This window comes from Lissotriton vulgaris, chromosome 4_1, assembly GCF_964263255.1.
Source record: "Lissotriton vulgaris chromosome 4_1, aLisVul1.2, whole genome shotgun sequence".
NCBI classification, from domain to species: Eukaryota; Metazoa; Chordata; class Amphibia; order Caudata; family Salamandridae; genus Lissotriton; species Lissotriton vulgaris.
The window spans coordinates 1,312,431,499-1,312,503,587 of record NC_141691.1 but is presented as its reverse complement, the minus strand read 5'-3'; the positions used below and the strand labels follow the sequence as shown (position 1 = coordinate 1,312,503,587).

The window sequence follows — 72,089 nt, the reverse complement described above, 5'->3', positions numbered from 1 at the left end:
ACCTTGGAACTCCCAGGAGCTCCCACAGGGTGCACCATGTAAACAGGCTCAAACCCTATGTGGACAGGGCAGACATGGGCTCGCTCATGGCTACTGACGAGGGACAGGAGGAATAGAGTGACTCACTCCCTGCCCTCCTCTCACTGAAACCTGATGATGGCTCAGTAGATGGTGTAGTCTTGGCAGGCAGCCTCACTGAGCAACAGCAGATTGATTGCAGAAAGGTCCTCAATCAATACAGGCACATGTTTTCTTTGACTCCTAGTCAGACCACTTGGTGTACCCAAGAAGTGAACACAGGTTACAGTCTACCTGTTAAAAATAAGATTTACAGGCAGCCTGACCATGCCATGTCAGAGATTGCATCAGGACCGGGGGTCAAAAGATGCTGGAATAGGGAGTGATTGAACCCTCAGAAAACCCTTAGGCTAGTCCAGTGGTCCTGGTACCCAAACCTCATACCCTTGGTGGTAAGAGAAAAATGAAGTTTTGTGTGGACTACAGGGGGCTCAATGCAGTCACTAGGACTGATGCTCACCCTATTCCTAGGGCAGATGAACTCATTGACACTTTGGCCTCAGCCAAATTCTTGAGCACATTTGACCTCACTGCTGGATATGGGCAAATCAGACTAGCCGGGGTGCCAAACCAGAAACAGTATTCTCAACCCCTAGTGGACATTATCAATTTATTGTGATGCCCTTTGGTTTGAAGAATGCAGCTGCCAGATTCCAAAGGTTGGTGAACAAAGTCCTCACAGGCCTGGAAGCCTATAGTGCAACATACCTTGATGATATAGCTGTTTTTAGCTCCACCTGGGAGGATCACCTGATCCACCTAAAGAAAGTTTTAGAGGCTCAGAAGAAAACAGGTCTCACTATCAAGGCCACCAAGTGCCAGAAAGGGCAGAGCAACGCTGTATACCTGGGCCACCTGGTGGGTGGAGGCCAGGTTCAACCATTGCAGAGCAAAATCCAGACCATCATGATGGACTGGGCTACTCCCATTATCCAGACTAAGGTCAGAGGGCCTCATTGAAAGCATCGATGCGTCACTTCTCAGTGCGTACTCCTTGCGACATTCCTGATGCATCATATTTAATGTATGGCGCATCATGTCGCAAGGAGTTACAGACACGTCAGTATTTCTGATGTATCTCTAAGCGCAAATGTGACGCATTGCTGGAGTGTGTCACAAAAGTGACACAACTCCAGCAATGCGTCCTTTCACATGGGGCAAGCCCCATGTGAAAGGGCCTGCGTCAGTCTTACGCCTGCTGTGAGGCAGGCGCAAGATTTTGACGTAACGGCGTCCTAAAAGTGACGCAGTGAAATCTCATAGATTTCACTGCGTCATTTGTACGACCCTTCCTGTCGTCAATACGCCCCCTTACATACATTATACCTGGCGCAGATATAATGTGGTGCAGGGGTTTACAGAGTGACGCATCTACCTAGATGCGTCACTTTGTAAATATGGCACAACAAGGCGCATTTTTTACGCCACTGGTGCGTTACAAAAAGTGCCGCACCGGCGGCGTAAAGGTTTACGCACAGCCTCATAAATGAAGCCCACAGTTTCTAGGGCCTGACTGGGTACTACAGAAGATTTGTAAAAATATATGGGCCTATAGTGACTCCCTTGAATGATATTACATAAAAAAGAATGCCCAAGAACGTTCTGTGGACAGTCAGTGTCAGAAGGCATTTGATGACCCCAAGCAAGCCATGTGCACTGCTCCCATTCTGCAAAGTCCTGACTATTCCAAACAATTTATTGTCAAAGCAGATGCATCTGAGTCGGGGTAATGACTTTGATGTCACAATTTAATGTAGAGGGTCAGGATCAACCAGTAGCTTTTATTAGCAGAAGGTTGACCCCCAGAGAGGAATGATGGCCAGCTATTGAGAGGGAAGCCTTTGCTGTGGTTTGAGCTCTGAAGAAGCTGAAGCCATACTTGATTTGCACTCTCTTCATTGTTCAGACAGACCATAAGCTCCTCTTATGGCTAAAACAGATGAAGGGTGAAAACCCCAACATTTTAAGGTGTTCCATTTTCCTACACGGGATGGACTATACAGGGGACCGTAGACCTGGGAGTAACCATGCCAATGCAAATGGACTCTCCAGATATTTCAACTTAGAAAATGAAGACTCAACTGGGCACGGTTAGTCTCATCTCCTTTCATTTGGGAGGGGAGTTGTGTGGGAAAGTGGGATCTGCTTTTTATGGTTACCCTCACTTTTTGCTTGATGTTACACTGTTTTTGACTAGTCTGACTGGGATCTTGCAAATCAGGACCCCAGTATATGTGCTTACTCCCTTAAATGTATTTGGCATGTACTTAGGTACACCCAAGATTGGATACTGGTGTACCTTTAGCAGTCCCTAGTATATGGTACCCATGTACCCAGGGCATAGGTACCCCAGAGGCTTCCCATGGGCTGAAGCTTATATTATGCCACCCATGAGAGGCCATGCAAAATGGAACTACAGGTCTGCCAGTGCACCACTTACAATAGATATAGGTTTAATATATCTATAGGTCACTACACTTAAAACCTAAAATTCATCCCTATAGGTGCCCCTGGAAGAGCAGAGCCCCTCTGCAGCCTTCAGGGACCATTCTACCAGATTGTCTGTGACACAGCCAGACATTTAGGCAGAGGTGCCTTATAACCTCGCGGTAAATGCTATCTCGAAAAAGGCTGAAAGAAAACATGTTGTGTTTGTTATCAAACAACTTGGAATCATACCTCCACATCGGTAACCGACCAGGACAGCACAAAATTGTTGATGACGACCAGAGACACACTTCTGCCCTCCTGCTGCTTAGCCAAGCTCGAGCAGGGGAAGGCAGCACAATAGGCATCCTGTCACAGGGAGGCGTGACCACCTCCCAGACAGAATTTAGTGTATTGGAGCTGGGTGGGTGTACTTCCAAAGTGCCTGAAAGTCTGCATGAGGGACACATTTGGTGTCCCTGTGCATAGTCCAGCTCAGACCCAAAAAGTAATTTTTTGGGTATTCTCAATTTGAATGTCACTTGTATGTCATTGCACTCTGTCCATCCTGTTTGACATATTAAATATATTGGTTCTCGTTACAATGATGGTGGGACCGCCACTGTCAGCCGATTGATGGCAGTCCCACCACCATCAGACCCAGCATTAGAGCACACCTCATTATGACGGGAGGCGGATGCTTGGGCGTTGGAGAGACTGACTGCCAATGATCCGACTGGCTCAAGGAGCCCGTCGAACGATGTGCCATCCCTATAATGGTGGCGGTGCCTGCCATACAGCCCCGTATGGATTACGATGTCCTTTCCCTCCCGTCGTTTCATGGGGGTTTACCCACCATGAAAGGTTAGGCAGAAAGGGACATTGGTGGCCCGTAGTGAGCCCCCCTTCTTCCCTGCCCCCCGACATGGGCCATACATATCCCTGCACCATGTGGAAGGCCCAGCATGGTGCCTGCCACATAGTGCAGGGATATGTACAGAGTGTATTTTTTGTACTGTGGCATGTTATGCAGGCCGCAGCACACACTGCACTACAAAAGATACACATTGCGACCACCATGATAGCAGTCGGACAGTGATTCTGGTTGCCGAACCACTGACAGCTAGTTCGGTGGTCCTGTTTCCAAAGGGATGGCGGTCAAATGTAAGTCCGACCAACATCCCAATCTGGTCCTTTGTGTAGTTCCCAGAGGTTATTAACTCCTTCACGAAATATGATTGCTATAGTTGAGAATGTTCTTTTTGAGACTGGAATTTTTGCAGCTTTAAAGTTTGTAATTTCAGTTTGTAACTTAGTATCATTCACTCTGTATCATTGTGGTATGACTATGATATATTTTCTAAACCTCTGCAGAAACAACATTGACCTAAGTTCTGATCTGCAGTTTGGACAGGTCATATCTTGATGGGTGTTTGTAGTTAAATCTTTAAACAGCACAGCTTCACAATCTGGTAATGTCAAGTAGTGGAATCATTCTGAATTGATTTCAGTGCTGGACATGAATTCACAATCTTCACAGTTTTTTTTAATGGAGTTTTATATAGCATAAACTTGACCCAAAGGTATCGGGTATTAGAGCGCTTTACATAGCACCAGTTGCGTTACATGAGGACACTTTCATTTTTGTTTGGCACAGGGAGGTTAAGTGATTTTTCCAGAATCACAGAATGTTCACCGTCTTTGCTAAGACTCGAACCCCGTTCCCCAGAATCAAGGTTGACCACCCTAGCCATTAGGCCAACACCTCTCCCAGTTATGGGTCAATTTACAAGTTAAAGTACATTATTAATTGATTTTCACATCTTCTTCATCTAACAGTCCTAGCAATACCAATAGAAATTCTTGAGCATCCAACTAAAGATTTTGAGAGAACATAACCGATCCAGTACAGTCATAGGTGAGTTTTCCTATTCTAGTAGCAGAATGTATAATACTTCCATCACTTCTTAATTCTTCAAGTGAACTACCCAGTTGTGAAGCCATTGTTTTATCTATCAATCATAGTACTTGTAAAGCGCGCTACTTACCTATGAGGGTCTCAAGGCGCTGAGGGGAGGGGGGAGGGGGGAGGGTGCAGCTACTGCTCGAAGAATTTTTAAAATTAGGCAAATGATATAGTCCATTTAACACTACATTTGCAGAAAAGTTGTCTCCACATTTATTATGAAAGTGATAGCCTTGTATTTCCTCATTGTGCTCTCTTTTGAAGTGCATATTGACTCTTAACTGATTATACTCAGTTACACAGCTCACATCTGCACTTTCTTCTCATCAACATCAATCAGAAATAAACCAGACAATTTTCTGATTTGCGACAAAGCAACATATAACATTCCTTATTTAAATAGACTACTACCAATATTATCAAAACCTGTATCTAGACTTAAACCTTGCGAGTTATGAAGAGCTACTGCATACTTTAAAGACACTGGGAACTGCTTTCACTGGATTTACAAGTCTTTCACAAGTAGGAAAAGTACAACACATCTACCAATCTGCTTAACTTCAGCAATATCATAAAATGTTATGGCTAAGTATTCCTCATAATTTCTGTTTGGATAAATAACAAACTTCATAACTTTACCCATTGCACCATTCACCAGCCCTTTTTCAACATTTAAATTACAATGTAAGATTTCACAACAATTTTTACAGATACATAACTGTTTTTCTAATCCTGCCGCTTTCGACACTTACTTTTCCAAACTATCTAATTTCGATTGCAATTTTTCTGTTAGTAGCACTGTAGATCCTTGAGGTTCCATTCTTAAATGTACAAAAGCTAGCATTAGGTTAGACACCATGCTGACTTCATCAATAATTATTAGCTTTAATTTCTTTAATACTCTTGCCACTTCATGACAAGCATCACCAGATAATTTGTTATATTGTAATTTGTTGTCATGTTCAACAGGCAGCAATATTAATCTATGTAGGGTAATTCCTTTAACATTATGAAGAGCTAAGCCTGTTGGTGCAGTGACTACACATGACAAATTGGAGTCTGTTCTCTTCTGTAGCTAAATTGTCAGTACTTTAATCAAGAAGCTTTTTTTTAGTTCCAGCTTGACCACGTATGTACAATAGAACTGGTTTCTATGTAGAACAAGCACACCTTTTATTCTCATGGAGAAACCCATGTTCTACTTTACCTTTTTACCTCTTAAAAAAATTATTTTTGATCTGCATTCAATCCCTGTATTAGTAGTTCTAGTTCCACACTTTCATGTCTTACTTGCTGCATTGCCTTCTCCACCTCATTCATAGCTATTGCAGCTTAATTTTCAATGATTGGCTGTACAAGGTGCTAAACTTTGACTGCTCTGAGAACTCTTTCTTGCTATTTCAATAGCAATTGTTTCTTCTTGTTCAATCTCATCTCTCAACATTTGAAGATACACTGAAAACACAGAGCACTCAATGCTGTGTTTCAGAGCTTGAAAGAGTCTTCATAACAGTCACGTTCTCCAAGTAGCTCAGTTCGTCATGGCTTAACCAACTGAAACAAAGCTAAATAGAAAATCTCTCTTTTTCTGGAGTTTGATAACTTAGCTTTCTATTGATTACATTTCCTTTGTTATGTCTCACCAAACATCCTTCACATACAGTCACAGAAATATGTCCTTCATCTATGTTTTCACTGATATTACTTCTGAAAGTATAATGTTCAAGTATTTCATGAAGACAAATGATTTACAGATGATAATTTCTTCTTGGATAGTAAGTATCTATCATGTTACTCTTCAGAATATCTGTACTGTGTGACTCAAATTCTGCAAGATATTGAATTTCAAGAAAAGACTTCAGTACTCTGTTACGAGTCTTAGCAAGCCTAAACTCACCCATAGAACTTCTCTAGATTTAGAAAACAAACTAGTAGAGCTTAACTAGTCTACACATTCATAGTATACTATTTCTCTGTGAGAAAGCATTTCCAAAAGCTATACAAATCCTTTGTAAGACTCTTGTTTGCTGAAATCTCCTCCCACATCTCTTTTCCCTCAGTTTTCTTGACTTTGTTAAATAAGATGTAACATACAGAGCAATAGCAATTGAGTTGTCTGCAACAAACTGCACATCCATGTTTGCATTCCACATCTTTAGAATCACAGGGTTGTAGTCATTAATGTACTTGGAAGCCTCTGTTCTTCTTAGGTTGTATGTTTTCTCAGTGATTTCCCTGTTATTGTATGTCTGACTGCAGACAAAAAGCTGTTGACTCTTCCTTGTGAGATAACACATCATGGGAATCCAAAATGACATCTTGTATAAAATTTCCCTTTTACTCGGTGTCTTTGCTGACAGAATTATCTGCATCTATGATTTTGGAATCATAGAACCCGTCTTAAAATATTGTCACTACTCTCCTTTGGGATGGGGCAAATATATTCTGCTCAATAAAGAAAACACAGACTTATCACTGTCTGTTCCACGTGTTGGGGCATCTTTTACCCACAACAGCATGTAAATATGGGCAGCACCTCTGGCTTGGTACTCTTTTTGCCAAAAGAAATCAATCAATTCACCAAAAGGAGGTTTTGTTTTGTTCAAGATGAAAGCCATCATTGCTTGAAATCTATGATTAACATATCTGCAAACATTTGCAAGGTCCAGTGAGCACAATTCGCCTGGCTTCTTCAGATGAATGTCTGTTATATTTGAATTTGCCTCCTGCAAGAATTCTAACAGGTTATCCCAAGCATATTCGGCACAACTCAGCATCAGGAACCAAGGGGCATATTACCAACAACTAGCGATATTTATCGCTAAATGGGCTTAGCTAGTTTTATTTATCGCCAAGCATCGCTGGATATTATCGCAGAGATAACGTGCTATTAGCAACGTTTATCTCTAAAGCGATAAAATATCTGGCGATAGCGGTGAAATGCGTGAATATCGCTGAGAATACAGCGATATTCACGCATTAACGCCAATAGGGTCTTAGCCATAATATCCACCTCCCATTGGATATAATGGCTAAGAACTGGTCTGAGCAGGAGATATTCGTGCTTAGCGCGAATATTTCCATCGCTACGCCTGCGTTGATAACAGGCGATAGCGATGTTAGCAACTGTTTTTAGTCGCTATCAGGTTGGGTACGCCCACTTTGCATGTCATTAGTGATAAATATTGGTGACATGCAAAGAGGGCCCCAAACCGCTCGCTATTGCCTACAAGCTGTCGCTAACTGTTGTTAGCGACAGCTTGCTAATAGGGCGATAGAATTATCGCCGCTTAGTGGCTGAAAACGGCCGCTAAAGCGGTGATAATCTCTTATCGCCCTCCTTAATAATACCCCCCAAGTAACTACTCCAATGTTCCTCAACATGCACTTAAGTTCACCATGACACTGATATCAATATTCATTAGTCACACGCTGACATGTCATTAAGTTTATTAAATAGTATTCCAAGAGCTCATCTATTCCTTGAACTCCAAGAGTTCTCTTGCTGATATATTATGCAAATTAACTCCTGTTTTTAGAATATGATTCACAGCATATCAGAGGCCAGACAAGTCACTCTCAAATAATAGGTTAAAAGTATATGGAATACACTGAAGAAATCTAGGGTCTATGAAAAAATATCTACTCCATCTATACTCAGCTGCAGGTATTTGTACAGGCCGCTCGTCATACCTGCCATCTACTCCAGTAGGAAAAAGATGTGGGAAGCACTGAGCTTCTAAACTTTTTTCCCACCCACTTAATGGAGCTCCTTTTGCTTCCTTTATTTGAAACAGCTCAATGGCATCACCACTAATCTCTTTAGAATGCAAAGGGTGGATGCTATAATGGTCATTAATTTCTTCTGTCATGGACTGATCGACCTTCTCAATCTGACTAATTAATGGAAATGTCTGATCCTCCATATGTGTGATATCTTGAAGGCTATCCACATTTCAATAGTAAACATTGTTTTGTACCAGATATAAAGTTGCTGTTTTAACTATGTTAAAATCTACTAACTCCTGCCATATCTTCTTGCTCTTGGTAGGCACACCATTTACAAGAACTACTAGTCTCTATCTACCCCTAATTTTTTTCTTGACATCTAATGGCAAATACGCTACTCTACCTTTTATACATTTTTGCAGCTCTGTTGGGGGTAACTTGCCTGCCTTGGCTCCATACGTACTAAAGCCTGAAATGAATGTATAGTTTGGATAAGAATGTACTCATAAATAATTAAATCTTGAAGTGCTTCTGGATGTTGAGGTTTGTACAAAAAGTCCGGCTCAAACTCATGCCTTGAATTGATCTTGTGAGTTATTGTTGTTTGGCCACATCCTTTTTCATATTCAGGATTTTGAATTCCTTTTTTGTACATGTTATGCTATTTCTGAACTTGCTTTACCAAGGTAATGTGCACATGCAGGCAACCGTTTAATTAGTAACTCCAAAAAGAACAGTTTGCACGTGAAACACTCATCAGAGATAATAACACATTCCCAGCACGTTCTTTCGTTAAAGCGCTGACTCATTAGCGCATGTGTACAGAACCCCACCCTACTGATCACCTGTAAAAGGCCTGCTGCAACTAAGTGATGCGTTTGTTCTTTCAATCCCTTCCTTACCTGTGATTCCAGCGCAGGTGAAATCTCCGGCTCCAGGCGACGCGACTTCTCTGGGCATCGTTTCAGTCTTCGGATAACTTCCTCCTTTCTCCGGCGTTGTCCTGACAGCCTTCCAAAATGGCATCTCTTCCGCTACTGCTCCGGTCCCGCATCTAAAATCCTCTGATCAGCTGCAAAAGAAAAAGATACAAGTAAGATCTTTTCTTTTTTGAAAAATAAGCGCGCAACAGAAACTTAATTGTAGAAACCTTCAAAGAGATGGATAATACTTATCTTTGGTTTGTTGAACTTCCGAGACAATTTTGTTTTTGAAAAGAGACAAATCTGTAAAAGACAAAAAGAAACAAGAAAAACAAAAATCATAAAACAGAGAACTTCACTGAAGACATTTCAAAGAACATTATCTAGTTGTTCATAATATAAATATCTCATGCAAAGATTATTAGTAAGTCAAGTTTTACCACTAGTGTCTGGGTTAATAAAAATGTGATTTTATGATATTGCTACTCAATAATGATCCTCACATTTTTACAGCACAACTAGGAATAGTCTCAAGCACAATTACACGCCTGCCAATTACAATTAAAGAACACATGACACAATGGGTGACTGTGTGACAAAGAAGGTATTGATTATGAAGAAATATTCAATATAAATGGTAAACTGTAAAGGATAAGGCCAACAGAATTAATAATTGTTTTTCACATTTGGTATTGGATTGTTATAGCAGAAAAAACGTCAACATCCTCCGAAGTAACGAAGAGGAAGAGTTGTGTTTAGAAAATTGGCAGTGCTGGAGTGTCTTTTCTCATTTTTATTTTGTTATGGTTATTTTGTCCCATTTATCCCCATCCACTGGAGATCTAATTTTACCAAACTGTTTATCTAAAGACAGTTTAGGTTGACTTAGGTTTTTTGGGGCTTCTGGAAATATCCTTGAATCTCTCAAGTGGAGCGACCTGTAATTCAGGTGAGTGAAGGTTAACAGAAACGCAAGCCTTCACAAGGATCAAGATAGTGACCGCATTGATGGTCAAGCCATTAGGCCTCTTTTGAAGATACTGAAAGAGATAGTACTATAGTTACAATGTTGCAAAAGATACAAATAGAAGTAGAAAGGTTAAAACAAGAGAATGCTGACTTATGGCAAGAAATCATGTGTTACAAACCAAGAGAAACCAGTGGGATAGTTAATTTCCAAAGACCTTTAAGAATTCTTTAGAATCAGGAACAAGGTCAAAGACGTCAGGTACTTTCATGACATCAGATACAGCTTCTGTGCCTGTACAAGGTACTGTTGCGGTTCCTACTGCTGTACCTCTATCAGAACCAGAACGCCTTTTTAGGGAAGGTGCTAAGTTCAATATCTTTTTCAGTCAATGTCTATTACATTTTACTTGTAATCCACAAGCTTACCATACAGATGCAACAAAGGTGGCTTTGTGCATTCGTATTTGGGGGTACAACTGCTAATTGATCTATTCCTTACATTGATAGAGATGATCCCATTCTGCACATTTGGCCCTTATTTAAATTAACCATGACTAAATTGTTTGCAAAACACACTTATGTACAAGCTAGTGTTAACGAATTGTTAAATCTCAAGAAAGTAAGTAAAGATCTATTGATGTATGTAACAGCTTTCAATTGATTACTAACAGAAACTTAGTGGTCAGAGGAAACGCACACTTCCCTGCTTTATAGGGGATTGCGTGATGATTTAAAATATGTCTTAGCCTATAACGTAGATTTACCAGAGGACTATTCAGAGCTCATGGATCTAGTAGTAAAACTGGAACATCGTATAGGAGAACGTAAAGGAGATGAAACTAGATCATAAAATAGGTTTTCCGTGTTTAAACATGAAAAGAAAGACCTAGAAAGTAAAATCCCTGACCCAGAACAAATGTAAGTTGGAATTACCAAAGGATCTTTAACTATTGAAGAAAAGGATAGCAGATGTAAATTAAACCTATGTTTGTATTATGGCCGTTCAGGTCATTTCGCAAAGGACTGTCCCAATAAACCTAATGTTCTCAAGAAAACAAACACTATAGTTACTAGCTCCTTAGAACAGAACAACTGAAAAGCTTGTCAAGGGTGGAGATTACTTGTATGAGAAAAAAACCTTCCTAAGATCTCCCAATATTTAGCCAAAACAGTATAGCGAATACCTCAACATTTTCTTATTTAGGTCATTTTATTAATAAGCACACAACTTTACACACGATTTCAGTCCTGTTAGATTCAGGAGCAACCGGCAATTTCATGGTTATAAGTTTAGTCCAAAAATTACAGATATCAACTGTTTTAAAAACATAACCAGAACCTGTTTGCTCAGTTGATGGAACTGCTTCATCTTCAAGAATGATAACAAGACAAACTTCCCCTATTACCATGGTATGTCAGAACGGACACACAGAAATCATAAGTTTTGATCTGATTAATCCTCCCACTTATGGTGTAATCTTAGAAGTACCATGGTTAACCTCGCATAATCCTAAAATAAACTGGGGATTAAGAGCAGTTACCTTGAATTCTTCTTTTTGTAAATCAAATTGTTATCAAGCTCATGATGACTTAGAGACTGTCCTACGTTGTGCAAATATTATGTCCACTTCTGTCATGATTCCTCCAGAATACCAAAAATATAAAGATGTATTTGATGCTGTAAAAGCAACTATCCTACCTCCTCATAGGTCATACAATTGGTGTATAGATTTAATCCCAGGAGCCCAACTTCCTAGTAGCAGGGTATATGCTGTTTCCGAAGAAGAAACTAAATATTTGAGGACATACTTAGATTAGGTATTGGCATCTGGTTTCATCCGTCATTCAACATCTCCAGTCTCCTCGCCGTTATTTTTCATTCCTAAACGTGATGGTGGCTTGAGAGCTTGTATAGATTATCGCAGATTAAACAAAGCTACTATAAAAATAAATACCCACTACCATTGATCCCTGTTTTACATGATCAGTTACAACACTCTACAATACACACAAAATTGAACCTAAGAGGGTAATACCATCTTGTTCGGGTCAAGAAGCATGACGAGTGGAAAAGTAGTTTCAGAACCAAGTTTGGATTATTTGAGTACACTGCCATGCTCTTTGACCTGTGCAATGCTCCTGCTGCTTTCAATTCTTCATAAATTAAGTTTTAATGAATTTCTTGATGTGTGTGTAATTTTATACATTGACAATATACTTATTTATTCTAAAGATGAAAAATAACACGTTCATCAAGTCAGAGCTGTATTAGTTAAATTACAAGAAAACAACCTTTTTGTGAAATTGGAAAAATTTATCTTTAATTCCAAGACAGTAGAGTTTCTCGGATATTGCCTCTCATCTGCAGGAATAATGATGGATTAAAAAAAAGTGAATGCAATAATGGATTGGCCAGAACCAACTTCCGTGAAAGAAATGCAAAAGGTATTAGGATATGCTAATTTTTATAGGCGTTTTATACCTCATTTTGCTGAAACAGTTGTTCCAATTACAAAATTACTACAAAAAGAACAAACTTTTGTTTGGACAGAAGACCCAGCTCAGGCTTTTATTCAACTAAAAGACAAATTTACTTCTGCACCTTTATTAAAGCACCCAGATCCAGAATTGTCTTTTTTTGTAGAAGCAGATGCTTTACAGGTTGCAGTGGGAGGAGTTCTCTCTCAAAGAGATTAACAGGATGGGCATTTACACCCTGTGGCCTTTTATTCTAAAAAAAACTGCTTCCTGCTGAGCAAAAATATACTGTGGCTGAGAGAGAACTCTTGGCAATCAAGTTAGTGATAACTGAATATCGACACCATTTAATGGGAACAAAATATCTGGTCACTATATTTAGTGACCACAAGAATTTACAGTTTTTTAGTTCCGTCAAGGCATTAACATCATGTCAAATGCGATGGTTACATTTCTTTAGCATTCTTGATTTTGTTATAACATACAGACCAGGCGCTAAACAAATTCAATCTGACTTTTTGTCGAGGTATGGACATACTACTGAATCTAAAAAAGAGGTTGAAAATTCTGCCATTATTCCCCCACAGAAAAATAGCAGCATCCTTGAGTCAACCCGATTTTATGACACAAAATAAACAGATTCATTTAAAGATGAATGTGCAATAATGGGTAAAAGATTCAAAAACTACAATTCAGAATGGTTTGTTTTACCTTAATAATATTTTATTTATACCAGAAGCAGTTACAAAAACAATATTGAAATGGAATCATGATTCAGCCTTAGTAGTTCATCCAGGATATCAGAAAACTTTAGATAATTGTAAGAAACATTTTTGGTGGCCAAATCTATCAAAATATGTTCAAAACTACGTAGCATATTTTCCTACTTGTGCAGGAAATAAATCATTACATAAAGCACCAACATAATTGTTACAACCATTATCTAATCCCCATGTCCCTGGCATACCATAAGTGCAGACTTTATCACCAATCTCCCTGCAGCTAATGGTTATACAACAACATTGGTGATAGTTGATTATTTGTCAAAAATGGCACATTTTGTTCCATTAAAGAAACTCCCAACTTCAAAAGAGTTCAACTAAATATTTATGACAAACATAGTACATTTGCATGGATTACCATCTAAGATTGTGTCAGACCGAGGTAGTCAATTTGTTTCTAAGTTTTGGAAACATTTTTGTAAAAGTTTAAAAATGGATGTAGCATTATTCACTGCTTTTCACCCAGAGACCGATGGCCAGACAGAAAGAGCCAATCAAACTCCATTACAAACATTACGATGCTTGATGGCAGAGTTTACTAGTGAATGGGATAAGGCTTTGTCTCTGTCAGAATTTATTTATAATAATAGTTTACATTCTGCTACTAAATGCACTCCATTTGACTTTTTAAGTGGATATTACCCAAAGGCCTTACCAACTTCAGTAGACACCTCTCTTTTACCTGCTGTTACAGAGTGTTTACATACTTTGTTAGAAATTCAAGAAAAAGCTAAAAAAAACTGAATAAGTATAAAAAAGGAATGAATAAGCAAGCGTACAAGTATAGAACTCCAGCTCCAAGTTATAAAGTAGGCGATAAAGTCTGGTTTTCTACTAAGAACTTAAATATTGTGGGTCCAAGGACACTACAACCAAGATATATAGGCCCATTTTCTATCAATAAAATAAAAACTCCTGTTACTGTACAATTGCATTTGCCCCCCGAATAAGCCATACATCCTGCTTTCCATTTTTCTTTGATAAAAATGTATAATCCAAATACTAGACAAGAACCCCCACCTCCACCTATTCCTATCAATGGTCACTTAGAATATGAGGTAAGGCCCATTCTGGATTCAAAAAGAATACAAGGCAGATTACATTACTTGATAGCCTGAAAAGGTTATTCTTCAGATGAAAACTCTTAAGAACCAGCTTCGTTTGTTCATGCTCCCAAACTTGTGAAAAAATTCCATTTACGGTGCCCTCTGAAACCCCACCCTGTAGGGCGGCCTTTGAGGGGAGCGACTGCTGGGGTTTCTACAAAAAGTCTGGCTCAAACTCATGCCTTGAATTGATCTTGTGAATTATTGTTGTGTGGCCACATACTATTTCATGTTCAGGATTTGGAGCTCCTTTTTTGTACATGTTATGTTATTACTGAACTTGCTTTACCAAGTTAATGTGCACATGCAGGCAACGGTTAGATTAGTAACTCTAAAAAGAACAGTTTGCATGTGAAACACTCATTAGAGATCCCAACATGTTTCCAGCACGTTCTTTCGTTAAAGCGCTGACTCATTAGCGTACGTGTACAGAACCCCATCCCACCGATCGCCTATAAAAGACCTGTTGCTTGCGTTCGTTCTTTCAATCCCTTATTTACCTGTGATTCCAGCGCGGGTGAAATCTCCGGCTCCGGGTGAATCGACTTCTCTAGATGTTGTTTCAGTCTTCGGATAACTTCCTGCTTTCTCCCTCGTTGTCCTGGCAACTTTCCGACATCGGATCTCTTCCACTCGTGCTCCTGTCCCGCATCTAAAATCCTCCTATCAGCTGCAAAAGAAAAGGGTACAAGACATTTCAAAGAACATTATCTAGTTGTTTATATTGTAAATATTTGATTACACATCGCGTGCAAAGATTATTAGTGAGTCTGGTTTTAGGACTAGTGACTGGGTTAATAAAACTGTGATTTAATGATATTTCTACTCAATAATGATCCTCATATTTTTACAGCACAACTAAGAATAGTTTCAAGCACCATTACTCTTCTGCCATTTACAATTAAAGAAAAGATCACACAATAAATGACTATGTGACAAAGAAGGTATTGATCATGAATAAATATTCAATATAAATGGTAAACTGTAAAGGATAAGGCCAATAGAATTAATATTTGTTTTCTCGTTTGTTATTGGATTGTTATAGAAGAAAAAACTGCAACATCCTCCGAAGTAACGAAGAGGAAGAGTTGTGTTTAAGAAAATTGGCAGTGCTGGAGTGTCTTTTCTCATTTTTATTTAGTTATTGTTATTTTGGCCCATTTATCCCCACCCACTGGAGATCTAATTTAAACAAACTGTTTATCTAAGTACATTTTAGGTTGACTTAGGTTTTTGGAGGCTTTGGTAAATATCCTTTAATCTCTCAGGTGGAACAACCTGGAATTCAGGTGAGTGAAGGTTAACACTGGAATGGGAACCAGTTCTAACTTGTTATGCACAGCTCTAGCAGGCATTTTATTATCCTCTAATTGATTGTAGTAGTACTTTTATATAACTTGTTATGTGGACAAGTGAAATCTTTCTACTATAAACAAATACAGTGCACACTTTTGCTAGTTATCATTATTCTCTATTTCACTTTTTAAATATAAGTCAATAGTCTACCTTTGTTGCTTGTAGTGAGTGTGTCAACAGCATATACAAACATACTCTGTTTTTTCAGCACATAAATTTTGCGATCCTTTTATCAAAACTATCACCTGTAGCACCTGTGTCCTGTTCCACAATTCCTCCTGTTATCAACTCTTCATTTTTCCTACAGTCCTGTTCTGGAACAAAGAAACAAAACTGCACATCATAACAAACCTTTTCTACCTCTCCGCAGTACCACGTACAATTGCCCTATTTCTCCTATACATAAAGCAGGAGTTTTCACATAATACAGCCTCCAAACTAAAGTTTGCTTTGTTGAGTGGTGTACAGCCAAAATCCGAACATGATGAAAGGTGCTTTGGCCCACTTTCTTTGATAAACAAGCTAGTGAGTGTCCCTGCAAATGTCTATGATTTCTCAGCTTGCAAGGATCCAAACCTTGTAAAGTTCTAATTTTGTGTTTTAAACTTCGCTTTTAAAATATACGTAGGAAGTTCCTTAATATAGCAATGGATTGCTGTTCAATACTAAAATACTACTACTATTCCATTTGTATACAGGGACCTGACTACGCCTCCCTTCTACCTCTTCTACAATAACTTTTTCTACATTTCTAGGTACCATCATCTCTTTTGCTACAGAATTGCCATTCTTTATTTCATAACATCGTCCGCTTTCATCAATCACATGAACTAATCCGTTATCCTGGAGATAGCTTTCTTCATTAAAGAAAGGCTCTGTACTAGAAATATGCATCCATTCTCCACGAGAAACTATAACAAAGTTTCTTCTATTCACTTACCTGTTCTTTTGGTTTTGTCTCTTCATGCCCAAAACTATTTCGTTAACAGTTTTCATTCTATTTAGAATCAAAATGAAAAGCTTAATCTCCAAAGCAAAGGCCTTATCAACTACTTTCTCGTCTCGTTCTTTCTGTTTCAGTGCCTCTCTCCTTCTTCTGTACTTTTTCATAGTTCTTTGTAAATTTATAATCACTCCACTGCGAAATATTCTGGCTCTGATTTCCTTAAACTGCTTCTGTCTCCTGTTTAGCGTGTGTTCACGTATTTTACAATCTTTGCTGTTCCTGCAATGTACAGTTTGTCCACTGACATTGTTTCTCGTAGGCATAGTTTCATTTTCTTTATTTTCTAATCTTCGGAAGTGTGTACATATCCTTTTAAGAAATTTATTTTTCCTCTTAGTAGCTATTTTGTTCTTTCACCAGTTTCTGCATTTTGCCCCTTTTGTAAATCATTTCTGCAAATATACTGCAGTTGCTTCTGTTGCTTTTTCATCTGAGCTTTAGAAGGCATTGCAAATGTGTGTAGTTATGTAGACATTGTTCTATAAAAAAGTCATATTTAATGTTTTACCCTAGCTGATCTACCAACTATTTTACTAGTGCTTTACACATAATACTACAAACTAAGGGGCTGATTAGGATGGCGGACGGACTAGCGTCCGCCCGCCACCCCTGAGTAAGAGGGACCGTCCGCATGGGCAGCGGCGGTCCCTCCATGGCAATTAGGATGTGACCGCCACCCTGGCGGTCACATCCTGAATTTTTTACATTGCGGCGGGTGCTGCCTGAAGCAGCACCCGCCGCAATGTAAAAGATGAAAGCAGTGCATTTGCATGCACAAAGCGGCAGGCACTGCGCGGTGCCTGCCGCTTCGTGCAGGCAAAGGCAGGGGGGTACCATAGGTACCCCCCATGTGCAACCCCCACGCCACCTTCACCCAGGGGGCCCGCAACGGGCCCCCAAAGTGAATGTCTGTATGCTTTTCCACGGCCGAAAAGCCGCCGCGGAAAAGCATTACATTCCCTCCATCCTAATATCGCTGGCGGTGTCTGATAGACACCGCCAGCCATGTTAGTGCTTTTCCGCCGCGGTCGGAAGGCGACCGTGGCGGAAAAGCTGCGGACGGCATTCAAGACCCAACAGCCATCCTAATTTGGCGGTGGGTCTTTGGAGGCTCCGCAGCAGTTTTCCCCCATCTTCTGGGCCGGCGGTGGCTTCCGCCGGCCCGGAGGATGCGGGAAAACCGCGATCATAATCGGCCCCATAGTTTTCATGTGGTGTTGCAGTTTTAAATCTACAGATAAACTTAGAAATATTACTTCATGCACTTACTTCAATATAACAAACCCAGAGCAAAACACAAAAATGTATTTATTAGTTAGCTTTTAATATTTTATCACCCTCTTGTACAACACAGCTATAGCATATCTCACTTCTCACTTGTACATGGTGAAAGAACAGTTTATCCCTCCTGCAGTAAATTTTAAAACGAATATCAAAGCAAGGATTTATATTTTTAAGCCCTTTGCATTTTCCGGAGTGTCTTTCTTGACACCCCAGTGCCATAACGTGCTGCTTCATATTTACAAAGCCATGCAAAGCCACTCTGGTACCTTTTCATGGCCTTATAAATACAGCCGCTATTCAGGCAGCACTTTTCATGAAAGAAACATACCATTGGTGTTGCTGTGGGTGTTCCTATGCAACACCCATGGTTTCTGCCACATAACCAAATTTTCAACAAATTGTAAACCTGTCAATGTGTCAGAATCCTACACCTCCCCAGGGAAGTTATAGGGAGATGCAACAAGGAGAAATACTTTTCTTTCTCCTCATGTGTTCTTATTTGTATGTGTGCTGTATTCTACCGCACAGAAACAATAATCTCCACTACACAGGCACCCTTGTACCATGGTGCAAGGATGCCTTCGTTGGTGCATGGCAGCCAGTTCTGGACCAGCACAGGGGAGAGCATAGGGGTCAATAATATTGTTGTAAATATGACACATCCCTGTGCTTTGAAAGTAATGAAGCATGGCACAGCCCAATGGCTTGAACCTCCGCACTGTATGACATTCTTTTAAATTTAGCCCCTAGAGCACAAGTGTATACATTGTCTCAACATTATAAATGCAAAAACCCAACATAAAAGCTATTGGATGCCTCTCTACCACTGCATTAGTGGTCTCCTTACTATCTCAGTACTATTTTACTTAAATGTATCAGAGACATAGGGCCAGATGTAGGTAATTCCTATTTACCGACTCTTAAATACCGAATTTTACTGATTCGGTATTTAAGAGTTGGTAAATAGGAAGGGGGCAGATGTAGGTAATTCTAATTTTAGAATTACTGAATCTGTATGATTCGGTATTTACCGATTCGGTAAATACTGAATCGGTATTGCCCATTGATTCCTATGGGCCATGAAGCCCATAGGAATCAATGGTATTTACCGAATCGGTAAATACCGAATCCTGCAAGGGTGCAGGGGGTGTCACTTTGACACCCTCTAGCACCCCAAGTACAGGCGTGTGTGACGTGTGGCACACAGACATGCCCTAAGGGCATGTCTGTGTGTCACATGGCACAGGTGTACATGCACAAATGTGCATGTACACCTGAATTAGGTATTTTACCACCCAATTGGACTGAGTGGTAAAATACCGAATTCTGAAGACCTGTAGCACTGTAAACAGTGCTACCTACATCTGTGTTTTACCGAATCGGTAAAATTACAGATTCAGTATTTTACAGAATCGGTAAATGTACCGAATCTGTAAATTTACCAATTCTGTAAAATAAGGGCCCCTACATCTCAAAAACCAATTACCTGTCGGTAACGGCCGAAATCGGCTGTTACCGACCGGTAATTGGGGACCTACATCTGGCCCATAGTTTTGTAAATGGTGCATATAACAATCTGCATATTAATGGCTATCAAAGCATATACCTCACTAATTCATCCAACTACATCCAAAGAGTATGTCACACCTTGCATATATAATACACCGCATGGTTTTAAAAGACTGCATATTCTTCAGTAAAACTTGTAAAAACATGTGTTTGTGGTTGAATACATGAATACTCCCTGGATAAATGAATCTGTGCCTACATAGTACCTATGTGATTCTATGAGGATACAGGTACTTGCTAGATTATTGCCTGTGTACATCGGAACTCCATGGGTCATTCCATCTCTGCATAGTTACTGCCTGAATGTTTACATGAGTACATCACTACTATCTGGGTGTTTGCATGAGTGCATGAGTAGTGTTTGAATTATGTGATAAGTGCATGACTAATGGCTCAATAAATCAATGCATGCATAGTTACTGATGGGGGGAATAAATGAGTGCAACTTTAGTGTCTGGATGGTTGCAGGAGTGAATAGATAGTGTATAGATGGTTTTTAGAGTGCATGGAAAGTGCATACATGATTGTTTAAGTACATGCATAGCAGTAGCAGATTGGATGATGGTGTTTCAGTGATTTTTATTCAATAAACAGGTGTTTAGATAACTACATAGGTAGTGTCTGTATGATTCAACAAGTGCATCAGTAATGACTGGCTGATTATATGGGTGCATGACTAGTGCACTCCTGCAGTAATTAAATGAGTACATAGCTACTGAATTAAATACAGATTTACTACAACAGTACTTTGTACATAATTTGATGACTGCATGAGTAGTACCTGAGTGTTTGCATGAGTTCATGCATGTGTCTCAGTATTTCATTGAATACGTGTTGTAATTGTATGCTTAGATGACTGCATAGCTTCTGCGCTAGTGTTACAATGACTGCATAGTTACAGCCTTGTTAATTGCATAAGTAAATGGTTAGAAGAGGAAGAGGTGTGGCGCAGCGGCCAGGGCGACTGACACTGGAATCTGGGGCTCAGGGCTCGATCCCCGGCACCGACGGCAGGTCAGCCCAGCACCATGTGACTCTGGGCAATAGCTTGCTTAATCTTCTTGAGGGCCCCCAGCGCCGGGACACCACTTTGGAGGTAGCTGTGCGCTTTACAAATACTTGTATTTCATTTCATTTTATTTAGAGTCTATGTGATTATTTATTTATTTATTTATTTTTTGAGTTTTATATAGCGCAAACTTGAACCGATTAGGTTATCAGAGCGCTTTACATAGCATCAGTTCCGTTACATGTTATCAAAGCACTTTCCATAGAATCAGTTACGTTACATAAGGAACACATTTCTTTTTGTTCTAGTGAATAGGGTTATCTCTTCACACGGGGGAAGGGATACACCTGGCTATACTCGAACAGTCACATAGGCGACTAGTCGTTAAAGCTATATCTCTAAACACAGGGAGGGGATACACATGGATACAATCTAAAAATCACATAGGATACTAGTCATTAGAGTTATCTTCTATCTACACAGGAGGGGCATGAATGGAAATACTCTAAGAGTCACATAGGGGTGGTAGAGAGTACAAAGGTCCACTGCAAACACTAGTGATAAGAGACAACTACATACACATAATAAGGGATATGACTGGTTAAACTCTAAGACATATAGGGGTGGTATTTTAGACGCCACAACTAAAAAGATACACTGGAGGATTCCGAAGATGAAAAATTAAAGATGTAAATCAGAGCATTTGCCTCTTTCACAAATGCGCATTGGTAAATCCAACACATCTGGCACTAAACGTTTGCCAGTAAGTGTTAGGCTAGCCTCAAAACCGATACTTTAGTGGCCGAAGCCAGTCAGGGAATAAAATAGCAAGTCCCTTGAACAGTTCTCACAATGTAAATCCGTTTCTGGCATTGTTGGGCTTCGTTGGTTTTTCGATTACCATCGTGTGTTTATGTCCTTGCTGCAGAGAGAGAAAATCCCGTTTGTTTTGTCCCTGGAAGCGTGTGGTCCGCTGCTCACCTCTGTCCCGATGGTGCTGTACACCCCCAGTAGTCTCCAGATATTTAGGATCGGCTCCGTCGGCCGTTTTCAACATTGGACGCCATTTTGGAGTCAGGCGACTGTTGCTGATCGGGGGCTATTTCGTGCTTCAGTGAGGTGTTGGGGGCAGCAATCGACTCTCCAGCTCCCAGATCGCCGCCGATGGATGGGTGGCGTCACGACCATGCTCGGTGTGATCGCGGGGCTGTGGATCGACGAGGCAGAGACCAAGACAGCCAAAATGGCGGGCCGTCACCGATCGCCGCCACCAGCCTCTGCGTATGCCCTCCAGAACTCATCAGGGAATGGCACTACCGGAGTGCCGCCACTCCTCGGCTGCGGCCGCAAACAAGTGCCCCCATGCTGCTCCTGGTGCATAGCTCGAGGCACCGGTCCGGACTCCCAGAGCCCCGGAGGGCGCCATCTTGCCACCGGGAGCATGCAGTCCAACTCTCCCCGTTCTGTTGTTGGGAGCGCACCCAGGCATGACTTTGCGGCATCTCCCAGCGCTGCATGCGCTCCGACACCCGGCCGATGTCAGTACAGGTCGGGGCGATGCTAGGAAGCGGGTAGCATGAGAGCCCGATCGCGGAGCCTCAGCAGGACACGTCTGCCTGCTGAGACTCCTCATTAGATGAATGTAGTGCCTCCATAGTTGAATGACTACATAATTTCTGCCTGCCTGATTGCAAGAGCACATGTGTAGTGTCTAGGTAATAGAATATCTCCATGGATACTGAATTACTAATTTGATGACTGCCTCACTAGTGGTTGGGTGATTGCCTGAGTACCTGAGTATTACCTGACTCACTATGAAAGTGCCTTCATTACTGTTAGATACTTAAAAGTTGTGACTATATATCTGACTCAATGGCTATCTCCTTTTTTCACTATCAAATTATCTGTTTCACTATATATATGTTTTTCTATGGAGCTATGTGTGACTAGAGTCTAGATATCACACTTGGCACATAATTGAATACATAGCTCTCTAACACCATATATTGCTTTGTTACTGAGCATCCACATGCATCAGTAAGTTTCTAAAATGGAAAACAACATTTAATTAATTTTCAAACCACAGCCAGGGATGGTTCCAAGCCATGGAGCAGAGGATAGGTGCCTTTTACAGCTTCCAAGGTGTCCTTATTGGGACTGAGATACCTACAGATTCCCTCTAGCGTGCCCACCATTGTCTCCATCCCTTCCTTCACCTCATCTACCAGCTCCGGCTGGACTCTTACCACACAATGTTGGTAGTCTATTTGAGGGACTATTTGACATGGTGTTTGAATGGGGTCCAGGATCTGCTGCAGGGTGTCTTAGTCAACAATTGCCTTAAGTTAAATTCATCAAAAACCGAAGTCATCCTTTATGGCAACAACACCTCTTTCTGGTCCCCTTCCTGGTGGCCAGATGAACTAGGGTCTCATCCGATTCAGGTAACAAAAGTGAGAAATTGTGGTGTTTTAATTGAGGACAAACTCACATACAGGGAACAAGTCAATAAAGTGATCTCTATCTCCTTTTACACCTAGGGTAGTATTAGGAAAATCAAGCAGGTCCAACCTTTTGATCTACAGAAAGCATCTTTAGTGTCCTTGTGCTCTTTAGAGTTGATTATTGCAATGGATTATATAAAAATCTTCCCAAAACATTGCTGAATAAATTATGGATCCTTCAAATCTCGGCTGCTCAGATATTGATGAAGGCCCCCAATGTCACTCTGCCTCACAGGCTATCAACAGTTTACACTGGTTGCCTGTGAGGAATTGCATCGTCTTCAAGGCCCTGGGCATTGCATACATAGTTCTTCACAGCTCAGATCCAGCATTCCTGAGGAAAAACTTCAGATGGTATGTGCCAAGTACAACCTTTCTATCAAGCTCAGCCTGTAATGTGGTTGTTCTCTCCCACAAGCTTTCCACCTGGGTAGGCAGGAGTTTTGTTATTTGCAAATGGAACTCACTCCTTTTAGGACTGAAAGCACCTCCATCCCTGCTCTTGTTCCATAAAACCCTTAAAACCTGGGTCTTGAGCCAATAGGATTCCAGCCTGTTCCGAAAGGATCATCACTTAGCAGCAAATAGTATGTGTAACCATCTTTCTAACCCCTAGCCCCAAGATGCCTCCAGGTATTTGCCTATGCTCTACAAATGTATATATCAAATCAAAATCAAATCAAATCAAATCTTCCCCTGGGAGTCTGTCTGAACATCCTGGTTGATGCTGGGGTTGTGGTCCTGGCTGTTGCTCTTTCCCCCCTGCTCCATGGCTTTCTTCTGTAAAGTGTTACACTTTTTTTAAATTTTGCATACATTTTTACACTTTTTTCATTTTCACGCACTAAAAAGTGATGCTATGGTGGTTTGGGTCGCGTTACATGCCGCAAATCAGCCTTACAACACTTTTCCAGGCAAAGCTTCACCTTGCGCTGCGCTACACCATCACGCCCGCGTCGGCGTAATTCTTTTTCTCGTAGTCTGGCCCTTACGCCATGATGCACCATACCATACAAATGTCGTAGCAATTTGTAACTCATTTTGCAGAGCAGAACGGCGACTTGTCACTTCTTGTAAACGAGTCCCTGTATGTGCGCTTATGTGAATTTTTTGTCACATTGTGGTGTTACAGATAATATGGGCAGGAAGTCTTGCAAAGACAGATAAGAAAAGGTGACACAAATATTTCATTTTTATTTGCATTTCTATCAGATTTCACAGTAAGATGGAACATTTTCCGACCAGCGGGCATGTTATTCTTTTTGTACTACTGAAAGATCGTGCTAAGTGCTTCGCCATTTTCAGCTTCCTTTTGCACATTGGCAACTCAAGAAGATTACTGTCGTGATGAAAGCAGCCCACTGGCGATGAGTTTACACTAATCATCGGTCCAGAGCTAGTAAATAGCCGTCCTTAAGCCTACACACACGCATTTAAGAAATGTAATTGGTCTACAGAGATTTTGGCCTACGTGCTGTTTTCAAGCTATTCGTGATTAACCACTCACGTTAAGAAAGCCACGCTGCAATACTGGGAAGACCCACGTAACAATTGTTAGCAGAATGTGTCTACAATTGAGGTACGTTCTCCTGCACTGTCTTCTTGACACAGCATTACAGAGATGATGGCTAAGGCGTACTGTAACAAGTCAAGTGCCAGCCAGCCATCCCAGACCTTATTACGGACCCTAGAGCCTCATTACAGTTGTATTATACATAAGTGAAACCCTATTTGCAGTTCCACGTGCATTTTCCATTTATTGTGTGTTTTTAATCAGGATATCGTTTTCCCGCGCTGACCCCCACACGTTGAAGCGATGGAACTTTCCCCCCAGCCAGCACTTGATTGACAGTTGATGTTAGCAGCCGAGGTTTCGGCATGCACAGACAGGTGTCTGCCCTGGCAGCTGCTATGATAATGAATCCCCAAGGGATGGTGACAGGCTGCCTCGCGCGCACCATGAACAATTTCAAACTCTTGATCTTCAGGTGACATAGAGGACACATTAGCTTCGTGTCTTTTGCTCACTGTCACTTCCCATCCAGAGCTCGAAACCTGAAAATGAAGCAAGCTTCATTTTTTGAGCCAGTGCTCAGAATACATTTCGCTTGTTTATATTCTCATTTACTATGAATATGGCCTGGGATCGCTAGATCTCCAGGACTCTGGTGCTCACTACTATTGTTAATTTAGACAAATGTCTAAATTAACAATAGTAGTGCGCACCAGAGTCCTGGAGATCTAGCGATCCCAGGCCATATTCATAGTTCATTAAGAGTTCGGCAGGCCCTAATCTGGTGCTGCACACATATCGAATAAATGTAAAAGAGACCTACAAAAGCAGAGTGCATTACCCTCACCTTTATACATATATTCTCATTTACCCGTCCTCAAAATTGTGCTTAAAAGGTAAATTGAAGGGGTTCTATCAGTTTTCTTTACATTTTTGTACACTGTTTTGAGAAAGCTAAATTCTGAATGACAGGTTACATTTTTTTAACAAAGGTGGTAGATTTCTAAAACAACATTTGTCGCTCTTGTTTCTACTACCTTTGTTTCTCGGGCATTTGTTTGTTTACCTCGGTCTAAAGGGCAGGCCGCGTCTATAAATAATAGGGCTGGAAGTGAACCAACCGCAAAGATCCCTACAACCACGTACCTCCATGAGAAAAAATATTCCCTTTTGCATTTCCTTTCCGTTTCATAGCCTACAATTCTTCGCTTGCCCACTGCCACGCAGAATACACTTTGAAATTCCAAAATGTTTGATAAAGGTTTTCACACAGAGGGATATAAACTAAAATGTAATGGCAGTGAGTCCATTATATTGAGGAGCAGATGGAAAACCAGGTTGCATATATTGAAGTCAAACTATATCATAACACATATATATAGTCAAAAGCTTCAATGCTCCAAGTCATAATTTATGGCATAGATTCGACAAAGCTTTCCATGTTTATTCTGATTTTGACATAAAAAAAACAGCAATTGCTCTAATCCGCTAGGTATTTTTGTTTTTGGACAGATGGTCTTCTACTGGCAATTGCAAAACAATTGCTTTAGAGGAAGTAAAAGTCGTAACAAGGTTCCCTTAGGTGAACCTTTGGAAGGATCATCAATGCCGGAGCGGCCCGAGTGACCGACAGTGCCAGCCCGAAACCCTCGGCTTCCTCCTAATCACACCATAGGCACAGGGCCCAGCCCTGCTCTTGTGTGCCCCGTCCGGCGGAGCGGTCCGGGTCTGCATGGGGTGCTTGGGTGAGGACCGGCCTTCGGCCAGCCTTTTTCACCGGGGAGGACCCGACCAATGAGCAAGGGAAGGGGGTGGGCCCGTACCCTGTACCTTTTAGGGAGGGGCACAGCCGTAGGCCTTCCCAAGACGGAACCCATGCTCACCCAGCACGACCCCCGTGATGGGGGAAACTGAATGGCAGTGCCTCGCCGGGCAGGTACCACCCCCCTTGAAAGGCCCTGCCACCCCGGTCCCTCCCGTGCCTGAGTCCCAGCTCCACAAACCTTCAGGCGACTGAGGAGTGGCCCTCTTGCACGACAGTGCAGCCTGAAAGAGAAGGAGCGGAGGGCCTGCGAGGGAACCCCGGCTCCTCTTGGTGGGAGGCGTATGGGATGGGGAGCCACCTGGCTCCTCCCTTATGGTGCCTCCAACCTGGGCAAGGGTGGGTTGGGCTACTTACCAGCCCACCGGCATGGCTCAGGCCACCTGGCAACGGACGGCTTACATGCATGTGGGGCGACCCCCCCTTGTTGCCAGGTACCCACTTCAACCCGGTTCCAAGCAGCCAGGCCAAGGCGTTTGAAGACTCGTATGGTCACTCCTGGTTACTCCCTGGGAGACCGGTGGCAGTGGGGCGGCCTGCTCCAGTCGCTCTGGGAGCCCCCTCACCCGTGGGTGGGGACTCTGGGGCCAAGCACCTGGTAACGCTTTTTGTCCACCAACGGGGCAGTTTGACTCCCAGAGGGGGAGCCTTGAACGGGGTGCTGGGCCATCTCGCCATGTGGGCTGTAGACGGACAAATGGCGTCGCCTTCCTCCTGCCTCTCCTGCACCCACAGGTGGGTGAACGCTTTTCAAAAGTTGCCTGTGACTCTTGGCTGTGGAGCAATCGGCTCGCATGTCAATGAAAAACGCAGCTAGCTGCAAGAATTAGTGTGAATTGCAGGACACATTGATTATCAACACTTGAAACGCATCTTGCGACCCCATGTTCCTCCCGGTGCTACATCTGTCTGAGGGTCGCTCGATTGTCAATCACGCCGGGGCTTCCCGGGACGCAACTGGGCCTGTTGCAGGGTTTAGCTCCGCTTCCCTTTGTCCCCCCAAAAGGTCAGACCCCCCCTGATCGCCCATGGCAGGGTCCCTCACCCGGTCCTGTCTTGGAGGTACGCCAACGGCACGCCTAGCCTCTCCTCCCTGCCTAGGCCGGGAGGGGGCTGGTGACTGGTCTACCCTGGGCCCGACTGGGGCACCTGGCTGCGTGCCACGCATGACTGTCTGTGGTGTCCCACTGGCTGCCCATGTGCACATGCTTCAGGCACCCACCACCGCGGCTGGCTTCCTGGGGAGGGTAGAACCCCGCCCTGCTGATCCAGGGAAAAGAGGGTGCAATGCTGGCCCTCCTGCGAGAGCAGGGTCGCTGGTGTCCCCCAGCCCCCTCTACGCGTCAGCGTTTTCTGACTCTGACCTCAGATCAGACGTGGCGACCCACTGAATTTAAGCATATTACTAAGCAGAGGAAAATAATCTAACCAGGATTCCCCTAGTAACGGTTAGTGAAGAGGGAAGAGCCCAGCGCCAAATTCGTGGGAAATGTGGCGTACCGAAGACTGACTCCCCGGCGTCGCTCAGGGGGCCGAAGTCCTTCTGATTGAGGCTCACCCCACGGCAGGTGTTAGGCCGGTAGCGGCCCCCGACGGAGTCACTTGGAAATGCAGCCCAAAGCAGATAGTAAACTCCATCTAAGGGTAAATGCAGGTCCAAGACCGATAGCCAACAAGTACCACAAGGGAAAGCTGAAAAGAGCTTTGAAAAGAGAGTTCAAGAGGGTGTGAAACTGTTGAGAGGAAAACGGGTGGGGTCTGTGCAGTCCGGCCGGAGTATTCAACATGGTGGGAAGGTCGGTGGCCTGGGTCTTCCGGATCACCTCCGTGGGACTGGCGCCCAGGCCCTACCCAGCCCCCACAGGGCCCTTTTCCTCTGTGGGGGTGCACTGCAACCGGCTTCGGGTCAGTATGGAAAGGCTTCGGGTGGCAGGTGGCCCTCCACTCTGGTATGCCGGGCTGGGAGGCCCACGCTGGGCACAAGGTATCTTTGGTAATATCAGCTGCCCACCCGACCTGTCTTGAAACATGGGCCAAGGAGTCTAACACATGCGCAAAACCTTGTGGCGCAATTTAGGTGAGAGCCGGCGTGCGCCGGCTGACGTGGGATCATGCCGCATATCCAGCGGCGGTGCACCACCAGCCTGTCTCGCCCGCTCCGCTGGGGAAGATGAGCATGAGCGTGCATAATAGGACCTGAAAGATGGTGACCTATAACTGGGCAGGGCGAAGCCAGAGGAAACTATGGTGGAGGTCCGTTGCAGTAGTGACGTGCAAATCAGTTGTCTGACCTGGGTATAGGGGCAAAAGACTAATCAAACCATCTAGTAGCTGGTTCCCTCCGAAGTTTCCCTCAGGATAGCTGGCACTCGGAGCCCCCAGTTTTATCTGGTAAACAAATGATTAGAGGTCTTGGGGCCAAAACTATCTCAACCTATTCTCAATATTTAAATGGAGAGGAAGTCCAGCTCACTAGCATGGAGCCGATCATGGAATGCGAGTGCCTAGTGGGCCACTTTTGGTAAGCAGAACTGGTGCTGCGGGATGAACCGAATGCCGGGTTAAGGCGCCCGATGCTGACGCTCATCAGACCCCAGAAAAGGTGTTGGTTGATATAGACAGCAGAACGGTGGCCTTGGAAGTCGGAATCCGATAAGGAGTGTGTAACAACTCAGCTGCCGAATCAAGTAGCCCTGAAAATGGATGGCACTGGAGCGTCAGACGAATACCCGGCCATCGCCAGTGCTGAGAGCCACGGGGGCTAAGCCATGACAAGTAGGAGGGCTGCTGTGGTGCGAATGGAAGCCTGGGTCGAGGGCCCGAGTGGAGCTGCCACAGGGGCCAACCTTAGTGGTAGTAGCAAATATTCAAACAAGAACTTTGAAGGCCGAAGTGGAGAAGAGTTCCATGTGTACAGCAGTTGAACATGGGTCGGTCGGTCCTAAGGGATGGGCGAGCACCACTCGGAAAGGACATGTCATGGCCTATGTTGCTCTCGGCCAATCGAAAGGGAGTCGGGTTCAGATCTCTGAACCCGGAGTGCTGGAGATGGGCACCCTCACGGCGTCAAGTGAGGTAACGCAAACGATCCTGGAGAAGGCGGTGGGAGCCCCGCAGAGAGTTCTCTTTTCTTTGTGAAGGGTAGGGCACCTTAAAATTGGCTCGCCCCGAGAGAGGGGCCCGAGCCTTGGAAAGCATCAGAGTTCTGGTGGCGTCCGGTGAGCTCTCGCTTTTCCTTGAAAATCCAGAAGAGATGGTGTAAATCTTGCGCCGGGTCGTACCCATATCCACAGCAGGTCTCCAAGGTGAACAGCCTCTAGCATGTTGGAACAATGTAGGTAAGGGAAGTTGGCAAATCAGATCTGTAACTTCTGGATAAAGAATGGCTCTAAAGGATGGGTTGATCAGGCTGGTGGGCGAAGCGGGGCTGGGTGTGCACCATGGCTGGACGATACACTGCCCTAATGGGCAGCGCAACTCTGGACACAAACCGAGCCCTTCATGTGGATCGCCCCAGCTGTGGTGGTCACCTCGATGCTTGCTACTCCTCCTCGGGAGCACGGGGTGACGTTCTGCCTCGCCGGCACATAGCAGCTGATTTACAAATGGTACAGACCAGGGGAATCCGACTGTTTAATTAAAACAAAGCATCGGGAAGGCCCAAGGTGAGTGTTGACGTGATGTGATTTTTGCCCAGTGCTCTGAATGTCAAAGTGCAGAAATTCAATGAAGCACAGGTAAACAGCGGGAGTAACTGTAATTCTCTGAAGTTTTATAGATGTGCAATTTCTAGTTATATTGAATGAGCCATCACGTGATGGAACAGAAATATCCAAATGCCTCGTTATCTAATTAGTGACCCGCATGAATGGATGAACGAGATTCCCACTGTCCCTACCTACTATATAGCGAAACCACAGGCAATGGAACAGGCTTGACAGAATCAGCAGGGAAAGAAATCAATATTGAGCTTGACTCTAGTCTGTCACTGTGAAGAGAAATGAGAGGTATAGGATAAGTGGGAGGCCCTCTGGCCACCGGTGAAATACCACTACTCTTATAATTTTTTCACCTACCCAGTGAGTTGGGTGGCGAGCCCCGTGGGGCTCTCGTATCTGGCTCCAAGTGCCCGGCACCCGCTGGGTGCGACTCGCTCTGGGAACAGTGGCAGGTGGGGAGTTTGACTAGGGCTGTACACCTGTCAAACAATAACACACGTCTCCTAAGGTGAGCTCACGGAGGACAGAAACCTCCCACGGAGCAGAAGGGCAACAGCTTGCTTGATCTTGGTTTTCAGTCTGAACACAGACCTCTAAAACAGGATCTCATAATCCTTCTGACTTTTTGGGTTTCAAGCAGGAGTTGTCAGAAAAGTTACCACAGGGATAACTGGGTTGTGGCGGACAAGCGTTTCTCAGCGACGTCACTTTTTGATCCTTCGATGTCAGCTCTTCCTGTCATTGTGAAGCAGAATTCACCAAGCATTGGATTGTTCACCCACTAATAGGGAATGGGAGCTGGGTTTAGACCGTTGTGAGAAAGGTTAGTTTTACCCTACTGATGATGTGTTGTTGCAATAATAATCCTGCTCAGTACGAAAGGAACCACAGGTTCAGACATTTGGTGTCTGTGCTTGGCTGAGGAGCCATTGGGGCTAAGCTACCATCTGCAGGATTATGACTGAACACCTCTGAGTCAGAATCCCCCCTAAACCATAACAGTGCTGTGGAGCCTTGGTTGGCCTGGGATAGCAGACTCTTTTGGAGGCCGGTGAGTAAAGCTGCTTGCTTCGATGACTGGAGCATGGACAGAAGGGGGCCACCTCCATCACCCTTAGAGCACCGCATGTTCGTGGGGCACCGGGTGATAAATCATTTGTAGACAACCTGATTCTGGGTCAGGGTTTCGCAAATAGCAGAGCATCTACCTCGCTGTGATCTATTGAAAGTCATTCTGTGAGCCAAACTCTTGTCTCTCTGTCTGTGGGCACCAGCGGACACCCTCCTCCACCACACCCGGAGGTGGGTCCCTCTGCCGCAAGGCCGGTGGGAGGGACTCAGAGGGGGCAACACAGACCCATGGGAGGCTGCCTCCACCACGTGCCCTCTGGTGTGAGGGCCTTTCTCTCCCGTCCATGTCTCACTGGGGTGCAGGGACAGGGCCCACCATCCCTTGTGGGTCAGCGGGGTGACCAGATGGCCTGGGCCAGCTAGGCCCCCTCCCCACTGCTCCTGGTGCAAGTTGAGCAGGGAGGCGAGCAGCTCCAGTGAAGGAGCCTCCTGAGCAGAAGCCTCGGAGTGCCTGGCCACCCTCTCCTTCATTGGACTGCTGTGCGACTGGGTCCAGCCATCCCTGGCCATCTGGCCACTGGGTCGTTCTGGGCCATCTGGTTGCCTGGCCACGTGACGAGATGGCCCTGTGGGCTGGGTGACCAGCTGGCCCTGCGGGCCAGGCAATCAGATCGCCTGGGATGGCCTAATAGACGTGGAATATGGGCTCCCTGGGAAGGCCAGTGGGGAGAGGACATAGCCTGGGCTTAACACTCCTTGGTTCTTGCCCCTGGACTCTGGGAAGGTGGAAGGCACACCCACCGGAGTCAGCTCTGTGAGCCCAAGGTTCTGGGGATGGGCGTGACAGTCAGTAGCCAGGGCAGGGTGGCTGAAGAGCAGGGAGGACTGTCTACTCCCCACTGGCTCCAGGGAAAGGAGCTGCAGGAGGCCAGCCTTGCATGAAAGGGGCGCCAAGCTGGAGCAGGAGCCAGGATGAGCTTGGAGCAGCCCAGAGCAGACAATGCCTGGCAGCGACTTGTGGATGTCCGTGCCACCCAGGAGGTGTGGTCATCAGGCAGAGCTCCTATAGGTGAGCAGGGCCTAGCAGAGAGGAAGTGTCAGTCCCAGGAATCAGCCCTCTTCTCCGGTTGGGAGGGAGGCCCCTGAGTCAGAACCAGTCTCCGTGCAGGCAGGGGGAATTGGGCAGGGCGGCCCGGGGCATGGTCCAGATGGACTCTGGTTGATCATGCCAATGTGGCGAGTTTGTCCATGCTTGGTTGGAAACACACCAAGCATGGACCCCAGTGTGGGTTTCTGAACCTTGCAGAAGAGCGAGAGGATGGGGCTGGGCAGGGTCAGTCAGGCAGCAGGCCTGGGTTTGCCAGGCCACTGGTGGTAGGAGATGTGGTTGGATCCCGGGCCTGGGCTCCGGCTGGCCCTGGGGTGTGTCCATCTAGCCCGGGCAGGTTTTCCCTGCTTGGCTGGGGCCAGAAGCAGGAACTGAGTCCTAGGTACCGGTGGGCCCTGGGATGCGGGAGCCCCCGCTCAGCGGCCTGTCATGGGTCTGGGGGTCCATCGGGGCCCATGGAGGCTCTCCCTGGCCAGGCAGGCTTCAGAAGCCCCAGCCCAAGCCCTGTCCTCAGTCCCTCGGGTGTGGGAGCCCCCATCCTGTGGGCCAGTTGAGGGTCCAGGGGCTGGGCATGGGAGTCCATCCGGTCCGGGGAGGATCCCTGTCTGACAGGCCCTGGGGTAAGGGAGCCTCCCCGGGCCGGCTGAGCATCTGGGTGCTGGAGACAGGGTCCAAAAGGGCCCAGGGAGGCCCTCCCCAGCTTGCCCAGTTCAGAAGCAGGGACTGGGCTTAGTCTGGCGGACCCTGGGGTGAGGGAGCCCCCGTACTGTGGGCCAGCTGAGGATGCGGGTGCTGGGGACGGGGGTCCATAGGCACCTGGGGAAGCCCTCCCTGGCATGGCTGGGTTTGGAAATGGGACCGGGCTCAGGGCTTGAGCTCCGTCCGGTGGGCCCTATGGTGTGGAAGCCTCCTATCCTGTGGTCAGCCAAGGGTCCAGGTGCTGGGGACCGGGGTCCAACGGGGCCCAGGGAGGCGCTCCCTGGCCTGCCTTGTTTCAAAAGTGTGGACCGGTTCTGGGGCTTGACCCCTGTCTGGCGGGCCCTGGGGTGCGGGCACCCCCCCGTCCTGTGGGCAGCCGAGGGTATGGGTGCTGCGGACAGGGGTCCATAGGGGCCTGGGGAGGCCCTTCCCAGCATGGCTGGGTTCAGAAGTTGGGACGACACCTGGGGCTTGAGCTCTGTCTGGTGAGCCCTGCAGCTGGCTTAAGGTCCTGGTGCTATGGACGGGGTACATCGGGGCGCCTGGGAGGCTCTTTACGGCCTGGTTGGGTTCAGAAACGCAGGCCGTGCCCTGGGCCTGGGCCTTAGCAGGCCCTGGGTAAGGGGGTTGCACAGGTGTGAGCCTTCCCGTTAAGACACAGGCCAGGCAAATTGGCATCCTTCGGGCCCCGCCATCTGGTCATGCCTTTCCCCTGGGCCATCTGGTTGCACGCAATGCTTTCCAATGGGGTGATCAGATGGCCGGGCCACCCTGGAAGTCCCGATGAGGACTCATTTGCCTCCCCTATCCCAGCCAGGGCTCAGGAGATCGGGCACGTCACGCCTCAGGTCCCCATGTTACTCAGCGTGCACGGATTACATGAAAGGAGGGTATTTTTTCTCCAGATTACCAAAAAGAAGGTACCTCGGACCTCTGTGAGGTCAGGCAATTCCAAACCAGGGGAGACAGGGCCCAGGCCTGCCCGCCTTGGCCCCCTGGGGCCCCGGTCCATGTCTTGCCGCTCAGTCCTCTCCTAATGGGGCTTTCCTCTGGGCCTGCTTGCTCCAGGAGTGGGCAGGGATGCAAAGTTTGTTTCCCGCATGCAGGTCGGCATACCAGGTTCAATTTGGCATGCTCAGTAAATTTAGGGATGGACTGCTTGGCCAGCCTCGGCTGTTGTTTCAAGCAAAGAGCTTTCACCCTGCATTGACCGTCCGATTTGAGGGCCTGCTGCCTGGCGGGAGGCCCTTCCCCCTACCCAGCAGAGCAAAGGACGAGCAGCCCTGGCAGCTCGTGCCCCCACAGTGGTTTGACCTGAGCGGGAGGGGTCTGGTGGCACCAGGCCCTGGATGCTGCTGCCTGGTAGGTTAGTCGCCCCGCGCGCAACACCAGAACCCCTCTTAGGCCAGCCCATTTCCGCAGCAGCTCAGAATGACCATTCCAAGAGGTGCTGTGGCCACCGGCTCTGGCACAACAGCATCTTGCTCAGGCTGGACCTCGGCCCTCCTCTCTCCTTCCGGGGAGATGGCCGGACCCGCCGGTGCCCGTACGACCACACCTATCCACCCCTCCCGCAAACAATACAGGACTCTTTCCTGGCCCTGTAATTGGAATGAGTATACTTTAAATCCTTTAATGAGGATCCATTAGAGGGCAAGTCTGGTGCCAGAAGCCATGGTAATTCCAGCTCCAATAGCATATATTAAAGTTGCTGCAGTTAAAAAGCTCGTAGTTGGACCGTATGATCGAGCTGGTGGTCCGCCGCGTGAGAAGCTACCATCTTTCCAAATCCTCTGCCTCTCAGCGCCCCTTGATGTTCTTGACCAAGTGTCCTGGGGGTCCAAACCGTTTATTTAAAAAAAAAATGAGTGTTCAAAGCAGGCTGGTTACCTGAATACTTCAGCTAGGAATAATGGAATAGGACTCTGGTTCTATTTTGTTGGTTTTCGGAACTGGGGCCATGATTAAGAGGAACGGCTGGGGGCATTCATATTGTGTTACTAGAGGTGAAATTCTTGGACCGGCACAAGCCAAACCAAAGCGAAAGCATTTGCTGAGAATGTTTTCATTAATCAAGACTGAAAGTCGGAGGTTTGAAGACAATCAGATACCGTCGTAGTTACGACCATAAGCGATGCAGACTAGCGAACCAGCTGTCTTATTCCCAAGACCCGCCAAGCAGATTCCGGAAAACCAAAGTCTTTGGATTCCGGGGGGGGGGGTATGGTTGCAAAGATGAAACTTAAAGGAAAAGACAGAAGGGCACCACAAGGAGTGGAGTCTGTGACTTAAGTTGACTCAACAAGGGAAACCTCACCCCGCCCAGACATGGAAACAATTGACCGATTGATGGGTCTTTCTCATTTCTGTGGGTGGTGGTGTATGGTCGTTCTTAGTTGGTGGAGTGATTTGTCTGGTTAATTCTGATAACCAATGAGACTCCTCCATGCTAACTAGTTATGTGAACCTCAGCGGTTGGCGGCCAACTTCTTAGAGGGACATGTGGCATTTAGCCACACGAGTTGGAGCAATAACAGGTCTGTGATGCCCTTAGATGTCTGGGGCTCCACTTGCGCTACACTGAACGGATCTGCGTGTGAATGCGCTTCGCCGACAGGTGCGGGTAACCTGCTGTACCCCATTTGTGATAGGGATTGGGGATTGCAAATTATTTCCCACAAACAAGGAATTCCCAGTAAGTGCAGGTCATAAGCTTGCTTTGATTTAGTCCCTGTCTGTTGTACATCCCACCCATTGCTACTACCGATTCTATGGTTTAGTGAAGTCATAGGATCAGCCCCACCAGGGTCAGCAAAAGCCCTGGTTTGAGCGCCGAGAAGACAATCAAACTTGATTATCTAGCCCCTTCTATGCTCATGACGGTGCAGTTCCGTCATGAGCCACGGTGGGCATGTGCTCATGACGGAACGGCTCCGTCATGACACCCACCCATGGGGGAAACGCTGATGCTCCCCCATGGGCAGCCCATCTACACCCCCAAGCAGGGATGGCAGCGGAAGAGTTTCTGCTGCCGACCCCCCTTGGCGATCCTGTGACGTCAGTGCGCACAGCGCATGTGACGTCATTAGGAGCAGCTGGTTACGCTGGAAGCCATTTCATTCCAGCCGTCCAGCAGGGAACAGGTAAGTTTCCTTGCTCCGGTGGATGGGGCGGCTCTTGATGCATCGAGGCATCGGGTGAGAGGAAAGAGTTTTTTCTCTACCCTGATGTCTCTTTGCAGGGCATTCCTGCTGCACGATCTTTTTGCAGAAATAGAAGCAACCTCTTGGGCAAGGGTCACTTCCAATTGGGGCACAATATTTTTAAGACTTTTCTGCCCCCCCCTGGGGACAGATCAGCCCTGTTTTATGGACTTTCTGCCCCAAGGGGACCAGAAAACCCCTCTAGAGCCAGGGATTTATTTGTAATAGGCATGGGGGTGATCCCCTGGGCAAGGATTGCTCCCCAGCTGTTTTGGGCCACTAGTGGCTGTTTTCTGCTCCCCCAGGGGGCAGTTTGGCTGACTTTTAGGCAAATCTGCCCCCGGGGGCAGAATACAGCCACAATCACTGAAACCAGTGATTGTTTTTTTTTAATGGGAGCAACCCCTTGGGCAAGGGTCGCATCTATGGAGGGGTACAATTTGTCTATGTATTTTCTGCCCTCCTGGGGACAGATCAGCCCTTTATTTAGGCCTTTCTATCCCCGGGGGCTGAAAACCCCACCAGAGCCAGGGATTTGTTTTTATTGGGCATGGGGGTGATCCCTTAGGCAAGGATTGCCCCCCTTTTTGTGGGGGCACTTGTGCCTATTTTCTGCTCTCCCTGAGGGCAGTTTGGCCTGTGTTTTAAAACAGCCACAATCACTAGATCCAGTGATTTTTTTTTTAAATGGTAGCAACCCCTTGGGGAAGGGTTGCTTTCTTGGGGCATATTTTATGTGTATGTTTTTTTGCCCCCCCTGGGAATAGATCAGCCCATTTCTGGTCCTTTTTGTCCCGGGGGGCAGAAAACCCCACTAAAGATAGGGATTTGTTTTTATAGTGCATGGAGGCGATCCCTTAGGGATGGATTGCCCCCTAATTTGTTTTTTATATGTGTGGCCAGTTACTGCCCCCCCCCCGACTGTAGTGTAGTTCCTATATGCCTGATAGGCTCTGATCATTGGAATAATATACACTATAGATTTGACATAGGACTGAGGTCAGTATGACTCTATCGAGTACATTAAACTTAATTACTTGCATGTGCCAGCTAACTCAGAGGTCACTAGAAACTTCTTGAATGAACAAGAAGGGATTAGTTTCTGACAACCGCATAAACGTGACAACTTTGTTTCCCCTAAAGTCGGAACAGTATCTTCAGAGTTGTGGAAACAACAGATGACCGTTTCACTCAGTCAATCATGCATGCTTTGTTTCTACAGAGTGCATAGAAATAGAGAGATAGGCGTTTCAATAAAAAGGGATTTATTGTACAGTCTTATTTCTCATGCAAGAGATATGAACTGCTATAATCGTAAGGCAGAATGTAAAATATAATATGTATAGCGTTAGCATTAAGATAAAATAATACTGTAATAGCATGTCTTGTAGCTATGACATATATTCGTTAAAATACATACATAAATACCACAGGCTAAAATACTCATCTGGTGCTTCGAAAATAATCCTACCCCAGTGTACCTAATCTAAGTCTAGTACAAGGGAAGAAGTAGGTGCTGTCTTAGTCTGGTTTAGTTATGCCAAGAGTTGCCAAAAGTTTATCTAGGTTCTAATCAGCTCCATACCTTAGAATGAGAGAGGTTGGGATCTCTTTCCTGGGACTCGATCTCTAACTCCCCGCAAGAGGAGTCAGAAACACTGGAGCTGGATACTCAGCGAGGAGAATGACAACTCTGGTCAGTGTGTCAGTTGGGGACTTGACTTCCTTCGGGACTTGCTGTGGTGAGCCGCATCGTGCAAGTAGGTAGTTGAACCGCACCGAACCGTGCCTTGCCATAGCAAGTGAAGGCATATTTATACTTTGAAGTTGTTTAGGAATACCAGTATTGACGTAAAAGTTGGGCATAAGAACGTCATAAATGTACCCCTAAGGAATAGATGTTCATGCATAATAAATGAGTTCTTGGAGAAATCAATATCCAAGCAAGGGAAAGTACTAATGGCTTAAGAGTCTGGTTTTCCAAGAACTCGTTGTGACGAAGATGAACGGATATAAGTAGTCATGCCTGTATTTGGTTATCTTGAGCAATGCTTAAGTAAGGGCTGGATTTCTATGCCTATATAAGGGCAATGTGAATTGTACCAATATAAGGGCATGATTCGGGAAATTCAAACGGAATCTAAATCAAAACACAGCACTACCCTCACTAGGGGCAGGTCTGCCCTATTCGGAAACCCATCTGCTGGGGGGGTTGAAAACCCAGTAGCACCAGGGATGTGTACACATTTAGGTTTTGGTGTGGCCCCTTGGGTAAGAGTTGGCCCAAAGGGATGGGGCATTAGTTGTTATTTTATTTTGGGTGTTTTTCTGTCCCCCTTGGTGGCACATTGGCCATTTGAGTAGTGACATAGCATGTTATAATGTTAATTGATTTATTTCTTGTGAATTGCGATTGTAATGTTTTTCTTCTCCTTTTTATTCTAGTTCAAGGCTTTTGACTGATGTTCCATGTTGTGATTTCATCACTGGTGGTTCTGCAGTTTGTGTAGTTGCATGTGTTTGGTAACAACATGTTTTTTGTACTATTTACTTTAAATGAGTTTAATTTCCCTCCATGAATGTCTATTTGTGAATGGTGTGAAAATAGCCGAATGTTTAGCTTCTGTTTTATTGAGCCTTAAAAACTTTTAGCATTTGTGCTTGATGTATATTTTGTTGTATTGTGAGTAATTGATTTTCTCTTTTCTTTGTAGTGGGATATCGTTGTTTTTTGCTGTGTTTCTGCAGAGTAGGTGCTGGTGAGTGTAGCTGTCTCCTGCAAGTAAATCATATAGTTTTTGAGTATATAGATCTTTGGGAAAAGCCACACTTTGTTTACTTACTTATTTTGCACAGTGTTGGTTGTTGTTGACTTGCATGTGAAGCCTGTTTTTTTAGGAGGACATTGATGTGCCAATAGTGCAGCGAGAGGCATCTGTGCTGCAGCCTGGGGCTGCAAGGCTTCCCGTTGGATGTGATGACCTCTGGGTTGCCCAAGGCATAGTGCAGCTGGCATTGACAGACGTTACTGGTGTTCCAAGAAATGTGCCTGTTTCTTTTTCAGGTAGTGTGCTTGCTGCAGAGTCCCCTCTGTCCACTGGAGCATGGCTGTGAATATGCGCAGTCTGACTCTAGTAACTCTAGCATGACTGATGGTTCTTGGAGCAATATTTGTTTTATTTTAATTATGTTTCACCTCAACTCTGCAATTTCCCTCATAGAGGCACCATACTGCACTGTAATGTCACTTAACCGCTCTTCAAAGATGAGGTTCCTGCACTTCAAGAGGAAATTGGGCCTGTCACTACCAGGTACAAGTGTAGTTTGTAGCCGCACTTAGTATATGATATTGTTTGGAGCTCCCAATAAGTACACCCATGTATGCATTCCTTGAGTCTGCAAGTTGTTCTCGAGTCTAAAGGGGGAGCAAGGTGCAACTGTCTTAATTTCCCTGTCATAATTGTGTTGCCTGGTCAGATCAGGTGGCCGCAATGTTGTCCATGAGCATGTTTTCATTGTTTACCATTGCAAGTCATGTAGTAGCTGACAGTGGGTTGGTGGAGTTACAGGTGGGCATTTAGTCTCCCTAGGGCTCTTACTGGGGTCTTCAGCAGGGACCTAATCACTTCACACAAAAGCAGCAGATGTTCCTGTAAGGTGAAACAGAAACCCAAAGAGCTTTGAGTGTTATGTCTTCCATCACTTGGTCATTCATCTTGTTGTGCTATATTTTGCCCATTACAAACACTGCATGCTCGATAGTATAGAGAGTACAGGTACATTTCCTGCAATACAAAAAATTATTGTCCTCTGAAGTCGATGCTCCACGGATATATAATTGTACTCTTATGTATGCATGCTGTGTGGTACATGTTTTACATTTGAAATTTCTGTCAACAGCTAATATATTTGGAAAATACAAATCACGGTTAAATTCGTGCTTGATTATTTTGGGATTATGGGATTTGTAATCTCCTGTGTGTGATAGCAGAGTTTATGATTGTATTGATGCTCGTAATGGGCTCCTTAGCCATTTACTGTTACGATAATCTCAAAAACACAATTATTTTTCGCATCTTGATATGAGTGGCACACAAGTTCCTAGATGACATAGAACAACATCACATTTTAGGCTGATAAATTGCAGCCTTATGCACTGTTTTCCTTTTCTGTTTGTTGCTAGTATGTGTGATATTTTTCTTAAGCTCAACCAGTGGCGGCTCGCAAAGGGAGTGCTTGGGGCGATGGGCGGGGCGGGGAGGGGTACGGTGGGGGTAGTGGATTTGGACGTTTTTGCAGTACTCTCAAGTCTCACATTGCTATGTGCGACTAGCTCATCCAGGCTAGGTTTTCTACTTTGCATTCTGGTATTTGCAGTCTTGTTTAATGATTTATATTTTCAACTCTGCAAGCATGAATATACAAAGAAAAAGCCAGTACTGGATGAGAAACCCATATAACGTACTGGGAAACGTATGTGCTAGGTTGACATCCAAGAAGCAATAAATGAATCATTTGCAAAGTCTGATTGAAGCCAAGTCTGACTTACAATGGAATGGGTACGACTATCCTTCTACCGGTCATGGCTGTGGTATAAGTTCAACAGATGATCTGCACGGCGGTGTCAGTTTTAGAATGTTTGCTACTTTTCTGTATGCTAGGTACCATATTGTGTATAGTGCAGCTGCCAGTACTTTTACTTCTGCTTGTTATCTTAGCAATGCGCTAAAGTTTGGTTCCCAGAAAAAGCTTTATATTTTTTAATCAAAAGGGGAGAATTGGAAGGTTGTTGTCTTTTTATATTGGTACTTGACTGCAACCAATATTTGGTGCACAGACACAATATTAAGTATCTTTTTCAACCTACAGAAATATCGGAGGGACAGAATATCTACATCAAGAATATCAGTGACTAGAATTTCGACCTGAAGGTAAGAAATATTGTTTTTGTTAATATCGAAGTTAGTAAAATCATTTGCAAAAATATAATTGTTAATAATATCGATGTTTATATTAGTGTTAAGTATTTTAGTATATATTTTATATGTATGTGCTCCATATTTTTTGTTATGCTTTGTATTTTTTTTAAATATATGTATTAAATATTTAGAAGTTACTAATTTTTGTTAAAGTAAATTGTGTGCTTTAGGACCATAGTGGGTTGTGGGTTTATAGGAGAATAGTGTGAGAAGTAATTTAAATATAGTAAATTAAATAATAATTGTTCGAAATTATTAATTTTTTATTACATTTTGCGTTTTAGTTCTGTAGCGGGTTGTGGGTTTATAGGGGAATAGGGTGAGAAGTAATGTAATTATTATAAAGTAATTATTATTTTTTATTTGTGGGTATTGATAATTAATTTATGGTTAATTAATAGTTATTTGGTAATTAATTTATATTAATTGATAATTATTTTAATTGTGTTTAGTTAGTTTAGGAGTGGGTTGTGGGTTTATAGGGGAATAGGATGAGAAGTAATTTAATTATAATAAAGTAATAATTATATTTTTTGGTATTGATAATTTATTGTTAATTAATTGTTAATTGGTAATTAATTTGTATTAATTGGTCATTATATTAATCGTTTTAATTTAGTTTAGGAGGGGGTTGTGGGATTATAAGGTAATAGGGTGGGAAGTAATTTATTATAATTAGGTAATTCTGAATTTTTATTTATTGGTATTGATAATTAATGGATTGTTAATTATTTATTAATTGGTAATTATTTTTTATTATTGTAATAATTGATAATTGTATTAATTGTGTTAATTTATTTCTAGAGTGCGTTGGGGTTTATAGGGGAATAGGGTGGGAAGTAAATTAATTATAATGAATTAGTTATTAATTTTAATTTATGGGTTTTGATAACTCATTTATGGTTTATTGATGATTAATTGGAAATGAATTTGTAATAATTGATTATTTTTTTCTTAGAATAATTGAATTAATTTATTATAAGAGTGGCTTGTGGGTTTATAGGGGAATAGGGTTGGAAGTAATTAAATGTTATTAAATTAATTATTAATTTTAATTTATTGGTATTCACAAATATTACCTTGTTAATTAATTTTTAATTTGTGAATTAATAAAATAAATTATTGATAAGCATGTTAATTTTAACCCTCTGCTATCCAACACTTTCCCTACTATTGCACTCTCTAGAGTTGGAATAGTAATGTTTACCCTTATGCCATTTAACACTTTCCCTACTTTTGCACTCGCTGGAGTGGGAATAGCAATTTTTGCCACGTTGCTATTCAACACTTTCCGTTCTGTCGCACTCTCTGGAGTTGGAATAGTAATTTGTACCCCTATGCTATCCAACACCTTCCCTATTGTTGCACTCACTGGAGTGGGAATAGTAATTTTTACCTCTATGATATCCAACAATTTCCCTAATGCTGCACTCTCTGGAGTGGGAATAGTAATTTTAACCCCTACACCCCAGCTTTCCAAACTTTTTATGTTGGGGACACACTTTTTGGAGATGCATCATTTTGGGACACAGTAAGGCAGTCTAGCGAGTGTGGCGTAGTGAGCCTGAACCACCTAAGGGGGGTTCGGTGGGGTTCTCACTCACTCTGTGTGTCTCCCCCTCTCTCTCTGTCTCCCTCTCTCTATCCTTCTCTTTCTCTCTGTCTCTCTCCCTCTGTATGTCTCCCTCTGTCTGTTTACCTCTTTCTCTCTCTGTCTACCTCTCTCTGTCTCCCTCCCTCTCTCTCTCTCCCTCTGTCTCCCTCCCTCTGTGTCCCTCTTGTCTGTTTCCCTCTTGTCTGACTCCCTTCCTCTGTCTCCCTCCATCTGTCTCCCTCTATCGTCTCCCTCTATCTGTCTCCCTCTATCTGTCTCCATCCCTCTGTCGCCCTCTGCCCTCTGTCACCCTCCTCCCTCTGTCACCCTCCTCCCTCAGTCTGTCGCCCACTGTCTGTTGCTCTCCCTCTGTCTGTCGCCCTCTGTCTCCCTCTCGCTGTCTCCATCCTTCTGTTTCTGCCCCTCTGTCTTCCTCCCTCTGTCTCCCTCCCTTTTTCTCTCACCCTCTGTCTCCCTCCCTCTGTCTTCCTTCCTCTGTCTCCCTTCCTCTGTCTCTCCCTCTCTCTCTCTCCCTCTGTCTCCCTCTGTCTGTCTGTCTCCTTCTCTCTCGGTCTTCCTCTCTCTGTCTCCCTCTCTCTGTCTCCCTCTCCCTCCCTCTGTCTACCCTGGACTCCCTCCTTCTATCTACCCTGGACTCCCTCCCTCTGTCTCCCTCTCTCTCTGTCCCCCACAGTTTCCCTCTCTCTCTCTGTCCCCCTCCCTACCTCTGTCTCCCTCTGTCTGTCTCTCTCTATTGGTCTCCCTCCCTCCCTCTGTCTGTCTCCCTCTCTGTCTCCCTCTGTATCCTTCCCTCTGTCTCCGTCCCTCTGTTTCCGTCCCTCTGTCTCCTTCCCTCACTGTCCCTCTGTATCCGTCCCTCTGTCTCCCTCCCTCTCTCCCTCTCTCTGTCTCCCTCTCTCTCTGACTTCCCCCTCTATCTCCCTCTGTCTCCCTCCCCTTGCCTTTCACCCTCTGCCTGTCACCCTATGTCACCTCACCTTAGCTTTGGTGCAGATGTAATTTGAAGAACACAGATGTCTACTGTTTCTCCTTAACGGAGATAGCTTAAGTCTAAAACATTGTTAAGAATCAAATGAGGTTTCTTTTAAACTAACATTTTCTTTAACTCTAAAATAAGTATTGGCAAAGCCGTGCCAGTTCGGAAAGGTGCCACATTGTGCAAATTGTCCTTAACATCTGATAATTTGCTGGCATGAGTAGCACGTACTTTTTCTTTTTAATCTCATGATTAATCACCAGTTCAACAGGATTTATTCAAGGACAAAAGTCACATGCTACATTTTCGAAAAGACTTGTGTCCTACAATGGCACATAAAATAATAGCTGGAAATACAGCATAAAATCAAGAAGGTGCAAGCACAGCAGTACATGCTATTACTCATGGATGCTAATAATGTTTCACTTTCCACCATTTACTTGTTAATTGGGCTTTATTGTGAATCGCCCGACCCCCATAGAGCAGAGTGTCTCGGAGTCCACACTGCTGCAGCTGACTCTGAGACACTCTTTCAAAGGAATGCCTCTTAATTAGCAGCAGTTATGTGCTAAATGCCCTTAATACTGGTGTCATCCCGCGACACACCCACCATTTGCAGGCGACACAGTACTGTGCCGGGACACACAGTTTGGAAAGCTCTGCCCTACACTATCCAACACTTTTCCTACTGTTGCACTGATTGGAGTGAGAATAGTTATTTTTACCTCTTCGCTATCCAACTCTTTTCTTACTGTTGCATTCAGTGGATTGGGAATAGTAATTTTTACCCCTATGCTATCCAACACTATTTATAGGGGAATAGGGTTGGAAGTAATTAAATGTTATTAAAGTAACAATTATTTTTAATTTATTGGTATTCATAAATAATAAATTGTTAATTAATTATTAATTCGTGAATGAATACAAATTTTTATTGATAAGCATGTTAATTTTAACCCTCTGCTATCCAACACTTTCCCTACTGTTGGACTCTCTGGAGTTGGAATAGTAATTTTTACCCTTATACTATCCAACATTTTCCCTACTTTTGCACTCGCTGGAGTGGGAATAGTAATTTTTGCCACCTTGCTATTCAACACTTTCCCTTCTGTCGCACTATCTGGAGTTGGAATAATAATTTGTACCCCTATGCTATCCAACACGTTCCCTATTGTTGCACTCACTGGAGTGGGAATAGTAATTTTTACCTCTATGTTATCCAACACTTTCCCTACTGCTGCACTCTCTGGAGTGGGAATAGTAATTTTAACCCGTACACTATCCAACACTTTTCATACTGTTGCACTGATTGGAGTGGGAATAGTCATTTTTACCTCTTCACTATCCAACTCTTTTCTTACCTTTGCACTCAGTGGATTGGGAATAGTAATTTTTACCCCTATGCTATCCAACACTTTCCCTACTGTTGTATTTACTGGAGTGGGCATAGTGATTTTTACCCCTTCGCTGTCCAACACTTTCCCTACCATTGCAGTCTCTGGAGTTGGAATAGTAATTTTAACCCCTACGCTATCCAACACTTTCCCGACTGTTGCACTCTCTGGAATAGGAATAGTAATTTTAACCCTTTCTCTAGCGAACACTTTCCCTACTGTTGCACTCTCTGGAGTTGGAATAGTAATTGTATTCCCTCCGCTATCCAATATTTTCTCTATTGTTTTAGTTAATGTGGTGTATCATTTATTTAAAAAAAACTAAAAATATTGTAATTTTTTAATATGTTATGTATAATTTTTATATTTTTATTTATATTATTGTTGTATGTGATATATGTATTTATACTTTTTTAAACAATTTATAAGTTATTAAAATAATTATTTATGAACATTATTAAGTAAGTATATGTATTGTATTTTATATGTTTAATTTGTTTTTAAATTATATGCATTAGTTATCATTTTTAAACACTTAAAACATTTTTAACTATGTTTCTTTTAAGTATGTGTATTATTTACTTTATTTTACATTATTTATGTAACATTAAAAAGCGATATTTTTAACGATATTTTTGACGATATGATGTCGCTAGGATGTCAATATTCTTGACTTCAATATTTTTGTCACAATATGTTTTTTACCTTGATATTGTGGTAGTCGATATTTTGTCACTGATTCCCATTATTTACCATCAGCTTACTAAAAAGGACAAGTAAAACAGACAGCCAAATGTTGCCCTCTGCATGGGGACACTTTTTAGCTCGGTTGTTAGGTAATCTTTTCATGGTGGAGAATTATTGACTATTATTGCAGTCTACGGACTTGTCCACACATGTTGTTTCACCTTTCTCTGTTCTGATGGAGATTTCAGGGGAAAACAGAACAAAATTCACTTTGCACACATTGATCCTCCATATTGCCCTCCATTTTCTTTGGCTGTCCCTTGTTATTTTTCTTCAGCCATCTTTATCTCTGAATCAGATAACTAGATCTTCATGAACTTGCTATTCCTCTGTCCTAAGGTGCACTCATGTTGTGCCTTAAGGATTTACTTGGATGGTGCAATAGCTGAGTCTGTATGTAGTACTCTCGGTATATAAAGGGCGTAGGAGCTGTCACAATTTTAGGGTTAGTAAGGAATGTAAACACTGATGGAATTTCTGTCCTTGACAGTTATGAGCATGTCTTTCACCAAGATAATCCTGTTTATTTGCCAGTGGCCACTTGTCAACCTCTGGAGGAATGTTGGCAGATAGTGTCTCTATTCATGCTACTGTGACTGGCAATAAATAATTTCCCCTAGTCATTGTCCATCAAAATCCCTCCCACTTGGCCCCACCACCCCACCACTCTTGCCTGCACAGGCCGTGACAGATAGAATTACGAAGCAGGATGGGAACTCTGGGACATACAAGACTAAGGGGCTGATTGTGATGGCTGTCGGACAAGCGTCCAACTGCCCTTGTTGCAGGAACAGGAATGGCTGACTGGTAGTTGGGAGTGCTGCCTGCCAAATTACGAAGCGACCACCATGGAGGCGGTGGGGAAACAAGCCTCAATGCCAAAAGGCATGTTTGTAAAAATCCCTGCACCCTGTGGCAGGCACCATGCGGTGTCTGCCACATGATGCAGGGATGTTTAAGGGGGCACCACAAGTGCCCCCCAGGGCCCATAGCGGAGGGCCATGGGGAACAGGCTTTAGGCATATCTTTTCACGTTAGAAAAACCAACATGAAAAGGCTTGTGGAAAGGTGAATTGTAATCCCCACGGCGCTGCCTGAGAAGGCATCTACTTCATTAAAGGAAATTAGATCTGACCTACCACCAGACGGGCTCCTTGAGCCCATTGGAAGCTGTCAGTAGGCCCATAGGGCAATGCGGTCTGACCAACCGCATTGTAATGTGGCGTTCTGAACACAGTTATAGATGTTGGTGGGGACCGACACTTATGGTACCATAGTGTTGGTCTCACTGACATTGTAATCGGCCCCTAAGAGTACTAAAGGTTGTTGTTCTTTGGCAGATATCTTGCATCTGTTTACCACCTGTCCTGCTTTGTAGGAATTCTGGGCAGGGGGGACACAAACTTTAGCATCTTGTGTTGGATTGGACATACAGCTCTCTCCTAAGGAGAATATGTCGGGTTATATAATTGAATTTTAACCTGATTTGGGCCAAATGCTGTCCATAATAATTGCTTCACTCAGGTTCTATATTGCCAGAGCTTGGGTTTCCCCACTTCCCCCTAGGACAATGGACTGGAGGACGATCATTCGTCAAATATATGAGTCGGAATTAGCGCAGGATTTAACTGGGATTAGCTATGTTTTGTAGTAGTTTCTGTTATTTACTATATTTAATATGTTATAATATTTTGTTTTGGTGTATAATTCCGGTATGTTACATTATAACTGTAGGCCTGTTTATGAGTTTGGCAGTCTTACCAACATACTGTCGCAGTGGCTGTTCCAAGAAGACCACCGTGGTGGCGGTCTCCCGCCTGTCATATTTCAAAGACACTGCTGGGCCAGCGACGGTGTTTCACACGGCAGGGGTTATTTCTTCATAGATTACGATGCAAGTGTATATATATGTGTTAAATGTACACATATGCATGACATATGTGAAAAAATACCTACTACCAGTACTTTCTCATTGCTGAAGTTGAGACCATATGTGCCCAGTCCAGTCAATGAGTAAAAACTGCAAATGGACTTAACTGGATTTTGGCACCAACAGGGTAGTTTGCTTTCTGGTCCAGATGCTGCAGTGAAGAGGTCCCTAGAGGAAGGGATCCACGTGAAAGACTGAAGGGAATAAAAGGAAATGGGTGAGTATGCATCCCAATTTCTTAGATTCTGCAGACTCGAAGCATGCGGTCTTCCCGCCATGGTCGGCTTGACAGAAAACCAGCTCGTAATTCCGATGGTGGTGAACTTGTCTGTACCACCCCCCTTACAGCTGCTTTACCCATGCCGCCATCAAGATGATCGGCAAATGGCCTGCGGTGGCAGGGGTGTTCCTGCGGTCTTTTGTTCTTCGAACAGCCAACATCACAATACGGCGGGCCGACCGCCAACTAGGCGGCAGGGTTTCCGGTGCTGTTTTAATGGCAGTCGCCTTACTGTCACCCATGTGATCAGGCCCTGTGTTATTAGTGAAGGTTTTTCCATGGGTTTTTTCATGTACTTGCCTTTTGGGTTGTAATGTGGATTATCACAGCTGACTCAAAAAAATTATTTGGAAAAAAAACATTGTCACGCCATAACACATTTGAGTAATCTTTTGCTATTGTATCCTTTCAACATCATGTTGGTGAAGTGCAACAGCTATCAAATACAAATATCATTTTTCTATGGGAAAGGATAGTGAGCGAATATTCTACTGCATTAAATAGGTGCTAAAAAGCACCGCCCGCCGCAATGCCAAAAATGCAAGTTGTGCATTTGAATGTACAATGTGACATGCACCGTGCGGTGCCTGCCATGTTGTACATGTAAATGCAGGGGGTACCATAGTTGCCCCCCATGTGAACCCCCACCCCCCAAAATACCTGGGGGCCCGCTATGGGCCCCCAATGCTACAAATCACATACCTTTCCGTGCTGGCAGGCAAATCCCCGCATGCATCCTGATATGGATGTCGGTGTCTAAAAGACACCACCACCACATTGAAAGCTTTTCCGCCCGGTCGACTCATCGACCGGGCGGAAAACCGGCGGACAGTCTGTCCGTCCGCCTGGATCTCCCTCGCCATAGTAATATGGCAGGGGGAATTGGCATGCCGGCGGGTAAAAATGTTGGGCGGATCGCCACCGCCATGCGGGCGGTGGTGATCCGCCCGACATAGTAATGGGCCCCAAAGTATTTATACTTGTGATAATGTCTCACCACAAGCATGCAAGGCAAGGTTGAAGCCCAGACTTCAAGGCTGACCATCAGACAGTAACAGTCAGTAAAGTCAGCACATACTAAAATATCACACTTAAAGTTTGATTGAAGCACATGTATTAATGCAAAATGATGGGCCAGGTAACCCTGGACCTAATTTACATTTTGGTGGATGGGATCCTTGTCACAAAAGTGGTGGCTATCCCGAATAAATGAGGTTAATTAGCATACCGTTACTCCGCAGGTACTTAATTCGAAGTTTTTACTTTGTAAATACCATTACTACGCATGATTTTAGTGTGCATGCTTTTACTTCACAAATTTATATGAAGACATTAAAAAATGCTTTTACTTCACAATTAATTATTACGCATACCATTAGAACGCGTTATTGGTACTTTAAAATGAAAAATAATCGTTATAGTAACTTATCCTCTAGCACGCACCCTGAACCCTAAAAATACCCCCTACACCCAAAAACAATATTTCCTCCTGACCCCTAAAAATATCCCAGTGCCCCAAAACCTAAACGCACCCTGAACCTAAAATTACCATCTACATCCAAAAACCCTAACCCACCCTGATCCTTAAAATTACCCAGCACCCTAAAACTTAAATGCACCCTGAACCCTAAAAATACCCCAGCACCCCAAAACCTTAACTGCACCCTGAACGCTAAAAATACCCCTACACCCTAACCCACCCTGACCCCTAAAAATACCCCTGAACCCCAAAACCTAAACGCACCCTGAACCCTCAAAATACCCCATGCACCCCAAAACCCTAACCCACCCTGACCACTAAAAATACCCCAGTACCCCAAAACTTAACTGCACCCACAACACTAAAATTACCCCCTACACCCCAAAATCTAGACCCCTAAAATTTCCATAGCACCCCAAAACCTAAATGCACCCCGATCCCCAAAAATACCCCAGCACCCCAAAACCTTGAATGCACCCTGAACAGTAAAAAAACTACCCTCACACCCCAAAACCCTAACCAACCCCCACCCCTAAAATTACCCCAGCACACCAAAACCTAAAAGCACCCTGAACCCCAAAAATACCCCAGCACCCCAAAACCTTGAATGCACCCTGACCCCTAAAAATATCCCAGTACCCCAAAACCTGAATACATCCTGAACCTTAAAATTACTGTATACACCCAAAACCCCTAACCCACCCTGGCCCATAATATTACCACAGCACCCCTAAACCCAAATGCACCCTGAACCCCAAAAATACCCCAGCACCCCAAAACTTTAATTGCACCCTGAACCCTACAAATACCCACTAAACCCCAAAAACCATCCCACCCTGATCCCTAAAATGATCCCAGCACCCCAAAACCTAAACACACCCTGAACCCCAAAAATACCCCAGCAACCCAAAACCATAAATGCACCCTGAACCCTTAAAATACCCCATACACCCCAAAACCCTAACCTACACTGACCCCTAAAAATATCCCTGTACCAAAAAACCTAAACGCTGCCTGAACCCTCAAAATACCCCATGCACCCGAAAACCTTAACCCACCCTTACCCCTAAAAATACCCCAGTACCCCAAAATTTAACTGCACCCACAACACTAAAATTACCCCCTACACCCCAAAATCTAGACCCCTAAAATTTCCATAGCACCCCAAAACCTAAATGCACCCGATCCCCAAAAATACCCCAGCACCCCAATCCCTTGAATGCACCCTGAACAGTAAAAAAAACTACCCTCACACCCCAAAACCCTAACCAACCCCCACCCCTAAAATTACCCCAGCACACCAAAACCTAAAAGCACCCTGAACCCCAAAAATACCCCAGCACCCCAAAACCTTGAATGCACCCTGACCCCTAAAAATATCCCAGTACCCTAAAACCTGAATACATCCTGAACCCTAAAATTACTGTATACACCCAAAACCCCTAACCCACCCTGGCCCATAATATTACCACAGCACCCCTAACCCTAAATGCACCCTGAACCCCAAAAATACCCCAGCACCCCAAAACATTAATTGCACCCTGAACCCTACAAATACCCACTAAACCCCAAAAACCATCCCACCCTGATCCCTAAAATGATCCCAGCACCCCAAAACCTAAACACACCCTGAACCCCAAAAATACCCCAGCAACCCAAAACCATAAATGCACCCTGAACCCTTAAAATACCCCATACACCCCAAAACCCTAACCTACACTGACCCCTAAAAATATCCCTGCACCAAAAAACCTAAACGCTGCCTGAACCCTCAAAATACCCCATGCACCCGAAAACCTTAACCCACCCTTACCCCTAAAAATACCCCAGTACCCCAAAATTTAACTGCACCCATAACCCTAAAATTACCCCCTACACCCCAAAACCCAGATCCCAAAAATTACCCCAGCACCCCAAAATCCTAAACGCACCCTGAACCCCCAAAATACCCCAGCACCCCAAAACCTTGAATGCACCCTGAACTGTAAAAAACTACCCCCTACACTCCAAAACCCTAACCCCTAAAAATACCCCTGTGCCCAAAACCTAAACGCACCATAAACCCTAAAAATACCCCATGTAACCAAAAACCCTAACACACCCTGACCCCTAAATATACCCAGTACCCCAAAACCTAAACGCACCCTGAACCCTAAAATTACGCCCCAAAGCCTTAACCAACCACACCCCGAAAATTACCCCAGCACACCAAAACCTAAATGCACCCGAACCCCAAAAATACCCCAAAAAGTTAAATGCACCCTGAACCCGAAAAATACCCCCTACACCCCAAAACCCTCACCTCTAAAAATACCCCTGTACCCCAAAACTTTAATTTGCACAGTAATTCAAGTATGCGTAGTAAGGGCATGCTAAGTAATGGAATATGTAGTAAAGGTAGAATACCGGCTATCCCGTCTGCCATATTTCAAATATTTAATATCTAATGGGTCTTGTAATATGGCAGGCGTCACATCCGTCATAGTTGTGACAGAGAAACCCATCTGCCAAACTCCAATTCAAGCCGTGGAGGCCTCTTTTAAAAGGTATTGGTAGGGTGGGGAGATGGAGGCTTGTTTTAAAAAAAAAAAATAGTTCACTTTCTTGAAGGGCTGCCACCTCTCCTCCTTCTGACGCAGGAAACAGGAAGCATGCAGGCTTCCAGACTCCCCAAAGCCAATCACGACCCTGCTGTCACCAGCATGACAAGAGCGTTGTGATTGGTCTGAGCAGCCTGGTTTGGCGCTCAGACAGGTAGTGGGAGCCTGTGCATGTCCTCCACCCAGCTGTGCAAAACATATGGGTCAAAACACATGCTAAGATCGAATGACGGTGTGGCCGGCCCAAGATTGTTGGCCAGACCGTCATGCACACTTAAGTGCACATTATAGCATTCCTCATCCCTCTCCCTGTGACACAGCCCAGCCTGCCCGGCCCTAACCTGGCTCGAGCTCCATAGAGAAAGATAAAATGATAATAATGTAACATCAACGTTGAAAATTAACATTTTATCATTCCTTTTACACTGTGGGGCGACGCTCCTCCACCTTAGCGGACGAGCTGCTGTTGAATTCAAGCCACCTGCCTTTAGGTAACTGTAGTTCAAGTCAAGTCAAGTCATGAAATTTGTATAGCACACTACATACCCAGAGGGTTTCAAGGCGCTTAGGAAAGGGGGGGAGGATTATTTGTCGAATATCCACGTTTTAAGCTGCTTTCTGAACGCTAGGTGATTCTGGGTGAGGCGAAGGTAAGCGGGGAGTGAGTTCCATGTTTTGGCAGCCAGGTATGAGAAGGATCTGCCTCCCATGGTGGTCTTGTTGATGCGAGGTACAGTGGCGAAGACTTGGCTGGAAGAGCGAAGTTGGCGGGCGGGGGTGTAGAAGGACAGCCGAGAGTTGAGGCAATCTGGTCCGATGTCGAAGAGTGATTTGTGTGCGTGGGTAAGCAGTCGGAAAGTGATCCTCTTATTGACGGGTAGCCAGTGGAGGTCTCTCAGGTGACCAGAGATGTGTTTGTTGCGTGGGATGTCTAATATGAGCCTGGCTGATGCGTTTTGGATTCGTTGGAGTTTCTTCTGGAGTTTAGCGGTGGTGCCTGCGTAGAGGGTGTTTCCGTAATCCAGTCGGCTCGTGACCAGAGCATGGGTGACTGTTTTCCTTGTTTCGGAGGGGATCCAGCGAAATGTTTTTCTGAGCATGCGAAGAATGTTAAAGCAGGAGGAGGATACGGCGCTGACTTGTTTGTTCATTGAGAGTGAAGAATCTAGGATGACGCCTAGGTTCCGTGCGTGGTCTGTCGGGATGGGTGCTTTTCCGAGGGCTTCCGGCCACCAGGAGTCATCCCAAGCCGAGGGGGATGTGCCTAAGATGAGGACTTCTGTTTTGTCTGAGTTCAGTTTCAGACGGCTTTGTTTCATCCATTCTGCGACTTCTTTCATTCCTTCGTGTAGGTTAGTTTTGGCGGTGCTGGGGTCCCTGGTGAGAGAAAGGATAAGTTGAGTGTCATCCGCGTAGGAGATGATGTTGAGATTGTGTTGGCGAGCGATGGCCGCAAGGGGGCTCATGTAAACGTTGAAGAGGGTGGGGCTGAGTGAGGATCCTTGTGGTACGCCGCAGATGATTTCAGAGGCCTCGGACTTGAATGGTGGGAGGCGGACTCTCTGGGTTCTTCCATTGAGGAACGAGGTGATCCAATCAAGTGCTTTTCCTTGGATTCCGATGTTGTTGAGGCGTTGTAAAAGGGTGCTGTGGCAGACTGTGTCGAATGCTGCAGAGAGGTCAAGGAGGATGAGGGCGACTGTGTCTCCATTGTCCAGTAGAGTTCGAATGTCGTCTGTTGCTGCGATGAGGGCGGTCTCAGTGCTGTGTTTTGCTCGGAAGCCAGATTGTGAGGGGTCGAGGGATTTGTTGGCTTCGAGGAAGGCGGCGAGCTGGTTGTTGACTGCTTTCTCGATGACTTTGGCCGGGAATGGAAGAAATGGTTGATTATTTAATTAAAGGTTGAGGCTTGTGGCGGAAATGCTACTGTGGCCCGTGGGAATTTCTGGGAATCGTGGGGTAGGACAGAGATATTGACAATCCATAAATTACAAATGTGCCTTTGCTTAAAACAAGCATTAATGTGAATAGTCCTTTACTTACATGGGCATCTCCTCCCACATTGTCAAGTTTGCCATTACTTCTTGTCATGCTATATATCCTTATTCCCACCCTTTTGACATTCAAGTGTGGAAAGTGGGTTTAAAAAACCACTGGGTATATTGATAAAATTAGAAAACGTTGGGGCATATTATCAAGGACGGCGTTAAAAAGAATCGCCGGTTTAACGGCAGAAAACTGCTGCTAAAGCGGCGATAATGAGCTTGATAATATGCCCTTGAGATTTCCGATAGAAGTCTATGGGGCATATTATCAAGGGGGTTTATCTCCGCTTTTTTGGCTTTAAAAGCCAAGAAAGCTGAGATAAAATTATCTCCCTATTATCTAGCTGTCGCTAACACCAGTTAGCGACAGCTAGTAGGAGATAGCGACCATCTTGGGCCCCACTTTGCATGTCAGTGATATTTATCACTAATGACATGCAAAGTGGGCGTGCCAAGATGTTGGCGACTGGAAACAGTCGCTAACATCGCTATCTCCTATTACCAACTTTTGGAGATATTCGCGCTAAGCGCGAATATCTCCAAAAGCTAACACCTGCCCTGAGCAGTTCTTAGCCATGTTATCCAATGGGAGGTGGATAACATGGCTAAGAGCATTAGCTCGGTAATGCATGAATATCGCTGACTTTTTAGCTATATTCATGCATTGCGGACGATTTTTATCGCATTTGCGATAAACCTTTGTAATACTGTTGCGTGCTTATCTAGGTTCCTGATCGATACTGTGACCTTATGCCCCTATTCGGCTATAAAGCCCTTTATTCCCTATATTGGCATAACCGTTCAAGTGCGATTTTCTGAAAAGTCATCTCTGGCCTCACACGAACAGAGCCACATTCCAGCATGACTCTCTGCTACTTCCTTTGCGACCAATTAGTGCAATGACAGAGCAGCAGTCACTATCTGATATTCCTAGATAACACTCCGAGTTCTTCAACAAGATAAAAACTTAGCAAACCTGGAAATCCCCGCTTGCTATGTTTTGATTAGTAATGGAACTCTAATGAGCAACTGATAACTGTCACTTCCTAGTGACATCTTTAATTGACGTCTTATGTCCAGCAAACTTGCGTCAAACCCGGCACCTGTCAGGTATAAATATTACCAATGTTGCCTTAAGCAATGAGCGAACATGTTGCTGATGCCAGCTGCCTGCATGACCCCGTGTTGGTAACAACTAGCACTCTGTCGCTGCAGCCTGCTATTCTGTGGTGGTGAAGCTGCTGATTACCATTATCGCCGCTACAGCGCGAACTATGGTTCAGTACGCTTGAGGAGCCGTGCAGCCGCCCTCTGCGAAGACATCCAGCCCAGCTGCCCGCGGACGCTGTCACCCCTCCTTCCTCGACGCGCTGAGAGAAGCCGCTGCATTTCTCGTGCAGAGAAATCCAGTCCCGGCGCTTCCGGTTTACCCTCGCGGGTGACTGGGATATCGAGAGAGACCCCTGAAGGAGATACCAATCCTCCATCATTCTATTCAGAGGTATGGTGTTGACTAAACCCTTAGACGAGAATTCTTGAAACAAACCTTGGCAAAACCAACTTAACTTAAGCTACTTACTTACTCCCCCTTCTCACGTGTTAGGCTTAGGTCAGGCACACTGGGGTAGGCTTAGTTAGAAGCACCAGTTGAGTATGTTAGCCTAATGTATATATGACTGTATATATGTTTTATTACTTTTAAACCATTGTATGGCTAAGAAACCATATCAATGCTTTTACAGCTCTATTTCGCAATACTTATCTTACTGTACGTACTTTTTATAATAACAGTTATTGCAATTGTGGCAATACATTTCTCTTGTACGAGAAGAAAGACTGTTCAATAAATGTTAACCCTTTATTGATAAACGCCCGTCTCTCTATTCTCTACATACTGTGAAAGTAAACTGCACTAGACTGACTGAGTGAAATCTATGTCTATTGTTTCACACGACCCTAGAGATCGACTCTTGATCTGAGGAGCAAAGTTGTCATGTTGCACGGTTGTTGGAAAGCTGAATCCCTTCTTGTCTGTGCCAAGGAAGCTGATCACTTCCTATGCAGAGAAGAAAGTTTCCAGTGACCTCTGAGCTAGTTGGTAACACAACCCAATTAAGTTTAGCATAGTCAGTGGAGGCCTGGAATATAAGCAGTTCCACGTCGATACTACTGTTTATGTTATTCCAATGCGCAGGGCCTAGTGGGAAACTAGGAACTACACTACATGGCGCCCAACGTTTGGTAAGGCGATAAACTAACGCAAGACTTGTAGAGTAACTCAGTCGTGCATATTTCACACCCCTTTCTCCCGTAAATACTCCAATAGACGTCTGGAGTGGGTGAAAGGTTAAAATCCGCCCGACCTTAGTAGGAAGAGATTCCTATGTAAAGCTCTGGTTTATTCAACGTTGAAGGATACAGTGTTCCAAAATATTGTGCATCTAATCTTTGTCTCCTTGGAGACCTACTCTGCAAAAACTGCATTTATACAATGTCAGTAGAAAACAACGGCACCGCTGGGGCCGCAGCAGATGCGACTTAGCAAGGTCCCGAAAACACAGACCCGGATGCTATTATCATCCCGGTCCAGTTAAGAAGATCTATAACTTTAAAACTTATAGAAAACGGACTGCCACCTCAAGGTGGTACAGTAATTTTCGTGATAGAGGCTCACGAGTATCGGCAGACAGAGGTATTCTATTCATGGATAAACTTTCCAGCGGTAAACGCTATAACACAAGAGTTTCACTATTACAAAATAGAGGAACCTCCGGATGAGTACGCCCCTTTCGAGGAGGTTGAAATTCCACTTAAATTTCAAGAGCACCTGCTCTGGTTTAATGGCGCCCTAAAACACAATGATCACATAACCAGGCTCGGTCCACTAGGTAGACCAGGAGCCACGTGGCCGGTTCTAGCCAGCTACACACCACATCCTGACATTACAAGAATGTCTAGAGAAGAGCTGTTAGCACAGCTAAACACATTAATAAAAATACATAGGCAATTAGTCCAATATGTAATACGGACTGCAACAGTCCAGCCAGCTGTTAATACACCACAGCTGACCCCTCATCAGGGGAACACAAATAAAATTACACCACAGAACATACAGTCATGTCTTGGTAAAACACCCGTAAAACGGGAACAAATTCCTTTCTGGTTAGCCCAGAAAATCACTCAAATAGAGGCAGTATTTCCTGATACTACCCCTGTTGAGAAACACAGAATCTTGACCATCTGCCTTCCTATGGGAATCGCACCACACGTGGAGGACTGCGACACTTGGGGTACAGTCTTTGCTTCCATTTATACAAAAACACACGGTGTTCCGTCTATGGCGGTAATACCAGAAGTGCTAAAACAGATTCAAAATGAATTCGGTCCAGAACCCGCTTTAAATCTAGGTATGAAATTACTGAAAGACTTCAAGCAGGTCACGGCTATATTATTAGCCAACATAAAGGGAGAAGCAGCATCTGTGGCGATTCGCCAGAAGTTGAGGGAAACAGATATAAAAGATCCTGTTGAGCTTGCAAAAATCATAGAAAAGTGCTGTCAGGTTCGGTTCAGGATGCTCCTCAGGATGGGGTTGATGCTATATGGGGGCCCACCTCTAGATCAACCCAAGGCTGACTGTGATTGTGCCCAGACTGTTAAGGTGATCAAGCGGGGGAAAAGTTGGGGTCCGGAGGAGAACAGCTGGGCTCTGGTCACCGTAACCTGTAACCACAGAACCAAGGGATGAGTACTGCAGTACCCTCAACCGTGTCAAATATAATGTAACCAAACCCCTGTTACCTCACCTGTATATCTCACAGGTGTGCCTGTCTGCAGGAAGGATCTAAGGGCGGCCTCTATATCCCCTGGTGAATTACTGGAAATTACAAGGCAAAGATCATTAGCAAACCCCCTGGTTCCCTCCCTTCCTAGTTTCCAAATGAGCAGGCCAGCATGAACACCTACCCTTAGGAAGGATACAGATAACCTAAAGTTGCCCCGTAACACCATTCAATGAAAGCAAAAGAACGATCCCATTCCTGGTAGCGGTAGTAAATAACAACAAAGTCTTTCTCCTCCGAGGAAATGCTGACCTCAGGGTGTGCAAGACGCGACTACCCCAGACTCTCACTCAACATTCCCTATAATACAAAAGTTAACAAATCATAAACCCAGCTCAAAGTATGTGAATAGCGTCTTTACAGATCCAGCTCTGTAAGCGCTTTAAAGTGGCAATTGAGTACTGTGATTTAAAGCGGCACCAAAAACACGGTGTCCTGCGTTAACAGGAGCAAGACGCTCCCTGTATATACACAACAAATGTATTCTGAGCAGACAAGAGGACCGAAAACGCCCCTCTCGTTTCCTGGCAAAAACCTGGAGTTTGACTGATGGAACGACACTCGGGCGCTTCCTAAGCCCCTCCAGGTAATCCTCAACCGAGCGGAAATGCTCAGGGAACCCCACGTTGTAGGCGCTTCCGAAGCCCCACCAGGATAATCCACAGACGGGTCTCTGAACACGAACAGCACTGAACCCACACGCTAAGGCGGCGTGACTCTTCAGCGCTTGACAAAACTTGCCCCTGCCGATATCCACGATACTCCAACAAGTACAACGCACTCGACCCAAAGGCACAAACAAGAATAATCGGCGGCGCATCTCCCGCCTGACTTCCTGTTAATCCTTCACTGCGTCGCGTCATAGACGTGCGCGGTGCAAAGGTTCATGGGATCTGTAGTTTTTCCCATCCCGTTTCTCATCACAGGGCAGACAGTGATCTACCAGAGGTCGGGGAGGGCGAATCGTGACAGTACACCCCCTCTCACAACGCTCACTGACTGCCACCAGGCTTACCAGGGTGCAACAAATGGAACCTCCGCACCAGTCTAGGCGCATGGACCGCCCCCACCGGTTCCCACGAATCCTCCTCAGGACCATATCCCTTCCAAGACACCAGATACTGAAGCCTCCCCCTGACTCTGCGGGAGTCCAAGATGCGCCGCACCTCGTACTCCACCTCCTGTTCCACCCTCACAGGAGCAGGGGCGGCACGGCTCGGACCCCGGGCAGGCTTGAGCAGTGAAACATGGAACACAGGGTGTATCCTGAAATGGGAGGGGAGTTTGAGTTTCACCGCAACTGGGTTGACCTGCCGAACCACCTGATAAGGACCGATGAATCGGGGATTGAAAACACTGAACCTTTTGAAACGAATGTTCCTAGTGGACAGCCACACCCAATCCCCATTTTTGTACCCAGGACAAGGTCTACGATGTCTATCGGCCTGCGCCTTATACCTAAGCTTAGCTTTCACAAGGTTGTGTCTGGCCTGCAAAACCGTCTTCCGTAACTGCACCAATCGTGTCTGCAATTGGGGAATAGGGGCTTCAACACTTGGCACACTCAAAGGGACAAATCTGGGATGGAACCCATACGTACAGAAAAACGGGGTACACAATGTAGAGGAATGTATGGCATCATTATATGCCACCTCAGCCGACCATAACCACTCTACCCATGCTTCCGTAGAGGTATCCACAAAACACCTCAAGTACTGCTTGAGGGTCTGGTTTAACCTTTCAGTCTGTCCATCCGTTTGCGGATGAAAGCTGGTGGACAAGGATGAAGCAATGCCCAAACGATCACACCAGACCCTCCAAAACCTCGCGGTGAATTGTGCCCCTCTATCCGAAACAATGACTTTAGGCAAGCCATGCAACCGAACGATATGGATAAGTAGCAACTGGGCCAATTGACTAGCCGTTGGTACCCCTCTACAGGCGATGAAGTGGCCCATCTTGGTCAAGTAGTCCACAACTACTATTATAGCCGTCATCCCATGATCTTGAGGGAGTCCCACCACAAAATCGACTGAAAAGCTTTCCCAAGGGCTCACAGGTGTGGGCATTGTTTGCAACAGCCCTTGCGCTGGTCTATGATCGCTTTTGGCCTGTGAACAGACCTCACAACGTTGAACCCAAGCAAACACATCCGGCCGGATGGTGGGCCACCAATATACGCGTAGTAGTTTTTCCAAGGTCTTCTTCCCTCCAGTGTGTCCTGCACAAGGTAGATCGTGGCACCACTTGAATACTTGTTGCCTCAAAGCAAGAGTGGGGAGAAGCAATTGAGACCCTTTCCTTGGCAGTCCTTGACGTATCTTCCATTCCGGGTGCAACTGAATCCACTTCTTCCACGCAAAGGTCTGGATGCCTTTTTTTACCTTGTGTAAAAACTCCGACGTATGGATCACCCCTATCACCTGCTGAGGTTTGATGATGCTGGTTTCCGGAGACTCCGTCACTGTGGAATGGCTTTCTTGACGGGTAAGAGCATCGGCTTTCCGGTTGTCACATCCCGGGCGGAAGGTGACCACAAAATGGAACTCTGAAAAGAAAAGCATCCATCTCAGTTGCCTAGGAGTGAGGTGACGTGCGGCTCTTAAAAACTGGAGATTTCGGTGGTCCGTAAAAACTGTGATTTGGTGTGTGGCACCCATCAACCAATGCCGCCACTCAGTGAAGGCGTCTTTAATAGCAAGCAATTCCTTCTCTGCAATCGTATAATTGCGTTCTGCCGGATTTAGCTTGCGTGACATGAATGCAATGGGATGCAGATGCCCGGTGTCTTCACTCCTCTGGGAGAGAACAGCCCCCACTGCCAGTTCAGATGCATCCGCCTCTACCACGAAAGGGAGGTTTGGGTCCGCATGAACCAGTACCGGAGCAGAGGTGAACGCTGTTTTCAACAGATCAAATGCTGTTTGCTCTTCCGCACCCCATATAAAAGGGGTGTTCTTCCTGGTTAATTTTGTGAGAGGGGTCACCAGATCCGAAAAGTGAGAGATGAACCTTCGGTAGAAGTTGGCAAAACCCAGGAGCTTCTGGATGTCCTTGACCGTGGCGGGTTGAGGCCATTCTGCAATAGCACGTACCTTCCTTTCAGCCATTATCTGCCCTGATGGCGTGAGCATAACCCCTAGGAATTCCACTGTGGTGACATGAAACTCACATTTTGTCAGTTTGCAGTAGAGATGGTTTATCTGTAAAGCCTCCAGTACTTGTTTCACGTGTTGAATGTGTTCTGGTTCGTCATTGGAGTAGATTAAAATGTCATCGATGTAGACAACTACAAAGATGTCCAGGTAGTCTCGCAACACCTCATTAAGGAAGAACTGGAATGAGGCTGGGGCATTGCATAGCCCAAAGGGCATCACCAGATACTCAAAAAGCCCATACCTGGTCTTGAAAGCGGTTTTCCATTCATCGCCTGATCGTATGCGCACTAAATGGTAGGCTCCCCTGAGATCCAGTTTTGTGTATATCCTGGCTGATCTCACTTGTTCCAGTAATACCGGAATTAACGGTAGGGGGTATTGGTTTTTTATGGTGATGGCATTTAACGCCCTATAGTCTATACAGCACCGTAGCTCCCCATTCGCCTTCGGAATAAAGAAAAGGGGGGAAGCTGCTGGGGACCGGGATGGTCTGATAAATCCCAAAGCGAGTAGGTTGTCCAAATATTCCCGAAGATGTTTTGTTTCGGGTTGGGATAGGGCATAAATACGACCGCATGGAACCACTGACCCAGGGGTTAGATCGATGCGGCAGTCGTATTCCCGATGTGGGGGAAGCACTTCTGCTTTGGTTTTACTGAACACTATAAACCAAAACATAACACCAGTATTGCCAACTTAATTAGACTTGGACCACGGGTGATCACTCGAATCACTGACTGAAACAGTGACTCTCGGAGAATAGTTTAGTCCGAAATAAATCCAAAATGTTTTTATTTTTTATAACACATATACCATATCGATGGGCAATTTTTGTTTTTTAGATATACATTTGGATAACGCCACAGTAATATGTCAAAGCAACAAATGAGAAAACGAATACAAGAAGACACTTTTTAACAGATTGACACCTTGCATTCAACATTCATACGGGACAACAAACATATACATAGGCATATATACACAATTGAAAAGTTGTATTTACAGGATATATTTTGAAAAACAATGCATTGGAACAAACGACTAAACCATTGTCATATGTTTGGGAATAAATCAACAATTCCTAATGCTGGATAGAGAAGGTCTACGCGTTTCGATGACCCCTTGTTGTGGGGAAATCTCGTCAGGACCAAAAAAGCCTGTGAATGAAGAAACAAGATTGGGTCAGCTAAGGGGACCGGACTCTACCTCTCAACGTATCAAAAAGAATAAGTGAAACTAATCATACCTTAGAGTTGCTTGGGGCTCATTTGAGATTTAAACTGTAACAAAAACGGAATCTGTTTTAACCCATGGTTAAAGACGCAGAAAAACCGCAATCGCATTTACATGAACTATCTCATTCACTCGTGAGTACTTACATAGTGTTGCGCGGTGTGCGCTCTCAAAAGTTTTTGTTCTCATCCATACGTGGAAGTGGAGATCTAAAAAATGGAAGGACTGGTAAGAGATCTAATGGTTTGACTGGTGGTAACAGCTATCGGTGAACCGGGGACTACTTACATCAGGTTGGAGCGTGGAGACGGGGCTGTTTCCCGGATCCGCACGGTGAAACGCCTAGTAGGATTAGTTCCTGAAAAGAAAGGGAATGCTACTATCAGTATTGTTCGTGAAGACTACGTGGACGGGATAACTGATCAATCACGGATCTACCTGAAGGTTTTTTGTATGATGAATATATCTGGGGGTCCACGTTCATCGGTCTCTGTCAAGTAAATGCAGGTACCGGCCTCATCCAGTTCGGTGCTTCTTGTCTCGTGTGTCCTTGTATTTAACTCACTTCCTGGTCATAGGATTTGTGGGAATTGTAGTTTTTTGATTCGTCGTCATGGAGACGTTGTTTCTATCAAATGACTTTAGGTGTTCTCATATATCCTGGTATTGTGGGAATTGTAGTCATTCGTCGTCATGGAGACGTTGTGTCTGTCATGTGACCTTGTGTAGTCGGGCTCACAGTCCGCGCAGGAGACGGTAACTCGAATCTTTCATTGTATGAATTTATAGACGGTAAATCTCAGAGAGTTCGTTAAGGCCATTGGTAGCTGTATTGAACTTGACAATAAGCATGGCTTCATGACGAGATAGTTTTGCCTCAATATCTCCTCCTCTGGGATCCTTTTCAATTTTTGCGATGACTGTCCATTTCAAGTCGTCTAGTGTATGCTCGTGACTGATCCAATGATTGACCAGGGGAGCAGTGACGACTTTCTTTTTTATGCGAGATTTGTGTTGCGTAATGCGGCATCTGATTTCTTGGCTTGTTTTTCCAATATAAAGCATGTCACAGGGACATTTTATGCCGTAGATAACGTATTTAGATTTGCAGTTCGTGAACTTTTCGTGTTTCCAAAAAAGTTGTTTATGTTGAAACAGGCATCCTTCTTCAGTGCTTGCGCAACAAACGCAGGATCCGCATTTGTGGTGACCCTGTATGGGTGGCAAGCCTAGCATGGTGTTAATTGTGGGCGGGTTCTGCTTCACTGCAGCTCGTACAAGGTGGTTGGCCACACTCTGATCTTTTTTAAAAGCAAATAATGGCTTCTCTTTTAGTGTCTCGGCAACATTTTCTACTATATGCCAATTCTGTAGAATGGTTTTCTTGAGTTGGTTGGAATTGGGGCAAAATGTTGAGACACATACTATCCTTTCAAGAGGTGGTTTTGTCCTTTTTACTAGGAGTGTTTCTCGAGGGATCCACCATACTCTCTTCATAGTTCTTGTAAGAAGTTTGACGGGATATCCTCTTGCTACTAGATTGTCAGTGAGGTTGGAAGCGTGAAACATGTATTCATCTTTGAGGTGGCAATTTCTTTTTATCCGCAAGTACTGCCCGAAAGGAAGATTTTCTTTAAGGTTTCGCGGATGATTGCTTGTAAAGTGTAAAGCCTTGTTTCTGTCTGTCTCTTTCTTAAATAATGTCGTCGCCAAGCCTTCGTCTGTTGGATATACTTCAACATCTAGAAATGACATTTTAATTTTGGAAAAGTTCATGCTGAACTTGATCTCTTCTGTGCGAGTGTTAAGCCACTCGTGAAATTCTTTTAGTTTTTCTTCTGATCCTCTCCAGGTTAAGAAGACGTCGTCTATATAACGGCTCCAACTTGTGATGTTTTCTAAGTATGGATTTCGTTGATAAACAAATTTCTCCTCATAGAGTGACATAAATAATACAGCCAATTCTGGGGCGAACGGACACCCCATGGCTACGCCGCTTATCTGGTAGAAAAAATCTCCGTTAAAATTGAAGTAATTTTTCTTCAGAGCCAATGTGGCTAGTTGCATGATGAATTCCGTTGGTACTCTATTCGGTTTTGGTCGTAGGTCAAGATAGTACTGAATCGCATCTAGGCCGTCGCTCTGGGGAATCTGGGTGTACAATGAACTCACGTCCATTGTCACCAGGAGGTCCTCGTTCTGCTCAAAAGGTATGGTTGGCAATTTATTTATAAAATCCGTCGTGTCTCGGAGGAATGACTTCACCTCGGACATGAAGGGTTTCAGGAAGAAATCTACAAACTTAGATACCGGTTCAAACAGAGACTCACAACCGGAGACGATAGGTCTTCCTGGTGGGGCATTAATGTCTTTATGGATTTTAGGTAAGACATAGAATAAGGGTATCCTTGGGTTGTTACATTTAAGGTATTCATATTCTTTCTTGCCAATTATTCCGTCTACCAATCCTTTCTCCAAAATTGGGTTGAGTAATTGTTGAAGTTCTGTCGTCGGATTTTTGGCGATTTTCCTGTAGCACCTTGGGTTGTTGAGTTGACTCATCACCTCTCCAATGTATTTTTCCGTGTCCCACACTACTATTGATCCTCCTTTGTCCGCTTGTTTAATTGTCACTGATGTGTCTTTTTTGAGATTGTCTATTGCATTTTTTTCGGCTCGTGAGATATTAAATTTTGTCCACCTCCTGTTTTCCTCCATTTTGTTTATAGCTGACAAGATGGTTTTTTCGAACGTAAGTATCTCCTTCGCTATTTTGTTTCCTGGTGGACAAAATGTGGATTTTCTTCTCAGTCCTGTGACTTCTATTGGTGATTGGATCAGAGTTTGTGCGAAAAAAGATTTGAGTTTGATTTTCCGGCAGAATTCAATTGCCTCCATTTTGAGTTTGACAAAATTAGTGTGTCTCATGGGGACAAAGGAGAGTCCTTTTTCCAAAACACTAGTTTCTGCTTGGGTGAGAACTTTGTTTGATAAATTGAAGATAGGAGAGACTACCAGTTCTTGTAATTGTGCCTCCGAGTCGACATCTCCCATGGCTGGTTGTACCGTGGGCGTGCTCGATTTTGAGGTTGGCCTCTTCCTAAAAAAGGACCAGACGAAGGTCCTGGTTGTTGTTATCTAAAAAACAAAAATTGCCCATCGATATGGTATATGTGTTATAAAAAATAAAAACATTTTGGATTTATTTCGGACTAAACTATTCTCCGAGAGTCACTGTTTCAGTCAGTGATTCGAGTGATCACCCGTGGTCCAAGTCTAATTAAGTTGGCAATACTGGTGTTATGTTTTGGTTTATAGTGTATTGATAGTGAGGCTTGTCCTTATTGCCAGTGAGCCCAGACCCTGTTTTGGTTTTGGTTTTACTGAAGACTTCTTCATACTCAATGTAATACTGAGGTAAATCCACCTCTTTTTCCGCAGCCGTGGAAACAGTGTGAGTGACTGCCAACACCATAGATGGTCGAGATTCCTCCTGGAGGCAATGGTCGTGGCAGTAGGAAGAGGAGAACTCCAAAGATTGTTCTTTCCATCTTATCTGTGGTTCGTGTTTTTTCAACCAAGGGAGTCCCAAGATGATACCATAATTAGGAGCCTGGATGAGGTTAAACGAAATCAATTCCTTATGATCATCCCCATACCACATCTCATACTCCGGGGTATGCTGTGTGATAGGTCCCGATTCCAACACATGACCGTCTACTGCAAATACTTCCTCCATGATGGGTTTATCTATTGGAGTCACTCCCAATTTCCGGGCTTCTGCTAAATCCATGAAGCAGCCTGTTGCTCCGGAATCTACCATGGCACGTACATATTTTGGAGATTGATCAATCCATAGTTCAATGTCTATGAAGAACAACTGGTTTCCTACTCGATTTTCTTCTGTAATCGAAGGGATGAAATGTACACTTGAGTCCCTCCCTTCTTTAGGATTCAAGCCTCGGAGTTTTCCGAACTCTTATCGACAGTGGATACTGCCCCTGGACCCGTACGATAGCGTCCTCCTTTTGGTTTCACCGGACATTCACGTAAAAAGTGGCCTTTCTTCCCACAGTACAAACACAGCCCAAACTTGCGACGATGCTCTCGTTCACTGGTAGTGAGGGATGCTCTCACCACCCCCACATCCATAGGTTCGGGTTTACCCTCAGCCTTCTCCCCACTAGTCGGTTTCTCCCCGAACACCGGGGTTCTGTCTCTTCTTCCCGACTCTCCCTTTCTCTCTCTCAATCGGTGATCCAAGCGTAGGGCCAAATCGATAAATGCTGCACATGTGGTAGGCTGGGGTTCAACTTGTGCTATTACATCCTTGAGATTGTCTGTGAGCCCTTGGTAAAACAGAACCATCTGTTTGGCTTCTGGCCAATCAGTTTCTGCAATTAATCTACGGAAATGATTCAGGTAAGTCACGATATCTGAATTGCCCTGTTTGAGAACCAACAGCTCCTTATCAGCTGAGAAGGTCTCCGCTCTTCTATCAAACGTTTTCTCGAATTCTGCTCGAAACAGATCCCAATCGTATAGGATTCCATCATTGTTCCTGACTATGGGTACAGCCCACTGGGCTGCCTCCACTCCCAAATATGAGATCAGAAAGGAAACACGTGATTGGTTTGTCAAAAGCATTTGGGTTTACAGGTGAAATGCATCATCACCTGGGTCATAAACACCTGCACTTTCTTTCTATCACCCATAAACCTTTCTGGGGGGGCCAAAGGTACTGGAGAAGGCATTTCAACTACCAACGAGGTTGGTGGCGGGGCAGGGTTACCTGCATCAAACGGGTTCCGCTGCATAGCATCCATGCGTGCCTGCAACGCAGCCGTTTCCTGGCGAGAGGCGGCCAATTCAACCTGAACTAAGCCTAAGGCGGCCACTACCTCATCTAAGGTAGCCATCCCTTGCTATCAACCCAACCAGGAGGAGCAGAACTTTTAGGCCGATTATTCTGTCAGGTTCGGTTCAGGATGCTCCTCAGGATGGGGTTGATGCTATATGGGGGCCCACCTCTAGATCAACCCAAGTCTGACTGTGATTGTGCCCAGACTGTTAAGGTGATCAAGCGGGGGAAAAGTTGGGGTCCGGAGGAGAACAGCTGGGCTCTGGTCACCGTAACCTGTAACCACAGAAACAAGGGATGAGTACTGCAGTACCCTCAACCGTGTCAAATATAATGTAACCAAACCCCTGTTACCTCACCTGTATATCTCACAGGTGTGCCTGTCTGCAGGAAGGATCTAAGGGCGGCCTCTATATCCCCTGGTGAATTACTGGAAAATACAAGGCAAAGATCATTAGCAAACCCCCTGGTTCCCTCCCTTCCTAGTTTCCAAATGAGCAGGCCAGCATGAACACCTACCCTTAGGAAGGATACAGATAACCTAAAGTTGCCCCGTAACACCATTCAATGAAAGCAAAAGAACGATCCCATTCCTGGTAGCGGTAGTAAATAACAACAAAGTCTTTCTCCTCCGAGGAAATGCTGACCTCAGGGTGTGCAAGACGCGACTACCCCAGACTCTCACTCAACATTCCCTATAATACAAAAGTTAACAAATCATAAACCCAGCTCAAAGTATGTGAATAGCGTCTTTACAGATCCAGCTCTGTAAGCGCTTTAAAGTGGCAATTGAGTACTGTGATTTAAAGCGGCACCAAAAACACGGTGTCCTGCGTTAACAGGAGCAAGACGCTCCCTGTATATACACAACAAATGTATTCTGAGCAGACAAGAGGACCGAAAACGCCCCTCTCGTTTCCTGGCAAAAACCTGGAGTTTGACTGATGGAACGACACTCGGGCGCTTCCTAAGCCCCTCCAGGTAATCCTCAACCGAGCGGAAATGCTCAGGGAACCCCACGTTGTAGGCGCTTCCGAAGCCCCACCAGGATAATCCACAGACGGGTCTCTGAACACGAACAGCACTGAACCCACACGCTAAGGCGGCGTGACTCTTCAGCGCTTGACAAAACTTGCCCCTGCCGATATCCACGATACTCCAACAAGTACAACGCACTCGACCCAAAGGCACAAACAAGAATAATCGGCGGCGCATCTCCCGCCTGACTTCCTGTTAATCCTTCACTGCGTCGCGTCATAGACGTGCGCGGTGCAAAGGTTCATGGGATCTGTAGTTTTTCCCATCCCGTTTCTCATCACAGGGCAGACAGTGATCTACCAGAGGTCGGGGAGGGCGAATCGTGACAAGTGCTATGAAGAATTAGGTAGAGACAGCTTGGGTGGAAAACCAGTTAAGCCCCAACTGCTCGAAAATCCTGAAAAATTATTTATTAAAAATAATTTAAATACTCCTAAAAAGAGCTGGGATGGAAATAAACAATCCACTCCCAAGGAAAAAGTTTTCCAGTCCAGAGGAAGGTCTCCTCGACGGAGGGAAAGAACTCCGACTCGAGAACGCCAGTCTCCCCAACGGGAGCCCTCTGAGAAAAGATATAACCTTTAAGCATGGGCGGAAAATCCGTTTCGCTCGCGGATTTTGCGGATTTTCGGGAAATTCGCAATCCGCGAGATTCGCGAATCTCCCGCAAAATCCGCAAATCCGCGAGCAGCGGATTTTGCTCGCACTGCTCGCACTGTTCGCGTGAGTTCGCGTGAGTTCGCGCCCCGCGAATACGTGCAAAATTGCAGAAATACGATTTTAGCAAACTGAAAGTAACTACTTACCAGGTTCAAAAGTTCAGGCTCATCATTAGTAGCCATATCCTGTAGTGCTTGCTGAGGGGCCCCTCCAGAGTTCAGTTGCCAGTTGCAACTATTATGTGACCCTGCTCTGAACCTCAGAATAGTTACACATATGCCACAAAGGTCCTGAATTACAGCTAAGGGAGACAAGCAGGAGCCAGGCTGGCAGTTCAAATCCATTAATCAGCCCCTAATTCATTATTGTCAGTTGGGGCAGGGCAGGTGTTGTAACTAATTTTGCAACAATGAAAGCACTTAGCAAGTGCAAAAGTTCACTAATCAGGAAGCACTAAGGAAGCAGGTGCCAGCTAAAAAAATATTCTGTGACACATTAATCAGCCCCAAATTAATTCATGTCACTTGAGGCAGGGAAGGTGTGCTTGCGTTGCCACAATAATGTACACTGACTGGACAACCAGAGGGTGCTGTGATGAAACAGAGGGTGGCATGGGTGGGCCAGAGGGTGGCATGAGTAGTCAGAGAGTGGCAGTGGTGACAGAGAGTGGCAGTGATGAAGAAGAGTGTCCCAAACAGGCTGGACACGTAGAAACAACAAGTTCGCGAAACTTGCGACCCGACAGGTAAGTTCGCAATTTGCGACATTGTACAAAACCCTCGCGAACTGGCAGAAACCCGCGCAAACACACAAAAAAAAAAAATCCGCAAATTCGCGAGAATTCGCGGATTTTGCGGATTGCGAGTTCGCAAATCTGCAAAATTCGCGAACGCGAGATTCGCAAAATTCGCCCATGCTTAATAACCTTAGAAATAGGGATAATATAAAAAAACCTGATAGATATCAAAGTATTGATACACGTCCCTCTCGATCTTTTCCACAGAATTCGGAAAGAAGAGGACGGTCAGACCCAGGAGAGCACACCAAGTCCAAAGACAAGGAACCTGCTCAAAATAAGAAATCTCAATTTCAGAAAAAGAAGGTAGCCAGTATTAGAGTAATCAACCATGCCGAGAATACTGAGGACACAGTTGAAAAACGGGGAGTGGGCATTGACAATGTTGGACAGTGCAGCAGAAATCAGTATAGCACGCAAGATCTTGATGAGTCATCTGGAGACAGTGGACACGAATGAATACATTCAGGTTGAAACTGCCGACGCCAGGCTTAGCGAGCCCCATAAAATATACGAAATAACATTACGTATAGAGGGTGATAAGACTAGGAAAATTAAGGGTCTATTTTGGGATAAGCTCTCAAAAGGCTATGATATTCTGTTAGCTGAAAAAGATTGGCCCCCGGAGTTTGTCAGGGAGTGCCCTCGTGGCGAAGAGGTAATTATGCCTGCCTTCTCGAATCACATACCGATTCATAAAAAATACACATATGCAAGGAAATGGGCAGTAGCCCAGGCACCTGCATTGTATAAAAATCATGTAGGATGGGATGAGGATTCACCGCCTCACAAAATCCAACTAAAAAGTGAACCAACTGCCCAACGGCAGTATCCCATAAAGCAAGAAGCTAAAAAACAAGTCAGGGAGATCTTAGATCAACTTGAGTACCAGGGGGTGATTGAAACATGCACCTCTCAAATGAACAATCCTTTGTTTCCTGTCTCCAAGCCAGACAATTCATATCGTCTAGTTTTGGACTACAGACATCTTAATACATGTTGCAAAACTTTTGCAGTACAAAACTCGCATAGTGCAGCCCTAATGAACAACATAGTTAGGAAAAAATACAAAACGACATTAGACATTTCTAATGGTTTCTTTTGTCAAAACATTGCACCAGAAAGCAGATACTTGACCGCTTTCTCCGCATTTGGGTCACAGAAAAAATTCTGTCGACTCCCACAGGGGTTCAAGAACAGCCCAGGACTATTCTCAGCCAGGGTAACAGAGTTACTACAAATCTATGATGATGAAGCATTATCTTACGTAGATGATATTTATCTCACAGACGACGACTTGGATACTCACTTGAAAAGAGTGAACACCATTATACTTGGGTTCGCAGCAGAGGGTTACAAATTCAACTTTAAAAAGTCCCGAATTGCCCATCTGACAGTACTATTTTTAGGGTACGAATTATCAAGTGAAGGGAAAAGCCTAGCGGACAACTTCTTAGAGAAGTGCGCTGTACTCCAAGCTCCAAAAACGCTGAAGAATTTACAATCAATACTAGGTTTTCTGAATTTCGGAAGAACTTACATACTAAATTACGCAGAGAGGGTTAAACCTCTCTACGAACTAATAAAACCTGATTTAAAACAAATCAATTGGACTCAAAAACACACAGAAATTTTGAGATCACTGCAAACAGACATGTTAGCAAAAACAAAATTAGATACACGTGACAACACGATCGATCTTGTAATCCGAGTCATCCCAGGAAGATGCGGATTCACGTACCTAACCTCTAATGAGGGAGAAAAGGTACCAATAGCTTACAAATCACATTTGTACACAAAGGCTGAAATAAAATTCAGTTCAACTGAGAAAATTCTAACTGCGGTTCAGACTGCTGTAGTGAAAGAAAGGCCCCTAGCACAAGGTAAACGAATAATAATCGTAACACCCATACCGGCTTTAGAAGCGGTAACTAAAGCAAGCATTCCTAATGCTAAAGCTTTGCATCCGAGATGGATTCAGTGGGTTAATTCTCTTGCTGCAACAGACGTAGTTTACGAATTTGATCCTAACTTAAAAACACAGGGATTTTTACAATATGAATACGAATGTCCTCTGCCAATTGAAATCCTGCCTCTCGAAGAATACGGAAGTATTATATATACTGACGGATCA

At 44.6% G+C, this 72,089-nt stretch overlaps 1 non-coding gene and 2 pseudogenes across 1 annotated transcript; all 3 read left to right on the top strand.

The window, feature by feature from the left end:
• Nucleotides 1-27,286: 27,286 nt before the first annotated feature.
• On the top strand, nt 27,287-27,440 carry LOC147723926 (5.8S ribosomal RNA; annotated as a pseudogene).
• Nucleotides 27,441-27,881: 441 nt separating this feature from the next.
• LOC147723925 (28S ribosomal RNA) lies at nt 27,882-31,493 on the top strand. Its single transcript, XR_015295341.1, has one exon. It is a non-coding gene; the product is annotated as a 28S ribosomal RNA (ribosomal RNA).
• A 3,150-nt stretch (nt 31,494-34,643) lies between these two features.
• LOC147723924 (18S ribosomal RNA) lies at nt 34,644-36,024 on the top strand (annotated as a pseudogene).
• The last annotated feature ends 36,065 nt before the right edge of the window (nt 36,025-72,089 follow it).